This window comes from Apodemus sylvaticus, chromosome 22, assembly GCF_947179515.1.
Source record: "Apodemus sylvaticus chromosome 22, mApoSyl1.1, whole genome shotgun sequence".
NCBI lineage: Eukaryota > Metazoa > Chordata > Mammalia > Rodentia > Muridae > Apodemus > Apodemus sylvaticus.
In genome coordinates this window covers 4,823,315-4,895,403 of record NC_067493.1, presented here as the reverse complement: position 1 = coordinate 4,895,403, position 72,089 = coordinate 4,823,315, and the positions used below count along the sequence as shown (strand labels likewise).

The following is a 72,089-nucleotide window of genomic DNA, read 5'->3' as shown; positions in this document are numbered from 1 at the left end:
TGGATGAGTTTCTTGGAGGACAAGCACAAATGTTATGGGAGCACAAACCTGAACTGGTATATGTGAAATGTCTGGGACAGGACTGGAAGCACCTTCTAACCTTGAGGAGGAGTAAAACTCATTGGCCAATCAAGGACACTAGGCAGACCTGCCAGTCAGAATAAGACAAGGGTTCTTCTGGTGCCATTTTGAAGTTTGTTTTGGTTTAGCAGTCTTGAATGTTTCTGTGTCCTGCTTTGAGTGCTGCTCTTGGTTTCTGTGTGGTGAATGCTAGTAAGTTCAGTATTTGAGACATTTTGAGCACAGGGTCTCTGCACATATTTAGGAGAATGTGGATGAGCAGAGGAGTTGGGGTTCTGGGTCCTCCCTGTTGCTGGATGGGAAGCATCAGTCTCATGTAGTCAGATGTGGCCACCTGCGATGTCCCTTGTGGTGCTCCTCATTTGGTACATCACGTTTTGACCTCTGAATAACTTCACTATCAGGGTTGATTCTCCTCAAAACATTTGGACCAGGGGCTTGCTTGTAGAAATGTCATGGGCAGGATGCCAAACATGGATAGTCCTAGTTTGTCTTGATTCTTATACAAGTTCTGCCCTCAGCATTTACTATTTATGTGTAACATCCACCTGCAGTTAATTGTGTAGAGCAGTTAAAAGGCCTCTCATATATTGGGGAGCACTGCCATATTAACCTGTGATGTAGAAGAGTAGAATTTATAATGTAAAGGACTTACCAAGCTTAGGAAATAGTGACAGTAAGTAGCATTTATTTGATAGATGACTACCTCAAAAACACCCCATAGATGAGTAGTGTGCTAAGCCGTCTGGCTAGAGACTAGGATTCAGATATTTGTTCACCAGGTTTGTCTAGATATATGACTGCAAACCATAACAGGTGAGGCAACTGTAATGTACAACACAAATGTCCATTTGCTTGGCACATGCCCATAGCAAAAATCAGGACTGTAATAAGCATCTCCATGAGTGATTACAACATCATAACCAACATTACGGCCTGGTGTGCCTCAAGGCCCCATTTTCTAATTGGGAAAAGCATAGTTCTGCCTCAGTGGAAAGACTACACTAGCTGACAGCCATTTGAGAGGGAAAAACACCTATGCACTTGCAGGAAGGAGCTGAGAATGACTGTCTTCTGAAAAACAACCGGGGTTGTCCTGTGTTTTCCCTGTCTGTCAAGTGTACTCTTGGACCATGGCCCCAAGGAAAAAGGGTAACTACAGCTAGATGAAATGACCAGCTGAGACAGAACACCAGTTGAGCACTTGCCTGTGCCATCTGGAAAATCTTAGGCAAACAGAAAGGAAGGCAACTGCAAGGAGATTTGTGTTTGCACAGAGTTTATTACATTGCTTGAGAGGGGGACAGTGTGGGAAGTCTTGGCACACTTGTAGGGCCGAATGGGCCTTTTACCTATTGTGGACAGAAGAAAGTCTGCTTTTTGAAATGTCAGGAGGCTGAGCTATCATTAAAAAATCTCAGCACCTGCAATGAATCTCCATCCTCGAACCTGGGCACCATACGTTTTGGCCTGCCTTTAGGAGCACAAGTTCGAGAACCAGAGCTCCTGCAGAATTCCACATCTGCTTGCCTGTCACAATCCAATCCTGTCAGCACAGCGAATTCTCAGAGGAACAAAAATACATATGAGGTATAAAATCTCCTTCAAAAAACAACTCAGACCTGCTGACAGCCTAGCTGAACTTGTCTTGGGGGACAAGTCATAGCTACTAGAGAAGGGTATCCAAGGTGTGAGCACGGAGATCACCTCCACCTGGAGCGCTAGTGCTGCAGCGCCCTCTGTGGTGAAGAAGTTGCTGGGCTGCAGCTCTGTAGGAGAACTGAGGATCTGAAAATGGAGACTTTAGGCTTCTAGCCAGGCCTCATTCCGTGGTTCTGGCTCTTGCATTGCCCTCAACCACCACAACCATCCTGCATGACAGTGGTTCCTTGAAGGGGACCAAGCTAACTCAAATAAAATAAAATAATAAAATAACAACCCTACTATGATTTACATCAGATCGGCTCCTATCTGTTATTTTGTAGATCACTAACATTTCCCTCACTCTACACTTCTCTTCCCACCTTGTTGGAACTCACTTTATAGACCAGACTACTTACAGAGATGCCCCAGCATGATTCACTCCCATAGTGCTTGGATTAAAGGTTGAATTGCCACACCCAGCTGAAGACACTCACCTTTAACCCAGAGATTGAATCTGGAACACACACCTTTAGTTTGGGCCACACCTTCATCTTGAGGCCTACATAGAACACACAGGAAGTAAGTTTTCACATCTCATGCTTTCCCTCTCCTGGATAGCAAGACTTAAGACTTCCCTCATATTACTGCTTACTTGTCTGTGACTGCATCTTCTACTGAAGACCAGCTGAGACATCCAGCTTCGGGGACTGATAACTCCAGGATTCTTGGACTTTGCTTCCCATCCAGCTGTTGTGGAATAAGGCAGACTGTATCATGTAAGTCATTCTAATATGATCCCTTATCAGGAAAGACAGGGTGACTGAGAGATCATTCTATGTGATCTTTTACTTTTTAAAACAGGCACCCCGAAAAGATTTACTGACCTATGAGCACTTCCCCCATTGCCTGTTTCATCAGTCCACTATAATTTAAACTCTAGACAATTGCATCCAGAGTGATAGGATCTTAATTTGAGATGCTTCACTCCTTTCTTGTTTGCGTGTTTTGATTTTTGAGCCTAGGTTTTCCTGTGTAGCCCTAGCTGTCTTGAAACTAGGTCTGACTATCAGGTTGGCACTGAGATCATAGATCTACCTGCTTCTACTTCTATCCCCAATCTGCTTCTTTCCTATAGGTGCTGAGACTAAATTCTCGCACCACCAGACTGGGCAGAAACTTGCCTCCTTAGGCAATGCAAATAGATGCTAGTATTGTGGGTTTAACACCCAATTTTGCACAGTGTAATTCTTGGGAGGGTGTAATTAACTATCAGAAGGTCAAGTACTTTCCCTCAGCATTCCATGGATAACCTGAAGGTTCTAAAGGAGTACTGTTTCAGTTTTCTCAAAAACACAGCAGATTCCGAAGAGCATGGACTGCCGAGTGCACGAGACTTGCCAGCCCTGAGTACAAGATCTTCAAAATCTCAGCCACTTTCTTTCTGTGGAGAGCCAAACCACAGCTTTGATGATGGCTGGATTGTTGATTGGAATCTATACTCCTTTTACTATGTATTTGAGAGCTTGGACAACCTGAGATACAGCAGCAGATCGAATTGTGCCAAGAAGGGCACAGAGATCTTTCAGACTGAGAGTCAGAGGGAGCCACAAGTTTCCTCAAGAGATGTGGACAAAAACAAAAACAAAAACAAAGGTATAGCAGAGCCCGACCAACCCTCGCCATGTTTGCTCAAGGAGAAAGGCCTGGAACTTGAGACCTGTGATAGTGGAGACTGCCCCGACTAGGATCATGCTTCTGACAGTCCCAGGAACCTAGGATGCTGCATGTGGCTTCAAAGGACTTTCAGCCAGAAGAAGAAGAAGAAGAAGAAGAAGAAGAAGAAGAAGAAGAAGAAGAAGAAGAAGAAGAAGAAGAAGAAGAAGAAGAAGAGAAAAAAATTCACCCAGGATTCTGTTTGAGGCCCAAGAACCCTGATGCCTGCTAAGATTTGCAATTAGGAAATCTTCTGTCAGCTCCTGTATCACAAAAAAAGAACAAACAAAGGCTGCCAGGTTGCTGCAGCCATCTACTTCATGTTTGGCTTTTTACAGCTTTCTTAATAAAAGTGTTGAAATGCTGGAAATTTGTGTCCTTCTTGAAATGGACTTAGGGAAAAGGTGAAGTGTAGAGTAGATACAGAACAGAATACACTGTTCTCTAAACCAGGCACCCCAAATAGATTTGTTGGCCCATTATCCCATTCCCTTTGCCTGTCTATTGAGTCACCTATTATGCTTAGCTCTAGACAATTGCATCCAGAGTGGGGGGATTTTATTTTGATAAGTGTCACATCCCATTGTTTTCCTGCTTGTTTTTTATTTTGGGCCTAGGTCATAGGAATAATTGGTGGTTTTTGTTGTTGTTGTTGTTGTTGTGTTGTTGTTGTTTTTAAGAAGTCTTCAGGCAATCTTAGGAAACCTGGTTCTCATGTGTCCTGGGCCATAAGATAACCAGCACACCTGGAGTAAACTTGAGAACTTTGAGAAACCCCTGTGCTGAATCAATGTGGATGACAACTGTTTTGAGAGTGTAGAGATCCAACACAGCCCCGAGATTCTGAGAAACAATGGCAGCTGAGAGGACCTAAAAACAAAATGAAACTGGGTCAGTATCACATTTCTCATCTAATCGCACATAGGCGCCAGGGATTTTGTCCAGTATTTCCTCCACTCTTTCTGGACTCTAGGTTTTTGCAAAAGATCCTAGTAAGGCCTGGAAAAGTCTGGTTCCTTTGGAAAAAACTAAAGCACCTAGAAACAAAATCAACTATGCTGTTTGCAATCAAGGTGTGATTTAGGATCAGACTGCTGACAGCACAGCATCATATCTCCTGCACACTCACACTCTAATGCCAAGCATTTTGGTTGGTGTCTAGGCACATGGGGTCTAGATCTTGGGTTCACACACAATCCCACTGTAGCCTGCCTGGCAGTGTCTGATTCTGTCGGTGAAATAAAAGCACAAAATCATGTATGAGGTCTGAAATCACTATCAGATTTCAGCTAAGAGTTTGTTGGCAGCCTAGTGGAAATTGCATAAGCAGGAATTCTCAAGCACTCAGGGATAGGGCTGACAAGGGGGAACTGTCACAGTGCATTGTTAGCTCCTGAGTGCCCTCCACTGGAAGCAATCACAGGCTTGCAGCTGGGAGCCAAGAAATATTCATACTTCTGGCCAGACTTATTCATTACCCAGGCTCCTTATCTAGCTACTACAGGTGTGGCCTTGAGATGCCAACTCTTTTAAGGTCAGCTCCATTTTAGAGAACCTGACCTATGTTTGAAGACAGGTAATGTAACCAGCTGGTACCTAACATTAGTTTCCACATTGCCCCACAGCAAAACTCTGTCTCGAGGCTAATCCCCAACAAGACCGGCATTTCTGAGTTACACCTTCGAAAAGACCCCCATCTCCAGGTCATTCCCCCAACAAACACACACCCCCAGGTTACAAGCCAACCCCTTGCCTAACCTTCACCAATTCAGAGGAGAACAGAAATTAAGTTTATAACTCCCAGCACCATGCAACTTATTAAAGGCCACAGAAGCTTTCCAATTAGAAGTTTACACATGGACTCCCTGCTTACAGCTTTCAATAAAGCCTTGCCCTGATGGACATATGGGGTTAGCCGCCGAATACACACACAAACTGTCCTGAGTGAATGTGGTGTGAGGCAGGGATGAATGCAAGCTAGCTGGAGTAAATACCTTGCTGTGATTTGCATCAATTAGCTCCTGTCTGTGTTTTGGAGATCACTAACATCTCCCTGACACTACAGACAAAGGAGTAGGCAGATTAATTATGGACTTAAGTAGGATCACAAAGCTGGCCCCAAACTCTGCATGTGTGAGTGAGAAGCCATCAGTTAGCATCTTCTGGCATGTTACACACTGTACAAGTGTTCACCAGGACCATAGCCATGGAGTGACTGCAGAAACGAAGCCAAGCTCGAGAGAGTCAGCTCAGAGAGCAGAGCTTTGATGTCCTGGACAGTGCTGTCCTGGAAAAGCCTCTTCACAAGGAAAGAAATGCAGCTCCAGTTGAGATTCTGGCAGAGAGCAGATTTGTCGACCTCCAGAGGTGGGCAGCGAGGCCGTGATGTAGATGATTCTGTACAAGTGCAGAGCCTAAAGGGTGTCTTTGTCAAAGACAGCTTTACCATGTATTCAAGAATGAAAAGAAAGTGGATGAATTTTCAGCATTTAGAAACAACAGGGTGCAAAGATTGTTGTAACTCAACAGACCCCCCAGGGATTGAGCTCAGGTGCACAACCTCTTAGCACACAGCTTGATGAAAGATTGATGCAAGAGCATGAGGTTTATTGTTCCACGTACTTAGGTTAACTTATCCTCTCAGGGAGAGTTCCCCCTGAACACAGAAAGCAGACATCCACATACCCACTGTAGTTCAGGGAAGCCTGCAGCCCAGCTATCCCAGGAGATCCCTGCCTGCCTTCTGTGCAGACAGAGACTACAGGATGGAAAAGTTATGTTTATTCATTTCAAAGGCAGGACCTAAAATGTGAGACAGACAGAGAGGCTGGGTAGTGGGGTGTGGAGAGGAGAGTCTGTGTCCTGAAGCTTCATCTCTACACTTAGCTGTTTCCCCTGACCATCTCTCTGCTGGGAATACAGGATTAGCAACTGCTCATGATGCCAGCAAAAGAAAGTAGTCTTAATAGGATTCCCAAGCAGATCATGTTGACATGTTCCTTTAATATCAGAACCAGGGAGGCAGAGACTGGAAGATATTTGATTGGTGGTCACTTTGGTCTACAAAGTGATTTTCAGAACAGCCATGGTTACACAGAGAGGTACACTCTGTGATCTCTATTCTGTGTTGTCAACTTGATTACACCTTGAATTATGCAAAATCCAAAACATAAGGACACACATTCAAGGGATTTGTTGTTTAATTTGTAGAAGGTAATCAGGATCTTTGAAGTAGGAACACTATCATTAAATGCATGTCTCTGTGACCTTGAAAGACACAGGCCTTTAATCTGGATATGGAGCAAGAAAGCAACATAACTTTGTCATTGTGATTTGTATTGATTCTATGAGCCATGGTTTGTCTGCAATACCACTGGCTGTATAGGAATGCACGTTGTAGACCAGGCTATGCACAGAGATCCAGCTTCCTGATTCACTCCCTTAGTGCTTGGATTAAAGGCAGGTGTCACCACACCCGGCAGAAGACACTCACCTTTAATCCAAAGATTGTATCTGGAACACACACCTTTAATTTCGGCCACACCTTCATCTTGAGGCCTATATAAGGACACAGAGAAAGCAAGTTTTCTCATTGCCTGCTTGCTCTCTCCTAGCTAGCAAGTCATATTGCTTAGCTGGCATTAGAGCTTGCTTCTCTGTGATTCCATCTTCTACTGAGGGCCAGCTGAGACGTCCAGCTTCGGTGACTGAGATCTTCTGGATTCTTGGACTTTGCATCCTATCCAGTTCTTGTGGAATAAGACTGACTGCATCCTGGAGGTCAATCTGATATATCGCCCTATCAAGAAAGAGAGATTGAGGGACAGATCATTTTATGTGATCTTTTGCTCTCAAAAAAAGGCACTCCAAATAGATTCCCTGGTCCATGAGCACTTTCCCCATTGCCGGTCTAATCAGTTGCCTATAATGTTTAACTCTAGACAATTGTGTGATGTTGAAAGATTTTTTTTCTATCCATTCACATTGAGGTGGTGAGAGGCTAGTGATTAGAAGGGAGTGAGGAGGAGGAGCTAGGGAGAGAGAAACAGGGAGATGCATGCAGGAGCCATGAGTGGGAGAGGGTAGAGATACAGGGTGCCAAGGTGGAATCAGAGGTAAATATATCTAAAAGTTAGACTATTGGGATAGAACTTTTACTATCATAGATGGCTTTGTTATTACCTTATTGACACCTTGAACTTTTTAAAAAATATATTTAAATATAATTGGCAAATTAATTAAGTGTTGAGAGTCTGTTCTTCTGGGTAATTTGAGGCTCCTTGATTGGGGAACAGTAGAGCTGGTGTCCCACAGGTAGTGTGAAACGTGGGTCCCCTGCATATAGCAGAGGGATAACTCAGCTGAGATGCCAAGAAAGGTAGTTGGAAGAGATTGCCTCAGAGTCAAAAATGAGACCACCTCTGGAGACACTGTGGAGACATGGTAAGTGTCATATGAGGCAAGAGTAGTCAAAAAGTCTGGGCCCAAAGTGGCCCAGACTGCTCTAGAGAGTCCAAGGCAGTGACCAGATTCTTGATAGCCTGGCTTGACCCTACCAAAGAGTTAGATTGCTGCCTCTGCCAAGGACCTCACTGAGCCGACTGGCTGTTTCTCCTGCAGTTATTGTGGGTGAAGAATGTATTGGCTCATTTTTAAATCAAATACCATTACTGCATCCAGAGTGATAGCATTTTATGTTGAGAAGCTTCACTCCTTTTGCGTTTGCATGTTTTATTCTTTGAGCCTCGGTTATCCTGTATAGCCCTGGCTGTCCTGAAAGTAGACTACCAGGCTGGCCTTCAGATTAGAGATCCACCTGCCTCTGCTTCTATCCCCAATCTGCTTCATTCCTATAGGTGCTGAGATAAAAGTTTTGCACCACCAGACTGGGCAGAATCTTGCCTCCTTAGGCAATGCAAATAAATTTTAGTATTGTGGATTTAACACCCAATTTACCAGAGTGCAATTCTTGGGTGGGTATAATTAACTAACTGGAGACTTCTCTATATCAGAAGGTCAAGAACTTACCCTCAGCATTACATGGATAATCTGAAGGTTCTGAGGGAGTACCTTCTCAGTTTTGTCAAAAATACAGAAGATTCTGAAGAGCATGGACTGTTGAGTGCACGTGATTTGCCAGCTGAGAGTTCAGGATCTTCCACGTCTCAGCCACTTTCTTTCTGTAGAGAGCCAAACCACAGCTTTGATGATGGCTGGATTGTTGATTGGGGTCTACACCCCTTTTATTATATATTTGAGAGCTTGGACAACCTGAGATACAGCAGCAGATTGAATTGTGTCATGAAGGGCACAGAGGTCTTTCAGACTGAGAGTCAGAGGGAGCCACAAGTGTCCTCAAGAGATGTGGACAACGACAAAAACAAAGGCATAGAGGAGCCCGACCAACCCTCAACAAGTTTGCTCAGGGAGAAAGGCCTGGAACCTGAGACCTGTGATGGTGGAGACTGCCCTGACTAGGATCCTGCTTCTGACAGTCCCAGGAACCTAGGATGCTCCATGTGGCTTCAAAGGACTTTCAGCCAGAAGAAGAAGTGAAAAAAATTCACCCAAGATTCTGTTTGAGGCCCAGGAACCCTGATGCCTGCTAAGATTTGCAATTAGGAAATCTTCTGTCAGCTCCTGTATCACAAAAAAAGAACATACAAAGGCAGCCAGGTTTCTGCAGCCATCTACTTCATGTTTGGTTTTTTTTACAGCTTTCTTAAAAAAAGTGTTGAAATGCTGGAAATTTGTTTCCTTCTTGAAATGGACTTAGGGAAAGTGTAGAGTGGATACAGATCAGGATACACTGTTCTCTAAACCAGGCACCCAAATAGATTTGTTGGCCCATTATCCCATTCCCTTTGCCTGTCTATTGAGTCACCTATTATGCTTAGCTCTAGACAATTGCATCCAGAGTGAGGGGATTTTATTTTGAGAAGTGTCACATCCCATTTTTTCCTGCTTGTTTTTTATTTTGAGCCTAAGTCACAGGAATAAATGGTGTTTTGTTTTTGTTTTTGTTTTTTTTTTTTAAGAAGTTTTCAGGCAATCTATGGAAACCTGGTTCTCATGTGTCCTGGGCCATAAGATAACCAGCACACCGGGAGTAAACTTGAGAACTTTGAGAAACCCCTGTGCTGAATCAACGTGGATGGCAACTGTATTGAGAGTGTAGAGATCCAACACAGCCCAGAGATACTGAGAAACAATGGCAGCTGAGAGGACCGAAAAACAAAATGAAACTGGGTCGGTTTCACATTTCTCATATAATCGCACATAGGTGCCAGGGATTTTGTGCAGTATTTCCTCCACTCTTTCTGGACTCTAGGTTTTTGCAAAAGATCCTAGTACAGCCTGGAAAAGTCTGGGTTCTTTGGAAAACTAAAGCACCTAGAAACAAAATCAACTATGCTGTTTGCAATCAAGGTGTGATTTAGGATCAGACTGCTGACAGCACAGCATCATATCTCCTGCACACTCACACTCTAATGGCAAGCATTTTGGTTGGTGTCTAGGCACATGGGGTCTAGATCTTGGTTTCACACACAATCCCACTGTAGCCTGCCTGGCAGTGTCTGATCCCGTCGGTAAAATAAAAGCACAAAATCATGGATGAGGTCTGAAATCGCTATCAGATTTCAGCTCAGAGGTTGTTGAGAGCCTAGTGGAAATTGCATAAGCAGAAATTCTCAAGCACTCAGGGATAGGGCTGACCAGGGGGAACTGTCACAGCGCATTGTTAGCTCCTGAGCGCCCTCCACTGGAAGCAGTCACAGGCTTGGAGCTTGGAGCCAAGAAACCTTCATGCTTCTGGCCAGACTTATTCATTGGCCAGGCTATTATTCTACCGCCAGTGTGGCCATGAGATGCCAAATCATTTAAGTTCAGATCCAATTTAGAGAACCTGACCTGTGCTTAAACACAGGTAAAGTAACAGGCTTGTACCTAACATTAGCTTCCACATTGCCCCCCCCCAACAAAACCCTGTCCCCAGGCTAATCCCCAACAAGACCACCATTTCCAGGTTACACTTTCGACAAGACCTGCAACTTCAGGTCATTCCCCCAACAAACCCATACCCCCCAGGTTACAAGCCAACCTCTTGCCTAACCTCCAACAATGCAGAGGAAAACAGAAATTAAGTTTATGATATGACTCCCAGTACCAGGCAACTTGTTAAAGGCCACAGAAGATTTCCTATTAGATGCTTACACCTGGACTCCCTGCTTACAGCTTTCTATAAAACTTTGGGCTGAGAAACATACATGGTTTCACTTCCAACACACACACACACACACACACACACACACACACACACACACACACGTACACAAACTGTCCTGAGGGAATGTGGTGCGAGGCAGGGATGACTGCAAGCTAGCTGAAATAAATACCCTGCTGTGAGCTGCATCAATCGGCTCCTGTCTGTGTTTTGGAGATCACTAACATCTCCCTGACACTACAGACAAAGGAGTGGGCAGATTAATTATGGACTTAAGTAGGATCACAAAGCTGTCCCCAAACCCTGCATGTGTGAGTAAGAATCCATCAGTTAGCACCTTCTGGCATGTTACACACTGGACAAGTGTTCGCCAGGACCATAGTCACGAAGCAACTGCAGAAACAAAGTCAAGCTCGAGAAAGTCAGCTCAGAGAGCAGAGCTTTGGTGTCTTGGACAGATCTGTCTTGGAAAAGACTCTTCACAAGGAAAGAAATGCAGCTCCAGTTAGATTCTGGAAGAAAGCAGTTCTGTAGACCACCAGAGGTTGGTCGCGATGGGGTAAGGCAGCTGACGCCGTACAATTGCAGAGTCTAAAGGGTGCCTTTGTCAAAGACAGCTTTACCATGTATTCAACAATGAAAAGAAAGTGGACAAGTTTTCAGCATTTAGAAAGAACAGGGTGCAACATTTGTCTTAACTCAACAGACCTCTCAGTATCTGAGCTCAGGCTCTCAACCCCTTAACACACAGCTTGATGAAAGATTGATGCAAGAGCATGAGGTTTATTGTTCCACATATTTAGGGTTACTCATCCTCGCAGCGAGAGTTCTCCCCTATGACAGAAAGCAGACGTCCACGTACCCACTGTAGGTCAAGGAAGCCTAGAGTCCAGAAATCCCAGGAGATCCCTCCCTGCCTTCTGGACAGACACAGAAACTACAGGATGGAAATGTTTATTCATCTCATTGGCAGGACATAAAATGTGAGACAGACACAAGGGCTGGGGAGTGAGTGGGTGGAGAGGAGAGTCTGTGTTCTGAAGCTTCATCTCTGCACTTAGCTGTTCCCCCTAACGATCTCTCTGCTGAGAATACAGGATTACCAACTACTCAGGACACCAGCAAAAGAAAGAACACTTAACAGGATTTCCAAGCAGAAGGAGGTGACATGCACCTTTAATCTCAGAACCAAGGAGACAGAGACTAGAAGATCTTTGATTAGTGGTCACTTTGCTCTATAAAGCGATTTTTCAGAATAGCCATAGTTGCACAGAGAAATACACTCTGTGGACTCTGTTCTGAGTTGTCAACTTGATTAAACCTCGAATTATGCAAAAACCAAAACTTAACATAGTTTCAAGGGATTTGTTGTTTTCTTTGTAGAAAGTGATCAGGGTCTTTGAAGTGGAAGCAGTACAATTAAATGCAAATCTCTTGGAGTTTGAAAGACACAGGACTTTAATCTGTACATGGAGCAAGAAAGCCACATAACAGTGTCATAGTGATTGATATTGTTTCTATAACCCAGGGTTTGTCTGCAATGCCACTGACTTTATAGGAATGCACTTTGTAGACCAGGCTAATCACAGAAACCCACCTGCACCTTCGATAGTACTTGGATTAAAGGCATGAGTCACCACTCCCAGGAGAACCCACTCACCTTTAATCCAGACATTGAATCTGGAACACACACCTTTAATTTGGGCCACACCTTCATCTTGAGACTTATATAAGAACACAGAGGAAGCAAGTTTTCACATTTCCTGCTTGCTCTCTCCTAGCTAGCAAATCTTATTACTTTGCTGGCATTAGAAACCACTTGTCTGTGATTTTATCTTCTACTGCAAACCAGCTGAGACATCCAGCCTCAAGGAATGAGAACTTCTGGAATCTTGGACTTTGCTTCCTATCAAATTGTTGTGGGATAAGGCAGACTGCATCCTGTAAGTCATTCTAATATATCTCCCTATCAGGAAAGAGGGAGTGAGTGAGAGATCATTTTATGTGATCTTTTGCTCTTGAAAACAGGCACCTCAAATAGACTTGCTAGCCCATAAGCACTTTCCCCATTGCCTGCCTAATCAGTTGCCTATAATATTTAACTCTAGACAAAGACATGATGTTGAGAGATATTTCTTATGCATTCACATTGAGGTGATGAGAGCCTAGTGATTTGAATGGAGTAAAGAGGAGGTGCTAGGGAGAGAGACACAAGGGAGATGCATGCAAGAGCCATGAGTGGGAGAATATAGAGATACAGTATGCCAAGATTGAATTAGAGATAAAAATATCTAAAGGTTAAAATATTGGGATAGAACTTTTACTATCCTACATGACTTTGCTATGACCTTATTGACATCTTGAACTTCTTAAAAATATACTTAAAAGTCTGTTCTTCTGGGTAATTTGAGGCATCTTGGTTTGGGAACCAACGGATCTGGTGTCCCACAGGTAGTGTGAGATGTGTGAAACGTGGGTCCCCTGCATATGGCAGAGAGAGAGCTCAGTTGAGATGCTACGAAAGCTAGTTGGAAGAGATTACCTCAGAGGTGAAAGTGAGAGCACCTCTGAAGGAGGCACTGTAAGTGTCAGGTGAGGCAAGAGAAACGCCCGAAGTGGCCCAGACTGCTCTAGAGAGTTCGACGCAGTGACAAGACACTTTATAGCCTGGATTGATCCTACCAAAGTGTTAGGTTGCTGGCTCTGCCAAGGACCTCACTGAGGGGCAGGTTGTTTGTTCTGTAGTTATGGTGGGTGAGGAATGTGTTGGCTCTTTTTTTTTTTTTTTTTTTTTTTTTTTTTTTTTTTTTGCTTTGTTTTTTTGGATTCAGTTTTTTCAAGACAGGGTTTCTCTGTATATCCCTGGGTGTACTGAAACTCACTCAGTAGACCAAGTTGGCCTCATACTCAGAAATCAGCCTGCCTCTGCCTCCCTAGTGCTGGGAGTTGTGTACCAACACCTCCCATCTGTTGGCTCATTTTTTAATTAAATATCATTACAATACACAGAATGATAGCATCTTATGTTGAGAAGCTTCACTCCTTTATTGTTTTCTTGTTTTTTTTTTTCTTTGAGCCTATGTTTTCCTGTATATCCCTGTCTCTCCTGAATGTAGGTCTGAATACAAGGCTGGCCTTGAGACCAGAGATCCGCATGCTTCTGATTCTGTTTTTCCAGATCTGCTTCTTTCCTTTGGGTTCTGGGATGAAAGGATTTTGCCACAACATTGGGCAGAATCTTGCCTACTTAGGGAATACAAACAGATGTTGGATTGTGGACTTAACGCCCAGATTTCCACTATATAATGTTTAAGAAGGGCCATGAAGTATAGAGTACAATCCACTGACTAGAGTCTTCTCTGAATCAGGTCATGGACTTGTCCACAGAGTTCCATGTATAAAGCCAAGAAGATCATGCAGTCCTCTCCTAGTTTTCTTAAAGATACATCAGATTCTGATTCCCTGCCAAGTGCACGTGTATTGCCAGTCCTGAGTACAAGATCTTCCACTTCTGAACCATGTTGTTTCTGTGGAGAGTCACGCCACTGCTCTGAGGATGGCTGTTTTGCAGATTGGCATCTATACTCCTTTTGTGTATTTGAGAGCTTGGACTATCTGAGATATTACCAAAGATTGAATTGTGCCGTGAAGAAGAGCACAGAGTTCTCCCAGAGTGAGAATCAGAGGGAGCCACATATGGCTTCAGGAGATGTGGACAACAACAATCAAGAAAAAGATATAGAGGAGCTAGACCAACCCTCACCAAACTTGCTGAGGGAGAAAAGGCTGTAACATGAGAGCTGTGATGGTGGAGACTGCCCTGACCAGGATTCTGCTTCTGACAGTCCCAGGAACCTAGGATGATGGGCATGGCTACAAAGGATTTTTGATAAAAGAACAAGTGAACAAGCCACCCAGAACTCTGTTTGGAGGCCAGGGAGCCTGATCCCTGCTAAGACTTGCAATCAGGAAATCTTTTGTCAGCTATGCTATTAAAGCAAAGTCACATGGCAGTTTTGTCTCTGCAGCCGTCTGGTGTTTGTTTGCTTGTTTATATACAACATTTTTAATAAAAGTATTAAAAGGCTGGAAATTTCTGTTCTTTATGAAATTACCCAAGGGAAAAGATGAAGGGTAGAGTGGACACAGATGAGGATACTCTCCACTTTCCTACCTTTGGTTACAGGAGTAACTGGTGGTTTGTCTTAAAGGAAGTCCTTCGGAGACTTTTACATCCTGGTTTTCATGTTGGGACATTAAAAAAAAAAAAAAAAAAAAAAAAACCCGCACGCAGGGAGTAACCTTGAGCACTTTGAGAAACCGCTCTGCTTAATCAACATGGTTGAGGAGTGATCTACCCACATGCTTCCTTTACGAATTAATCTAGTGGCCTCCTGCAACTTCCATTTTACCCCTTCTTCCTTCTATATAGACTAGACTAGCCCTGAATTCACAATTACTTTGCCTTGCCTTGCTAGTATGGGAATTAGAGGCCTGTGCCACCACTTCTGCACAGGAGATTCTTTATATTTTCAGCAATTTCCTTTGGAAATTTCTGCTTCACAAGGGAACTCACCAGCAGAAACAGGACAAGCTAAGGTGGAAGCTCAGGGCAGTGCTGGCCCTGACACAGAATACCCAGCTCCCTGGCCTTGAGAAGGTTTCATTTATGTGTATCCAGTCTTGGAAGAGTTTCATGTATTACAAGCCTTACTTCTATTTTTGGTCTTCTTTACAGTTGAATCCCTCAGTAGGCTAAGCCATGTACTAGGCTACAGAATGATTGCAAACTCTCAATGTCAAGAGGACAATTAAGTATCATTTCTTACAGTTGTCTCTCTGAACTTCATTTCCCAGGAAGTGTATGTAGAAAATATAATATACACTGCACAGAAATACTGACCAGCTTGATTTCCTTTGAAAATTCAATATTTTCTTTAATTCATATCACCTAGAAATTTCAACAGAGGTGGGAAGACTCAGGTAATACATATTGGATTCATTGAGAGAATGACTCATCCTTTGGGCACTAAGCTGTTCTGTCAGCATTTAGGAGAACACCATGGGTTTGAATCAAGTCCAATTGCAGCTTCCTAGGCATAATCTGATTTGGTTGTCAACACGAAAGCACCAAGAAACAAAATCATGGACACAGTTGGAAATGACTTCAGATCGCGCAAGCCATCATCCAAGAAAAACTTGGCTGTGTGGGAAATTCGCTGTCAGTAGAGCCCTGAACTTCCAAAGATGTGCACAGACCATTGTCATTCCTGTCTGGAAGAGGAGCAGCCCCACAGTGTCCCCTGCAGTGAAGAAATGGTAGCGCCTAGACTTCAGAGGCGGAGCAGGTTATCTAGGGAACATTGGATCTTCTGGCTCCTTCCTTGGTCCATCCGTGGCCTCTATTAAGTGTGGACCAGCTGTCAGGGGGACTAACTATGGACCTGCCCTTCAAGACTGCAAGACTCTCCCAAACCGGGGGTGTGTGAGTGAGTCAATCAGGTTTGTACTGTGTTTTCACTGTCTGTCAAGTGTACTCTTGGGCCATGGCCCAAAGGCAATAGGGAAACTACAGTTAGGTAAAAAGATCAGTTGAGACAGAATACCAGTTGAACACTTGTCTGTGCCATATGGAAAATCTTAGAACAGAAAGCAGCTGCAAAGAGATTTTGTTTGACTGAATTTGATGCACTGTAATAGAGGGGAACAGTGTGGCAAGTCTCAGAAAACTTTGTAGTGCTGAATGGGTCATTTACCCAAGGTAGGCAGTATGAAGTCTGCTTTCTTAAAAGTCAGGAGGTTTAGTGGGGCAGAAAACAAACCAAACACATGACACCTGCAATGCATCCCCTTCCTTGAATTCGGGTGCCAGGCATTTTGGTCAGCCTTTAGCAGCACACCATCCAGACCCTGAGCTCCTGCAGAATTCTACTTCTGTTCAAATGGCAGAGTCCAATTCTGTCAGCACAGCGAATGTTCAGAGGAACAAAAACACATATGAGGTTTCAAATCACCTTCGGAAAACAACTCAGGCCTGCTGACAGCCTAAAAGAACTTGGTTTGGGGGACAAGTCATAGCTACTAGAGAAGGGAGCCCACCATGTGAGCACTGAGGTCACTACCACCTGAGCGCAAGTGCCGCAGCACCCCTTGTGGTGAAGAAGTATAAGGGCTGCAGCTCTGTAGGAGAACTGAGAATCTGAAAAAGGAGACTTTAGCCTTCTTGCCAGGCCTCATTCCTTGGCTCTGGCTCTTGCATTGCCGTCAATGATCACAACCATCCTGCATGAGAGTTGTTTCTTGGAGGGTCCACGCTAATTCAAATAATATAAAATAATAAAATAACAACCCTACTATGAGTTACATCAGATTGGCTCATATCTGTTATTTTGTAGATCACTAATCTTTCCCTAGCACTATACTTCTTTTCTCACCTTGTTGGAACTCACTTTGTAGACCAGGCTACTAACAGAGATCCACCAGCTTGATTCACTCCCATAGTGTTTGGATTAAAGGTCTGAGTCACCACACCTAGCAGAAGACACTCACCGTTAATCCAGAGATTAAATCTGGAACACACACCTTTAATTTGGGTCACACCTTCATTTGAGGCCTATATAAGAACACAGAGGGTTAAGTTTTCACATTGCCTGCTTACTCTCTCCTAGATAGCAAGACTTAGGACTTCCCTGGCATTATTGCTTGCTTGTCTGTGATTCCATCTTCTACTGAAGACCTGCTGAGATATCCAACCTCAGGGACTGAGACCTTCTGAATTCTTGGACTTTGCTTCCCATCTAGTTGTTGTGCAATAAGGCAGACTGCATCATGTAAGTCATTCTAATATAATCCCCTATCAGGAAAGAGAGAGTGAGTGAGAGATCATTCTATGTTATCTTTTACTCTTTAAAACAGGCACCCCAAGTAGAATTACTCACCTAAGAGCACATTCCCCATTTCCAGTTTCATCAGTCCACTATAATTTAAACTCTAGACAATTGCATCCAGAGTGATAGGATTTTAATTTGATAAGCTTCACTCTATTCTTGCTTGCTTGTTTTGATATTTTATCCTAGGTTTTAATCTGTAGCCCTAGCTGTCTTCAAACTAGGTCTGACTACCAGGTTGGCCTTGAGATCAGAGATCCAACTGCTTCTACTTCTTTCCACAATCTGCTTCTTTCCTATAGTTGCTGAGACTAAAGTATTTCATCACCACACTGTGCAGAATTTTGCCTCTATATTGCAATGCAAATAGATGCTATTATTGTGGGTTTAATACCCAATATTCCACAATGTAATGCTCAGGAGGGTATAATTGACTAACTGGAGATTTCTCTGTATTTGAAGGTCAAGGACTTGACCTCAGCATTCTATGGATAACCTGAAGGTTCTGAGGGAATACCGTCTAAGCTTTGTCAAAAACACAGCAGATTCCGAAGAGCATGGACTGCTGAGTGGATGTTATTTGCCAGCCCTGAGTACAAGATCTTCCGTGTCTGAGCCAGTTGTTTCTGTGGAGAGTCAAGCCCCTGCTCTGAGGATGGCTGGTGTGCAGATTGGGATCTGTACTCCTTTTGTGTATTTGAGAGCGTGGACTACCTGAGATACGACCAAAGATTGAATTGTGCCATGAAGAAGAGCACAGAGATCTCCCCTATTGAGAGTCAGAGGGAGACATGTGTGGCTTCAGGAGATGTGGACAAAAACAACCAAGACAAAGGTATAGAGGAGGTAGATCAACCCTCACCAAGCTTGCTGAGGGAGAAAGGGCTAGAACTTGAGACCTGTGATGGTGGAGACTGCCCTGACCAGCATCCTGCTTCTCACAGACCCAGGAACCTAGGATGCTGGGCGTGGCTTCAAAAGGCTTTTGGCCAAAAGAAGAAAAATAAGTGCACAAGCCACCCAGAACTCTGTTTGGAGTCCAGGAGCCCTGATGCCTGCTAAGACCTGAAATTAGGGGATCTTCTGTCAGCTCCTCTATTAAAGCAAATGCACACACAAGGCAGTTGTGTCTTTGCAGCCATCTGGTGTTTGCTCTTTTCTTTACATCTTTCTTAATACAAGTGTTCAAAAGCTGGAAATTTGTGTTCTTATTGAAATGGCCCTGGGGAAAAGATGAAGCATAGAGTGGACCCAGATGAGGATGTTCTACTCTTTCCTACCTTTGGTTACAGGAGTAACTGGTGGTTTGTTTTTAAAAAAAAAGTCCTTAGGAGACTTTGACATCCTGGTTTTCATGTCTGCTGAGACACAAAACAACCACCACACAGGGAGTAGCCTTGAGCACGTTGGGAAACCACTCTGCTTAATCAACATGGTTGAGGAGTGATCTACTCAGTACTTCCATTACAAATTAATCTATGGGTCCACCTACAACTTCCACTTTACCCCTTCTTCATTCTGTGTAGACTAGTCTAGCCCTGAACTCAGATTTACTTTGCTTTATCTCTCTAGTATGGGGATTAGAGGCCTGTGCCACGACTTCTGCACAGGAGATTCTTTCTATTTTCAGCAATTTCCTTTGGAAATTTCTGCTTCACAAGGGAACTCACCTGCAGAAACTGGACAGGCTAAGATGGAAGCTCAGGACAGTGCTGGCCCTGACACAGAAAACCCAGCTCCCTGGCCTCGACTGTGTGTCTTTTAAGTGCTTCCAGTCTTGGAAGAGCTTCAGCTTTTACAAGCCTTACTTCTATTGTTGGTCTTCCTAGCAGTTGAATCCCTCAGTAGGCTAAGCCCTGTACCAGGCTAAAGAATGAGTTCTTACATTTGACTCTCTGAACTTCATTTCACAGGAAGTGTATGTTGCAAACAATAGACACTGCACAGAAATACTGACCAGCAGGTTTTCCTTTGAATATTCATTATTTTCTGTCATTCACATCACCTAGAACTTTCAAGAGAGGTGGGAAGACTCAGGTAATACATCTTGGATTCACTGAGAGAATGACTCATCCCTGGGCACCAGGCTGTTCTGTCAGCATTTAGGAGCGCACCATGGGTTCGAATCAAGTCCTATTGTAGCTTGCTGGGCATAATCTGATTTGGCTGACAAAACGAAAGCACCAAGATACAAACTCATGAACGCTGTTGGAAATGATTTCATCTCGCACAAGCCAACAGCCAAGAAGAACTTGGTTGTGGGGGAAATCCACAGTTAATAGAACTCTGAACTTCTAAAGATGTGCACAGACCATTGCCATTCCTCTCTGGAGGCAGAGCAGCCCCACAGCGATCCCTACTGTGAAGAAGTGGCAGCACCTGGACCTCAGAGTCAGAGCTGTGGATCTATGGATCATTGTACATACTGGCTGCTTTTTTGGTCAGAACTCGAGCTGTGGACTCTACAAGTGTAGACAAGCTGACAGGGGGACTCACTCTGGACCTGCCCTGCCAGGATTCCAAGACTCTCGTAAAACTCGGCGTGTATGAATGAGTCAACCGGGGTCGTCCTGTGTTTTCCCTGTCTGTCAAATGTACTTTTTGACCATGGCCTCAAGGCAACAGGGAAACTACAGCTAGATGAAATGACAAGCTGAGACAGAATACAAGTGGAGCATTGTCTGTGCCATCTGGAAAATCTTAGGCAAACAGAAAGGAAAGCAGCTGCAAGGAGTTCTGTGTTTGCAATGAATATTTTACATTGCATGAGAGGGGGACAATGTAGGGAGTCTTGGCACACTTGTAGGGCCGAATGGGTCATTTACCTATGGTAGACAGAATTAAGTCTGCTTTTTGAAATGTCAGGAGGCTGAGCTGTCAGGAAAAAAATTCTCTGCACCTGCAATAAATCTCCATCCTCGAACCTGGGCACCATGTGCTTTGGTCTGCCTTTAGGAGCACAAGTTCCAGAACCAGAGCTCTCTGCAGAATTCCACCTCTGCCTGCCAGTCACTCAATCCTGTCAGCACAGCAAAGCTCAGAGGAACAAAAACACATATGAGATATAAAATCACCTTCGAAAAACATCTCAGGCCTGCTGACAGCCTAGCTGAACTTGGCTTAGGGGAGAAGTCATAGCTACTAGAGAAGGGGATCCAAGTTGTGAGCACGGAGATCACCACCACCTGCAACGCCCTCTGTGGTGAAGAATTCACTGGTCTGCAGCTCTGTATGAGAACTGAAGATCTGCAAAAGGAGATTTTAGGCTTCTAGCCAGGCCTCATTCCATGGTTCTGGCTCCTGCATTGCCCTCAACAATCACAAACATCCTGCATGACAATGGTTCCTTGGAGGATCCAAGCTAATTCAAATAATATAAAATAATAAAATAACAACCCTACTATGAGTTACATCTGTTAACTCCTATCTGTTATTTTGTAGATCACTAACATTTCCCTGGCACTATAGTTCTCTTCCCACCTCGTTGGAACTCACTTTGTAGACCAGACTACTAACAGAGATCCACCTGCCTGATTCACTCACATAGTGTTTGGATTAAAGGTCTGAGTCGCCACACCCAGCAGAAGACTCTCACCTTTAACCCAGAGATTGAATCTGGAACACACACTTTTAATTGGGGCCACAACTTCATCTTGAGGCCTACATAAGAACACAGAGGAGGTCAGTTTTCACATTGCCTGCTTGCTCTCTCCTGGATAGCAAGACTTAGGACTTCCCTGGCATTATTGATTACTTGTCTGTAATTCCATCTTCTACTGAACACCTGCTGAGACATCCAGCTTCAGGGACTGAGAACTTCTGGATTCTTGGACTTTGCTTCCCATCCAGCTGTTGTGGAATAAGGCAGACTGCATCATGTAAGTCATTCTAATATATTCCCTATCAGGAAATAGTGAGTGAGAGATCATTCTATGTGATGTTTTCTTTTTTAAAACAGGCACCCCAAGTAGATTTACTGAACCATGAGCCTTTCCCCCATTGCCTGTTTCATCAGTCCACTATAATTTTAACTCTAGACAATTGCATCAGAGTGATAGGACGTTAATTTGAGAAGCTACACTCCTTTCTTGTTTGATTTTTTGTTTTTTCAACCTAGGTTTTCCTGTGTAGCCCAAGCTGTCTTGAAACTAGTTCTCACGACCAGGTTGGCTTTGAGATCAGAGATGTACTGCTTCTGCTCCTATTCCCAATCTGTTTCATTCCTTGTAGGGGTGGAGATTAAAGTCTTTTATTTGAGACAGGTTTCTCTGTGTAGCACTGGCTGTGCTGGAACTCACTTTGTAGACTAGGCTAGCCTCAAACTCAGAAATCCCCCTACCTTTGCCTCCCGAGTGCTGAGATTAAAGGTGTGTACCACCACTGCCTGGCTGAGATTAAAGTCTTGCACCACCAGACTGGGCAGAATCTTGCCTCCTTATTCAATGCAAATAGATGCTAGTATTGTGGGTTTAACACCCAGTTTTCCACAGTGTACTCCTTGGGTGGGTATAATTAACTAATTGGATACTTCTATATATCAGAAGGTCAAGGACTTACTCTCAGCATTCCATGGATAACCTGAAGGTTCTGAGGGAGTACCTCCTCAGTTTTGTCAAAAACACAGCAGATTCCAAAGAGCATGGACTGTTGATTGCACGTGATTTGCCAGCTGTGAGTTCAAGATCTTCCACGTCTCATGCACTTTCTTTCTGTGGAGAGACAAACCACAGTGTTGATGATGGCTGGATTATTGATTGGGTCTATACTCCTTTTACTATGTATTTGAGAACTTAGACAACCTGAGACACAGCAGCAGATTGAATTGTATCATGAAGGGCCCAGAAGTCTTGCAGACTGAGAATCACAGGGAGCCACAAGTGTCCTCAAGAGATGTGGACAATGACAAAGTCAAAGGTATAGAGGAGCCAGACCAACCCTTGACAAGTTTATTCAGGGAGAAAGGCCTGGAAATTGAGACCTGTGATCGTGAAGGCTGCACTGACCAGGATCCTGCTTCTGACATTTCCAGGAATCTAGGCTACTGGGCATGGCTTCAAAGGGCTTTTGACTATATGAAGAATTGAAAAACAATCACCCAGAACTCTCTTTGGGGTCTTGGAATCCTGAAGCCTGCTGAGACTTGTAATTAGGGGATCTTCTGTCAGCCCATGCCAAGGCATCCCTTCCTCCTGAGATTACCAGACACAAGACAAGTTATTGTACAGAATAGAGTTTATTCAGGGCATGGAGAGGGGAGTTAAGAGGGAAGTAGAGGCAGAGAAAGGCAGAGAGATGGAGAGAGTAGAGAAGCAGAGGCGGCCATGACCATGTGGGGAGAGGGGGAGGGGAGAGGAAGGGAGGGGAGCCTAAGAATGGGCAAGAGAGAAGCTGAAAGTGAGAGAATAAGAGAGGGTGAGGGGCAAGCAGACGCTTTAATAGTGCACCAGACCTACCTGGCTGTTGCCAGGTAATGGTGGGGCGGGGCATAGCTGGCTGTTGCCAGGTAACAGTGGGGTGGAGCTTAGACAGAATCCTAACAAGGGGGAGGTGCCTCGAGGCGTGGCTGTAAGGGACGGCCTTGGTTGTCTTAACTGGTGTGGGAAGCCCCACCCACTGTGGGCAGCACCATTCCCTGGCTAGGATCCCGGGCAGTTTGTGGAAAGGGTCTGAGCAGCAGCAGGCGTTCATTGCTCTTGGCGTCCTGATTATTTACACACCTGATGTGAGTGAGCAGCTGCTTCACACTTCAGAGTGGCATTGCCCACCATGAGGGATTTTACTGTGAACCGGGAGCTGGAATAAACCTGTTCTCCTGACAGAGTATTTTATCAAGCAACAGCAGTGATTAAGATACTTGTGAATTGACCTTTATTCATTCAAGGTCACAATGAGAGGTAATTTTGTGTTTTGTTTAAAGAATTTTTTATTAGATATTTTCTTATTTACATTTATTTTTTTGCTTTTGGTTTTTTTTTTTTTTTTTTTTTTTTTTTTTTTTTTTTGTTATTTTGAGACAGGGTTTCTCTGTGTAGTCCTGGCTGTCCTGGAACTCACTCTGTAGATCAGGCTGGCCTCGAACTCAGAAATCCACCTGCCTCTGCTTCCCAAGTGCTTTTTAAATTTTTTTTTATTTTTAAATTTATTTATATTTTATATATTTTATATTATATATTCATATGTTTATATTTATATTTTATTTACATTTCAAATGCTATCCCCTTTCCCAATTTCCACTCTGAAAACCCTCTATTCCCTCCTCCCTCCCCATGCTCACTCACCCACCCACTCCTGCTTCCCTGACCTGCTATTCCCCTACCCTGTGGCAATGAGCCTTCACGGGTCCAAGGGCCTCTCCTCTCATGGATGACCGACCAGGCCATCCTCTGCTACCCATGTGGCTAGAGTCATGGGTCCTTCCATGTGTATATTTTAGTTGGTGGTTTAGTCCCTGGGAGCTCTGGAGTTACTAATTAGTTAATATTATTGATTCTCCTATGGGACTGCACACCCCTTCAGCTCCTTGTGTCCTTTCTCTAGCTCCTCCATTGTTGACCCCGTGCTCAGTTCAATGGCTGGCTGAGAGCGTCCCCCTCTGTTTTTGTCAGGCACTGGCAGAGACTCTCAGGACACAGCTATATCCGGCTCCTGTCAGCAAACACTTGTTGGCATCCACAATAGTGTCTGGGTTTGGTACATGAGCTGGTTACTGGCCCCAATATGCTTGCATTACACTAACTCACCCAAACTTTTATTGCAACAACACTGAAGGTAAGAGGAGGCCCTTTGTCCACAGTCCAGCTATGCTGGCAGGCCTCGAGGGGGCCACAAGATGACTCACAAATTTGGCCAGAGTGTATGAAAAAATAAAAGAGAGAAAATAAAACCCCTACAGCTTTTTTAGATTGTGTCATGGAGACATTTTTGACAATACACGCCCATGGACCCTGAATCACCAGAAGCAAAGGCAGCAGTGGCTTGAGCTTTTGTCAATCAGGGCACACCAGCTATGAAGACAAAGCCCCAGAGGGTGGAGTAGTTAGGAAAGAGTTGTCTAAGAGATTTGAGGACAGTGGCAAAGAGAGTATTTAATGGAGGACAGACTGCAGAGGAGACGCAGATGAGAGGACAGAGCAACAGACTGGAGACCTGGGAAAGATCCTGTTGTCAGCCAAGGCCAAATCAGAAGACCATAAGTGATACCTAAAAAGTATAGCCTTAATAAATGAGAGAAGGGAGCCCTAAGAATCAAAAGTGCCCCCACCACGAGACCAGGGTTACCCTAAAAGTAAAATGGAAACCCATCAGCTTTTGATGAAAAAGTGCAGCATACTGTCTTGCTAAAACCTACAGACAGAGTCTCTCCATCAGTTTATAAATGACTTCCCAGTGGTAACAGAAACAAAGAAATGCAGGACCTCTTAGATGCATTTAAAAACCCTGACTATTTAAGCCTCTGGGGGAAAAAAGCCTTACTCTGTCAACTTTGGTGGCCTTTGTAGACTTGAGAAACGCATACTCAGACCAGGGTTCCTGGCATTAGACAATGGCCAATGTATCACCAATTGGCAGGAACCTGCCCCCTCCCTGTTTACACCTCAGTTCAGCAATGGCCTCCTGGTTAAAGATGATGGCAGAATGACTCATTGTCAGCCTCTTTCCTTGATGCCCCCAGGACAACTTCTCAGCAGACCTGATACTAGACCTTGACCTCCCTGGATGGGCCTCTGTATGACTCTTCAGATAGATGCAGGGGTAACAGTATTCACAAATGGCCACAGCCTCATTCCGGATGGACAGAGTTAAGCTGGGGTAGTGGTGGTGTCAAATACCAAGATCACATGGGCAGAATCACACCTGTCAGGAATGTCAGCCCAGAAAGCTGAACTAGAAGCTATGAAAACATCACTAGAACTGAGAAAAAACAAGACACAGAGGGCTGGTGTGTCATTGCTACCTCTCATATCCATGGGGCCATTTATAAGGAGAGGAGCCTTCTGATGAGAAAGGACTAAACTCCATCCCAGAGAGAAAAAAACATAAGCCCAGTGGGTGGCCCCAATAAACTGGGATTTTCATGTCCTTGATTGCAACAGGCCCAGGAGACCCCACACTCTGATCAGACAAAACATGTGATCTTGGCCAAAAACCTGTTGATGTCTCAGTGTTGTAAGAGATGAGGGAGGACAGCTAACTGACTACTAATTGTATGAGATAAAATGTTTATACACAGAAATAGAGGAAGAAATGAGAGACTTTCTAGAGTTCAATGCAAATGAATGTGCAACATGCACAATCTCATGGAAAATAAAGAACATGAAAGTGGAGCTAAGAAGAAAGTTCACAGCACAAAATTCCTACATGAAAAAAAAAAACAACCTTTCATCCTGGTAAATTAACAGCATGATTTAAAGCCTACAACAGAAAGAAGTGAGGAAGCAATGAAAACAGGGAAGAGAAATCAAGAAATTATCGCTATAGAGCTGAAACCAGTAAAATAGAAATAGAAGAAGAATCATTGAAACATGGAGTTGGTCTTTTGAGCCTTTTATTACACCAGTTTCATGAACCTTTATTAAAATATAAAGATATCCAAATTAATGAAACCTAAAATGAAATGGGGAGGAAATAACATGCAATGAAGAAATATAGAGAGTGGTAATGACATAGTTTTAAAAAGGGTGAACTCCACCAAGGTGGAAATTATAAAAGAAATGGTTAATTTCCTCAATAGATTCCACTTACCAAAATTAAAATAAACTAAGAAAATCAACTTAAACAGACATAAATTCCTAGGAAAACTGAATTCATTAAAAACATGCCACCAATATGAGCCTATGTCCACGAGTTTTAGGGTAGAATCCTACCAGACATTCAGAGAGGATTTAACAAGAATTCAGTGTATTCAGCAATATAGAAACAAAATAAATATTAGCCAATTTATTTTCTGAACCCATGATTACTCATATATCCAGTCAGGTAAGACTAAGCAATAAAAGCGAATTACAGACCAATTATCCCTAAAACCACAGATGCAAAATTACTAAATAGACAAAATAAATACAATAAAATATAAAACACATCAAAAGATTATTATATTCTTAAATAAATACATTATGATAAAATTCGTAGTGTGATGAAAGATACAAGGGACATGCCTAAACACAAAAATGTCTCTTTACACCAAGCCTATAGCCAACATTAAATTAACTGGAGAGAAATTCAAATTAATTCCACTAATTCCAAAACTAGACAAGGTGGTCCATTCTCTCTATATCTATCTATCCAATATATTATGTAAAAGTTTAGCTAGAGCAATAAGGAAGGTAGAAGGTAATACAAATTACAAAAGCGGAACTAAAATTCTTTTTCTTTGAAGAAGATATGATAGTTTATATAAGTGAGGAAAACTTTACAAAGGCAGTTCCTAGAGCAGATGAGTACTCTCAGCGAAGTTGTTGGATTCACGATTAACTAAAAGTGAAAATAAACATTAGTGGCCTTTGTATGTAAAAATGAGTTTGCAAGAGCAAATAAAATAGAGAGATAACATAAAATTTGAATTGATTGTTGACACTTGTCACATTTTTTTCTACATAATAAATAACCCAGAGTAACTAAATAAAGGTGTGTTGGCTAAGAACTTACCAAAATCCTTTTAAGCACAGTTTACTTTGGGTATTCTTGAAGATTCTCAAAAAATACTATGATATTCAAAGGCTTTAATACATTAATTAGATGCTAAAGAGTTTACTCTTGTATAAAGATACTAGAAAGAACAAAACTTCACCACATTGACTATGTTTATGAGGTTTCCCTGCATTACGACATTTTCTCATGGTTTCTAAGACTACTGTGGCATGCAAAGACCATCATTACCAAATGGAATATTCATAGCATTCTGTCCGGGATGTATTTTTTTATTCATTCATAGATAACTTTTGTGAAAATATTGTATCACATGATTATAATTATAAGATTTCTCTTCAGTATATGTCCTGTTATATATTTAAAGATGACTATTATATACAAATTTTGGGAACAAGCAAAAGAATCTTGTTCTAAGGACTACCTTTTTGTTGATAATGTACATTTAATCATCAGTTGAAACTAAGGTCAACTCCCAGGTCATAGGGGACCTGCATGCTTAACAATATCTGGCAAGCTTCATGATTTGTTTTGTTCCCTGAAACATAATGACTGTTCCTAATCCTGATTTCTGTTATTCATGGTTTATTCCTCAAAATAAAATTCCTGTTCTTAACTACAAAAGAACCAGTGAGTGTGATAGACTAAAACTTACATTCCGTGTCGTTTCATGTAAAGTAACAACAGAAGAAAATCCTCATTGGTGGGAAATGTAGCTGTATCTTAGCATGGACATTTGTGGTTTTCAGATTTGAAATCTCTGACTCAGGGTGGAGACAGAATGGGGTGATTCAGATAAGCCACTTAATATATTTCTCAAGGATGCATTAATCACTAAAGATTTGACCACAAAATATTCTTATCATTTGCGTTATCCTGGTGTTTGAATTGTGTTGGAACTCTGTGAATCTCATAACATAAAGGCTTTACCACATTGCTAGCATTCATAGAATTTCTCTCCAGTATGAATAATTTCATAATGATGAAGACTATAGAGGTGTGCAAAGGCTTCATTATACTAAACACATTCATAAAGTTTCTCTCTAACACATATTCTTTCATGAAGACTACAGAAGTGTGCAAAGTCTTGACCACATTAAAAGAACTCACAGTGTTTCTGTTTTATCATGTCCATTGCTATGAAAAGTCATAATGAACAAGGCAACTCCTATAAAAGCAACAATTTATTTGGGGCAGGCTTACATTTTCAGAGGTTTATTCCATTTTCATCATAGCGGGATGCAGACAGTCTTGATGCTGTAGAAGAAGCTGAGAGTTCTGCATCTTTATCCAGTGGCAGCTAGGAAGAAACTGTCTTCCAGGGACCTAATATGGGGGTCTCTTCAGCACTTGTTGGAATTTCAAACTCCATACCACATTGATGCACTTCCTCCAACAAGGCCACACCATCTCATAATGCCACTCACTTAGCTTAGCATATTTAAACTACCACATTCCACTGCCTGGCCCCCATATGATTCGTCGAACTCATTAGTGTATAGGGATCATACTTAAGCATGCAAAATACTACCTTAAAAGTCCCAATCCTCTATAGCAGTCTCAAAAATGTTAAGAGTCCAAAGTTCAAAGAGTCTTCTGAGATTAATACAATAATGTAATAGTAATCACATATATTTTCAAAAACAAAAACCGCATCATATGTCTTCATATAAAGAGGATACACTTCACCCTTTTTCTAAAGGTCATTGTGAGGAAACGTTGTATCTAAAAAAAGACCAAATGCAGCTGAGCAATCTCTAAACCTTGGACGTCCAGGTATCATGTCAAAGCATTCCTCTGATCTATAACTCCTTTCTGCATTGTTTACTGAAGCACAATTGTTTCACTTCAAGTGGTTTTATTTCCTTAAAGCAGTTTTCCTGAGCAGGTAACACACAGTTCTAATATCTCAAAATTTTGGTTTCTCCAATATAATTACAATATCACAGCTTCCTGTTTCAATGTCTGGGATCCACACATGATCATCTCTGGTCCTCTAAAGAGACTGGGTCACTTTTACAGCTCTGCCCTCTCTATCACTCTAAGGTCTGGTTGACTCCACTCTCCTGCTCCTGTTGTTCTTGATGCTCATCCCATGGTACTTACATCTTCAGGATGCTGGGTTCTTCTGCTGCAAAAATGCTTAACCCATAGCCTCCCTATGATTGCTCAATGATCCCAAGACTCAGCTGCTCTGCATGACAACTTGATGCATTCAAAACCAGTACCTCTTGGGTGATTCTTATACACGAACAAGTCCAGCTGCACCACTAGGTCCAACCTTGAATATCACTGGAACATAACCTCTTTTTCACTCAGAAAACACTACCCAGAAGATTTTACCTCAGTGATGCCTATTTCTTCCCCATCACCTCTAATTCTTGAATTACATCTATCCAGCATTAATTGTCTCATTAGTCCCTTCTATTATTGCCTCTAAATCCAGATCCACATAGACAAAGCTGCTGAGTTCTGCCACTTGATGTGGCTGAAACATGGACACTTCCATTACATTATCATCCACTTTCTATTTTTCAAAAACTTCACTGCCTAAGCTTGGCGATCCTAGAATTTGTCAGTATCTTAACCTTGAACTCAGAGATCTCCAGTGCTCTGTCTCCTGAACTCTGGGATAAAAATCATGCAACACCATACCTGGAACTAAGATTTTCCTTTCAGATATTAAAGTGAAAACTCATAATAGCAATCAAGTTCCCTTCTCAGTTTGACACATACATGTATCGTCATATCCACACATGAAAAAAATAACCAGATAATAATAGTTCCTAACATGATATAGTTCACTTTTATACAACTTCAAATCCATATGTTTAGGTGGATGGAATCTTGCCTTAATGTAACCATTTCTTTAATACCACTGAATATCCTTTATCACAGGCTTTAGCTTCCTTCAATGTCCTGATGATGCCTTGCATTTTGAACCTTACATTTTTTATTTTTCATTTCTTAGTTTTCCATACTTGTTGAAAACTGTAAGGCCAAATTGTATGTGGTGATTTTCAAGACTTACTTTGTCAAAGCAATCTCTTTCACATAACCTTAAGGAAACTCTTTAGACAAGGGTAAAAGGCAGCAATCTTCTTTGCCAAGGCATAAAAAGGAACATCTCCAGAGTGGAAATAATCCCAAGCACCAATGTCTATCATATTCCTAATATTATAGCCCCCTAACTCCCACTTAGTTCATGACTATTTTCAGTAGGTTTCTTTCTAGCACAGAGAATTTGCAGATATCGCCCTTCTGAATATACTTTACCACACTGATTACATTAATGAAATGTCTGTCTGGTATGTGTTCTTTGATCATAGTGGAAATGAATGGGTGTTGCAATGGTTTTACTGCATTGATTATATTCGTAAGGTTTCTCTCGAGTGTGTGTTTTCTTATGTCTTTGGAGATTACTGTGACGTGAAAAGGCTTTACCACATTGATTACATTCATAAGGTTTCTCTCCAGTATGTGTTCTTTTATGATTTTGGAGATCACTGGGTCTTGCAAAGGCTTTACCACATTTGTTACATTCATAAGGTTTCTCTCCAGTATGTGTTCTTTTATGTCTTTGGAGATCACTGTGACGTGCAAAGGCTTTACCACATTGATTACATTCATAAGGTTTCTCTCCAGTATGTGTCCTTTTATGATTTTGGAGATCACTGGGTCTTGCAAAGGCTTTACCACATTGGTTACATTCATAAGGTTTCTCTCCAGTATGTGTTCTTTTATGATTTTGGAGATCACTGTGACTTGCAAAGGCTTTACCACATTGGTTACATTCATAAGGTTTCTCTCCAGTATGTGTCAGTTTATGTCTTTGGAGATTACTGTGATGTGAAAAGGCTTTAAAACATTGAATACATTCATAAGGTTTTTCTCCAGTATGTGTTCTTTTATGATTTTGGAGATGACTGGGTCTTGCAAAGGCTTTACCACATTTGTTACATTCATAACGTTTCTCTTCAGTATGTGTCAGTTTATGTCTTTGGAGATGACTGTGCTGTGCAAAGGCTTTACCACATTTGTTACATTCATAACGTTTCTCTTCAGTATGTGTCAGTTTATGTCTTTGGAGATGACTGTGCTGTGCAAAGGCTTTACCACATTGATTACATTCATAAGGTTTCTCTCCAGTATGTGTTCTTTTATGATTTTGGAGATGACTGGGTCTTGCAAAGGCTTTACCACATTGGTTACATTGATAAGGTTTCTCTCCCGTATGTGTTCTTTTATGACTTCGGAGATTACTGTGATATGAAAAGGCTTTACCACATTGATTACATTTATAAGGTTTCTCTCCAGTATGTGTTCTTTTATGATATTGCAAAGTACTGCGCTGTGCAAAGGCTTTACCACATTGATTACACTCGTAGGGTTTCTCTCCACTATGACTTCTTATGACACTGCAACGATAATTAACAAATGTGAAATCTTTAGTACATTCATTACTATGACCAATCATTAATCAATATGAATTATGATTACAATTTGGTCTAATGGTAAGGAAGCATTAGATCTTATGATTTTAGCACTTTGTATGTTCATGGTGTTCTCCCTCATCATGAATTAGTCAAGACACATGTGATGGTTATTACATGGCTCATATTTATAAGATCCTATTTTAATATGGTATTTTTATATGATGTATTTCAGCTTTTTGAATAAACTTTGAACAAATCTGGTCTTTATAACACTGACTGTATTCATAGTTTTAACTGTACTGTGAAATACAACACATTTGACTGTGAAGCAGGACACACAGAATTTCCAAATTCCTAGTACACATCGACTTTTTTTACACTATGAGTTTTGGGATGTTCCCCATAAAACTAGAAAAACAATTAATTTCGAATATCTGTCATATTCTTAATGTCTATCAAAAGCAGAATACTCCGTATCTTCTCATTGTTTTAGAAAAAATAATTTTATGTTGCTTCTCACAATATCCCTATGCTCACATGCTTTCTATCCATCGGGACACATGATATACCTCATTGAAAAAAATTGACAAATGAAAAGTTTACACATTACATTTACACTGTTTGATTTTGTATTCCTCATAACATGTGCAATATAGATTAATGTTTCTCCACAACAGCATTCTTGGTTCTCATAAAATGCCCTCTCACAAAACTTAACCACATTACTACAAGAATATGAGTATCACTAATTTTACTATGGACTATTTGCTTACTAGAATGTTTAGGATATAAATTTATCAATATTCAACGTGCAATATCTAAGTACTATGGGACTATATAAATTGGCAGGTCCACAGCACAGCTGTACCATAGCTACTTATCAAGGGGATACACAAATCAGATATTGGATCTTATAATCATAGTTACACTTAAAGGACTGTTATTTCACACTTTTGCTTTTCGCTGGAGATTCCAAAAGATATGAAAAATTCCTCGGAAGCAAATTTGTATCATCTTCCACATGAAAATTACCTTTCATGTCTTAAACTACTTTGAAAATGTTCTTCAAGGTGATGGTCTTCCCAATTATAGCCTAAAACACAATATAAGAAATTAAATGATATTCTATTGGAAATTAGGAAAAATTCAAGGTATTGTGAATTTTCACTGCACAATGAGAGTTACATTGAAAATTTACTGAAACTGAATTATTCAGTTCTATTTCATTATTCACAATTAAAATAATTGAAGACCATCAATAAACAATAAACATTTGTTTTCTTTAGAAAAAAATAAATCTAACCTATAGCTTTGAGGTTCAGGTAGGTTTCCAACATCACATCTTTGTAGAGATTCTTCTGGGAAGGATCCAGCAAATTCCACTCATCCTCAGTGAAGTTCACATGCACATCATCAAAAGTCACTGCATCCTAAATATCCCATATATGTGTACAACACAAAGCATGATACTAACATCAATGTAAAGGAAATGCATGTCTTTTCAAAAACGTACTCATATAATTTTGGCATTGCTCCACTTATATATTGACTCATAATTTACAATCACTGTGTCATTTTAGAAGGAGCTTCATTTATAAGATTCACCTGTGTTTCATTTGGACACTTTGAATAGGATACAGCCTTGCAAGAGAAATGCAAATTGAGAGAGAAATGCACGGGAAATTCCATAATACTGAGCATGCATCTGAAAAATTGTAAGAACAATTACTAACTACAAAAGTGGTGGACAAGCCGGGTGTATTTGCCCATGTCTGTAATCATAGAGGTACAGGAAGGCGTATGTCACAGAACTGGATGCCGGCATGGCCTATGTAATGTGCTCTAGGAGAGCAAATGTTATATATTAAGTCCCTCAATCTCTACAAAAATCAACCAAAGAAACAAAAATGATAAAGAACTCACAGTTCTTTGCTAAAAGTTCCCACAAATGATAATACATTAACTTCAGATCCATATTCATCTTTTAGATAAATGAAGTGCCACAGTTTAAACTATAACATTAATAAAATTTTACTAAAAGGGAATGCATGCTTAAACAGATACAAAGGAACAGATGAAAATATAGTAATATAAATTTTGATCATAAATAAACAATATAGGGCAGGAGAGGGCTCAGCAGTGGAAAGCTCTAGCTGGTCTTCTACATTGTGTTGGTCAATTTCTCACATACACATGGGGGCCAACAACTACTAATTACTTCAAGATCAAGAGTTCTTAGGCCACCTTATGACAAGAGTAAAGAAGAGACATGCTATACATATTCATACACATAGGCAACATATTATTTAGTCAGACATTTCATAAGAATCACAAGTGTGAGGAAGGTCATCATACACCTGGAATCCAAGGACCCTGAAGGCCCAGGTAGTATTGACGTAATTAACATTTATCAACTTGAGAAATAGAATATAACCTATATATTTGGCCAAATTTCAAAGTGATACATGAGGATTAAAAGATTCACAAAAGCATATCCTTATTTTGCAAAACCATGTCAGGTGGCTTATGTGGTTCCTATATCGACTATCAGGAGAGTAAGTATTTCACAGAGAGATTTTGTCTTGAAAAACAAAAACAAAGAAATAATATTTAAAAAATATTAAACAGCTGGGCTTGCAAAATAGCTTAGCATTAAATGCCAATGTGTTTAAAGCATTTTATGTGATTTATGGACAGAGTACAAATGTTGACTGTATGGGAGCATGTGAAGAAACCTGATGGATCAGTTTCAACTAGAGCACAGTAGACACATAGAACAAAATTTGTCCCATCTAAAAGAAAACCAAGGGCACACCTGAAGCACAGAATAAGGGAATGCCCAATGAAAACTCACCCAACTGGAGACCCACCTCATGGGCAATCTCCAATCCTTAACATTATGGATACAATGCTATGCTCACAGACAGGAGACATTCATAAGTGTCCAATGAGAGTCTTCAGCCAGCAGCTGACTGAAACAGATGCAGAGAACCACAGTGAAACCGGGGTAGATCTTGGAAATTCTTAAGGGAAATTTGCGGAAATATTGAATGCCCTGAAGATGGAAGGAACACCCACATGTAGTCTAGCAGACACAATGAACCTTTAACCTTGGGGACATTGAGAGACTGAGCCATCAACCAAATAGCAGACACAGGCTGGACTAAGGCACCTGGCACATAAGTAGCAGAAGTTCAGGTTAGTCTTCATGAGGGTCCTCCAACAACTGGAACAGGCAGTGTCCCTAAAGCTGCTGCCTATCTTTGGTATCTGTTCATTTAACTGGACTCCAATGTCTGGCCTCAGTGGGAGAGGATGCACCAAACCCAGCAGAAACTTGAAGCCCAACGGTGTGGAGATACCCAGGGGATCCAATCAACTCCATTCTGATTCTTGATGCTATAGGCTCATGTTTATATTGTGATGAAAATGCATTCAGTCTACAGTGAAACTAATAGTCTTCAGAAGCTCCTACACAATTCAAATGTCTAAAGTGTCTTCTGACACTCAAGACAATATCTTAAAAGTCAAATCTTTTAAACTCAGAAAAAAATCGTATCTTTCCAACATACAATGGTACAGGATACCCATTTTTTTGAAGTAGACAGGAATGTAGACTGCTTTTTTAACCACATGACATGCCTATCAGGAGACAAAGCAGACTTTCCATAAGATTTACCACAGTATTTGTTATCCCACATGCTATTTATACAGCACAGCTCTCCCTAACACTGTACAAACACCAGGAGCAGCTTAGCCTTTCTCCTGACTATGTCTCCTGGTGGATTGCTAAGATCATATCTTCCTGCCTGCCACTTCTCCTAGCCTTCAACATTAGCAAGCATTCCCTCTTGAACATACCCACAAAAGAGGTCAGGAAAAGGGGCGACACTCAGCCAACGTTCTCTGAAAATACAGACAGCAAACAATATCTCAGGAATAAAATTACCACCCGAACAAGACAAATCTAGAGACAAGTATCTAGAGCTATTATCATCACAAACCCAGATGCCTAGACATCATAATAGGAATATAATGAAGATAAGCCAGGGAAATATGTCACCAAGCAATCTAAGGTATCCCATCATAGCAGGCCCTCAAAAATTAAAACATGCAAGAGTTCTGATACATAAGAGGTTGTTTTATGGAAATGAAGGAGTGAGAACCTAAGGAAGGGATAGAGGCACACAAGAGGACCTGCAGACTGGCACACTTGTAGGGAGCAGAGTGTGGGATGAGAGTAGAGAAAGACTATAGCAGGGGTTTGTGTAGAGAACAGAAACAGGGAACAAATAACGAGAGCAGCTGAATCTAGTGCTCCATTTATATAAAGCACACCTGACAACAGCAGCAGCTGATGGAGGCAGGTAATGACTTAAGCAGGTGCTAAGTCCCTGAGAGCAGGCCATTGAAATTGCCTGCACGTTGACAACTACAGAGGCAAGGTTCACACACCGAACAGGAAAGGAGATAAATAGAATAAATGGACTTATTGTTGAAAAAATATTTGGAGTCTAAAAGTTTCCTGCGACTAAATAACCAGAAACACTGCAGCATATCAAAAGCAAATACTATGATTGACTGTAATAGTAGACGAATACCAGCTCAAAGGACAAGGATGTAGTTTTAATGAAATCCTAAATGAATAATTTCTAAATTAAAACATTGATTCCTATTAAGGTACAAGATGCATCCAAAATACCAAATAGATTGTAACAAAAATAAATAAAGTCCCCCTGCCACACTCTATTCAAAACACTATACATGTAAAGAAATAGGAATAGTGCCAAAAACATAAAAGAAAACAAAACAAAATAAACACCAGTCACATGTTAAAATCGACCTATTAGATTCATATCAGCCCTCTCAGTGTGCAGTGCAAAACAGAAAATGTTTTGGAAACATGCTGCAGAATAAAAATGCAGCCAGGATATTTCTAAAAGCAAACCAATGGTCCAAATGATTTGGGAAGATTCATCCATGATAGGGAAGATATTCAGAGGTCACCGCCTAATTTACCAAGTAGGGAGCACCACTAGAAACCTCACATGTAATCACATATAGCTGATGTTTCCCACGCAACCCCTGATAGGACACCAACACACACTGCTCAGCCACCTGTTTCTTCCCACTGTGGGCAGATATCCTGTGCTTACCATGTCTCGATTTCAGAGCTTCCCTGATGTCCCTTCACAGCACAGCATGGAACAGCAGATTTTAGATCAGGAAACAGTGTGCTATTCTGGCCTGCACAGCCACAGTGAACTTGCAGCAAAGTTCCCGGAATATCCTGTCTCTTTCTTTGAATGGCTCCAGGTGTGCCTGGAGGTCTGGATTGGCCAGTGAGCCTTACCACTCCTCAAGGTTAATGGGAACTTCTAGTCCAGGGCGAAACCTTTTCCAGATCTTAGGAGTAGTTTTCATTCTCGTAGCATTTGTGCCTGCCTTGCAAGAGGGCTTTCACACCACCCAGGCCTAGGGGAAATCCCACTCTTCTAGCTCAGGCTATTCAGCTACCGGCTCCTCCCCTTGTTAGCAATGACCCTGCACTTAACAAGACCTAAATTCAGACCTTGCTTGAGCTTTCCTCACAGCACTGCCTTCCTCTTCCTGTAATCAAGGTGAATAGCTTGCATAGCCCGTTCCTCAGGTGCAGTGGAGGAATCAATCTGACCCACAAGGGGAAGGGTGCCCAGGCTATTAACTTTAAAGAGTGACTTTAGGAAACATGAGTTTTGTTTTCTGGCTTCATGCTGGGCTCAGGAAAATTGCAGCTCCTTTTCAACAGAAGATAAGTCCTTGATTTTGAAGTTTCTCTTGGCAGACAGCCATTATTTGAAGAAGAGGACAACTGTCTCTCGGACATTATAATAAATCTCCTTTCTACATACACATGAAAATTCACTCTCTCTATGACATATGTTGATATAGAGAACCTGTGCTAACACAACTGTGGGCTTTTCTCCACCTTACCACTGCAGAAGATGTGTTGACTAACAAGTGTACTCCACAATAGTGCTCCACAGTGTGAGTCATCTGTTTCCTTGTTTTCTCCCGGGGTCGTTTCTTATCTATCATATGGTGGAAGGGAATTTTATGAGGCTACAAAGCAAAACATTTGTTTCCTAAATTCCCTCTTTAATGTTAAAAGCCTGGGAGTCCTTCCACTGATGGGCCAGCTTTATATCACCCATGCAAGTCAAAAACAGGTTACCCTCCTTGATTTTAGGAAGAAGAAGAAGGGAAAATGCTGTGCAGAATTCTCAAACAAGCTATGTAGTCAGGTCATGATGAGTGCAGGATCACTGCCAACAAAGGGGAGGAGAAAGCAGCTGAACAACCCCTCACAGCCTCAGTTGCAATGGTGTGTCCTCCTCCAGGGATGGGTGGGAGTGCAGATGGATGAGGTTCTTAGAGGACAGGCACAAATGCTATGTGAGTGCAAACCTGACCTGATATATAAGAAAGGTCTGGCCCAGGACTGGAAGCACACTCTAACCTTGAGGAGGGGTAAGAATCACTGGCCAATCAAGGACACCAGGTGGCCCTGCCAGTCAGACTGAGAGGAGGGTTCTTCCTGGTGCCTTGTTGAAGTTTGTTTTGGCTGTGCAGGCTTGAATGGTTCTCTGTGTCCTGCATAGAGTGCTGCTCTTGGGTGCTGTGTGGTGACCTCATTAAGTTCTGTTTTTGAGAAATGTTGAACACAGGGTCTCTGCCTATAATAAGGAGAATGTGGATGAGCAGTGGAGCTGGGGTGGTGGGTCCTCCCTGGGGCTGGATGAGAAGCATCAGTCAGATGTTGCCAGATGTAGCCAGATGTGGACACCTCTGAGTTCCTTTGTGGTGCTCCTCACTACCTATATCAGGCTGTGAACTCTGAAAAACTAACTTCACCAGCAAGGCTGAATCTGCTCAAACCATGTGAGCCAAGGACTTGCTTCAAGTAATAATACAGGTAGGATGCTTAACGTGGAGAGCTCTATTTCCTCTTAAATCTACAAGCTCTGCTCTTAGCATTTACTACTTATGTATAAGGTTCATTTGCAGTTTATTTTTTGGAGCCTTTGAAAAGCATCTCATGTGTTGGGTGGAACTCCAATAGTAAATTGAGATACAGAAGAGTAGAATGGAAGACATAAAGGATTCACCAAGCTTAGGAAATAGTGACAGTAAGTAGCACTTAGCTGATTGAGGATGACCTTAAAATCACCCCACTGAGAGTATATTAAGTAGGCTGGTGAGAGACTAGGATGCTGGGGGGTTACGAGTTTGTTCACCAGGTTTGTCAAGAAATCAATCTCCAAACCATAACAAAGGAGACAACTGTAGTGTACAACCAGCGAAAGTGAACATGCTGACAGCAAGTTAATAATAATAATAATAATAATAATAATAATGATAATAAAATTGTAGTAGTAGTAGTAGTAGTAGTAATAATAAATAAATAAAATAAACGTCTATGACAAGCTGCTCTCACAGTCCTTACAGAATCACAACCAACATTAAGACCTGATGCCCCCATTTTCTACTTGAGGAAAGCATAGTTCTGCCACATGGGACAGACTACACTGGGTGACAGCCATGTGAGATGGAAAAACACCTTTGAACTTGCAGACAGGAATTGAGCACAGCTGTCCTCTGAGAGGCAACACCAGCGACTGACTGAGACAGATGCAGTTACTCACAGCCAACCACGGGTCCCAGGTCATGGATCCCTATGGAGAGTTAGGGGAGGATGGAAGGATAGGTAGAGGAGGCCAATCCCTTAAGAAGACCAACAGTATCAAGTACCCCAGACCCCTGGGAGCGCGCATATTCTAAGCCATCAACCAATGAGCAAGAGCTGTTCCATGGCCTCAGGAACATAAGTAACAGAAGACTGCATTGTCAGTACTCAGTGGGAGATTATACAGCTAATTCTGTAGAAATGTGATGCCCCAGGGAAGGATAATGGGGGAGTGAGTTGGTGGTGTGTGGGTGGCTGAGAGGATTAGAGCTGAGTGTGGTGAATCACCCTCTCAAAGAAAATGGGAGGAGGAATGGGGTAAAGAGCCCTGGGAGTGGAGACCAGAGAGTGGGGCAACAATTGGAATGTTAATAAGAAAACTAATTAAAAAGTAATTGAGAGAGAGAGAGAGAGAGAGAGAGAGAGAGAGAGAGAGAGAGAGACTGTTGTATGGAGGGCTAACCTTATCCAGCATGTCTTTCCATGAGGCCCTCATGCATGGAGAATGACATAGCTCCTTCTCAATCCCAGGAACATACTTGGCAGAGATCGTAACCGCCTGGGCCTACTCCATGGGACCTTTTCCTGAGGCTACAGTGGATTGAGAATAAAATAGAGCTCCTTTTCTAAAGCCAGGAATATGCTAGGAGAGCTGGTAATGGTCTGGGGCCAGGGCCTTCAGGACATTTTATATTCTCTGTTCACCATTTGGGTCTGCGGTTATCAGTCCTAAGGCCACTGTAGGCTTGGGTTGTAATGTTCCTGAGATAAGGTCTTTTCTCCATGTGCAGAATTTTATGATAGCTTCTGCTGGCTCCCTGTTTATTTCCATTTTCCCTCTGTAAGTAATTCACAAGATGGTTTACTTAAGAGCTTTAATTAGCATAAGACAGGGCTTCTGCAAGATCTCCTCATCACAATATTTATACATAATTTTATCATTTTAAAGATTTATTTTAAAAGACTTATATATTTTTATATTCATATTTTTGTCAAAAATATATTTTATATTTATATAAATACATTTTATGTTTTATAATCATATTTTTATAATTTTATTTTTGTTTAAAATATAAAATAAATATGTAAATATAAATATATATAATACAGAAATACATACACAAATATATGAATAAATATGTAAATATATGCTTTTCTTAAGAGCTTCATTTAGCATAAGGCATGGCTGCTGTAAAACCTCCAGCCCACAACTTTGATTCTTACGTTTTTTTCTTTTTAAGTATATATATATATATATATATATATATATATATATATATATATATGCAGTACTTATTTACATACACTTCCTGAAAAATGAGGTTTGGAGAGCAGTATATACATATATATACAAACATATATATAAACACATATATACAAACATATATACATGTATATATCTATATTATGTATATATATATATATATATATGTACCAAAAATAGGGACAGTCTCCTTTCCCTATTTAAATTGTGTCTATTTCATTTATATATTTTATTAGCATACAGAATAAAATCTGACTGGAGATGTTGCGAGTCTCTGGAGATATCCACTAAATGTCATTAAGGCTGCATCACATGGTGACACTTAAGGTAAAACCGCACCACACATATTCAGTGTGAGCATCTGATGCATGGAGACCCATCACCCATGTACACACAATGCCATCACCACACACAACCATTTATGGGTGTGCACAGCTCAAGGAGTTCTCACAAAATTACAGAACCACCATAATTGTGGCCGCCACTGACACAGGAGGTGGGCGGAGCTCATTGAGACTGACTGTTACTGTGGGAGTCACTTACAAGGGAGGTGGGTGGTTGGTAAAACAAAAGCACCAAGAAACAAAATCACCAACACAGTTGGAAATGACTTCAGCTCACACAAGTTAACAGCCAAGAAAAACTTGGTTGTGTAGGAAATTCGCACTTAGTAGAGCCCTGAACTTCCAAAGATGTGCACTGACCATTAGCATTCCTCTATGGAGGAAGAGCAGCCCCACAGCGACGCCTGCTGTGAAGAAGTAGCAGCACCTGGAGCTCAGAGGCTGAGCTGTGGATCCAGGGAGCTTAGGATCTGCTGGCTCCTTCCTTGGTCCCTGCTCCAGCTGTGGCCTCCATAAGTGTGGACAAGCAGGGCGACTAACTATGGTCCTGCCCTGACAGGATTGCAAGACTCACACAAAACTCAGGGTTTGTGAGTGAGTCAACCATGGTTGTCCTGTGTTTTCCCTGTCAAGTGGACTCTTGGACCATGGCCCCAAGGCAACAGGGAAACTACAGCTTGATGGATGGTCCAGCTGAGAAAGAATACCAGTTGAGTACTTGTCTGAGCCATCGGGAAAATCTTAGAAGAACAGGAAGAAAACCAGCTGTAAGGAGATTTATGTTTGCACTGAGTTTGTTGCATTGCATGAGGGGGTGTGTGTCGCAAGTCTTGGCACACTTGTAGGGCCAAATGGGTCATTTACCTAAGGTAGGCAGTATGAAGTCTGCTTTTCGAAATATCAGGAGGTTGAGCAGGGCAGAAAATAATCTGAACCCGCAGCATCTGCAATGCATACACATATGTGGTTTCAAATCACCTTCGGAAAACAACTCGGGCCTGCTGACAGCCTAAGGAAGATGGCTTGAGGGACAAGTCATAGCTATTAGAGAAGCGGATTCACAGTAGGAGCACTGAGGTCCCCATCACATGGAACTCCAGTGCCGAAACACTTCCTATGGTGAAGAACTTTCTGGACTTTAGCTCTGTAGGAGGACTGAGGGTCTGCACATGGAGACTTTAGCCTTCTTGCCAGGCCTCATTCCTTGACTCTGGTTCCTGCATTGCCCTCAACCACCACAACCTTCCTGCATGAGAGTGGTTCCTTGGAAGGGACCAAGATAACTCGAATAAAATAAAATAAAATAAAATAAAATAAAATAAAATAAAATAAAATAAAATAAATAACAACCATAATATAAGTTACACCAGTTCGGCTCCTGTCTGTTATTTTGTAGATCACTAACATTTCCCTAGCACCACAAATCACTTCTCACCTCAATGGAACTCACTTTGTAGAACAGACTACTCACAAGTAGCTGTTTCTTCCTGTGTGCCCTGACCCCACACCTTTCTAAACAGTCTCACGGGGTCAGGAGAACCCTCCTCGACAAATCTTCTCACGGCATCTGCTTTCTGTACACACCCCGATGGAAACACAAGGTGAGCTCTTGAATATTTGTCAGCAGAGAGGCCTCAAGAATCACACATCTCATGAGTGTGAAGTCCCACAGAAAGACTCTGTGCTCAGAATGCTTTGAGTGAAAGCCATTCTGGATACACAATGAACACACAATGGGACTTACTCGTTACATTGTGACCAGGTTCCCCTCCTGCAGAAGAAAGGTCCCTGCGGCCACACAGGCTTGACCATTGGCCGACCTTAAAGCACAGTGCAGTCAGCAACACTGCCTGGTCTGTTCTAAGGTGGGAATAGAATGCATCCCAGAACTCATGGCCCTGGAATGATAAGTTGGCTGGCTTTCAGTTCAAAGCTACTTTTCTGAGGCTGTGTTCCAAGGCCGTCACCAACACCTCCAACATCTCACACACACACACACACACACACACACACACACACACACGCACACACACAAACACACACACACACACACACACATACACACACACACACACACACACACACACACACACACACACACATACACACGTGTTGAGAATTCCTAGCAGAGCAGAGAGGGGCAGAGACCAGTCGAAGGTGCTGCCATGGGGACAGCCATGTCTGAAATACCACCAGTTCTGATTGAACGATTGGATGGGATGTCAATCCCTTAAGAAGGCCAACAATATCAAGTATCCCAGACCCCTGGGAGCTCAGAGACTCAGCCATCAACCTAAAAGCATGGGCTGGCCATGACAGACATAGCAGAGGAAGACATTATCTGTACTAAATAACACACTATTTTTCTAATCTTGAATAGATAGGCCGTCCCAGGGAAGGAAAATGGGGGAGGTGAGCTGGTGGTGGATGGGTGGATGAGAGGAGTGGAGGTGGGGGTGATGAAGCACACTCTCAAAGGCAAAAGGGAGGGGCAATAGAGTAAACAACCCTGGGAGGGGGGACTGGATACTGAGGCTACATATGGAATATAAGTAAATAAAACAATTAAAGAGACAGACAGACAGACATAGAGGCAGAGAGAGAATGTGTGTGAGAGAGAGAGAGAGACAGAGAGAGAGAGAGACAGAGAGAGAGAGAGAGAGAGAGAGAGAGAGAGAGAGAGAGAGAGAGGAAGGGAGGGAGGGAGGGAGAGAGAGATGTATGGAGGGCTAGCCTTATCCAACAAGTCTTTCCATGAGACCCTCATAGATGGAGAATGACATAGCTCCTCTTCAAACCCAGGAACTTATTTGGCAGAGACAATAACAGCCTGGGGCCTCGCCCTTGGGAGATTTGCTCTGGCTAGGATTTTGAGCACTATATTGAACAGATATAGAGAGAGCGGGCAGCCTTGTCTGGTCCCTGATTTCACTGGGATTGTTTCAAGTTTCTCACCATTTATATTCGACAAGACTGAAAGATCTCCCATGTTCAAGGATATAGAGATTTAACATTTTTTTCTGACATTTCAAGGACAAAGAATACAAATAACATCAAGGAAAAGTGTTCTAATAGCACTGTAGTTGCAGATGTCAGATAAACAGCTGTGCTGTGCTGTGCTATTCTATCCTTAGAAAATGGCTGGTTTTGACTCTAAGGAGGCTGGTTCCAAGGATGTCCACAGCTGCGCCTAAATCCACACCAGAAGGAATTGATTTTAACTTGCCCTGACTGTGCTCTGTCTCAGGGATAAGTCAGCACTATAGTCAATTCCTTTATAGTTTCATTCTTATGTGCATGGTTGTGTTGCTTGCGTACATCTCTGTGCAATACCTGCAAGGCCAAGGAGGATCAGATCCCTTGGGACTGTATTTATAGGACTTGATTACCTACCAAGTTGTTTATGGCACTGAACCTTATCTTCCTTCAGTTCACAATCTTCTTCCCTAGCACGCTGCCTGTCTACCTGTGATTTTATTGAAAAATGATTTGACATTTTAATTAAAGTATATCTCGTTATACATTGTTCTCTCTCAATGCCGTCCCCACTTCTTCCCTTTGAAGTTATTCATTTTCAGTATGTTTTAGAAAGTATGTACAAATATGAGGATACAATATGCTGAGTGCATTTCGGTTGGTTGTGTGTATATGGTCCAGGGATGAACAATTAGGTGAAGATGTGCATAGGATAAGCAATTTGAAAAGTCTCTCTGCCTCAGGCTAATTCTCCCACTTGTGAGACACTTGCTGTGTTTCCACTTTCATGGTGAACACATATCCCTCTGGAACAATAAAACAAATTATACTCTCTCAGAAGTAACCTTCGAAATTATAATTTATGATAACAACACAAATGGCACTAGTACACAGCCATAAATTTTTACAACTGCAAAAGTTCTTTCATGTAACTTAAGAGAATTGTGAAATACAAAAAGGATTCCTTACTGTTGCCTTCATGTGTCTTTTCTCAATACATGTTTACACGTGCAAGTAAAACCAAGGGGCATCATAAACTCTAAATTGATTCTTGACACTTGTCACAGTTTTTTTAAGAAAAATAAATAATCTTGAGTGAAACAATGTATGTGTGTTGCTTCAGATCTTGCCAATTTCTTTGTAGTCACAGATTAGGTTTGGTATTCTTGATTGTTTTCAAAGACTATTGTAATATGTAAGGGCTTTAGTAGATTGATTGCATACCAAAGAGTTTCCTCTTGCACAAGGATACCAGAAAGTGCAAAATATTAACCCATCGTCTATGTTTATGGGGTTAATCTGAATTATGACTTTTTCTCATGACTTTTTCATAGTCTTTTTATAAGACTACTGTTATAACTACAGGCTTTAACATATTGCTTATGCATAGCGTTTCTCTCTAGGATGTGTTCATTTATATATTTATAGATAAATTTGTTGTGAAAATGAACACTTATTGCATTTGTAAGATGTTTTCTGCTATACATTTGATATGATGTATATAATATATATGTTATGACTTATATATATATATGTGTGTGTGTGTGTGTGTGTGTGTGTGTGTATGACTATAATATATAAATATTGGGAACAAGCAAAAAGAAATTTGTCCTAAGGACTGCCTTTTTGTTAACAACGTTCATTTAAACCTAAGTTCAAACTAAATATAAGTGCCAGGTGATAGCTGACCTTAGTACTTAACAATATCTATGTAGCATTCATTATTCATGTTCTGTTTGCCAAAACATAACAAATATTCATAACTGTAATTTTCATTACTCCCATTTTATTCCTCAAATATAATGCCTGTTTCTATCCACAAAAGAACATAGGTGAGAAGATAACATCTACATTCTGTATCAGTTGAAATAGATTAAGAATAGAAAAAGTGTAGTGATTGAGGGTAAAATGTAGATATAACTTGTCACCGGTATTTGTGGATTTCAAGAATGGAAGCTATATAACTTTCAGACTCTGTGTGGATAGGGGTAGAATATTTCAGATAAGCATGGGAGTGTATTTTCCTGACCCGGATTTATCAGTACTGACTTGATCACAATAATTTCTTATCATTTCCATTCTTCTCATGTTTGAGTTGTGATGGACTTTAATGAACCCACAAAATAAATGCTTTACCACATTGCTGTACTTCATATAATTTCTCTCCAGCATGCATTATTTCATAATGATAAAGATTCCAGATTTTTGCAAAGCCTTCACCATACCAAATATATTCACAAGGATTATCAGCAGTACTAATTCTTAGATGATGAAAAAGAATGCAGAATTGTGCAGAAGCTTCACCAACCTAAATTCGCTCACTTTATTTCTATATTTGATATTCAATTACTAAGAATAGATGAGATGATCAATGCAACATTTATAAAAGCAAACATTTAATTGGGGTCGTGTTTCAGTTTCAGAAGTTTAGAACATTTTCCTCATAGGATGAAACACGGTACGCATACAGGCAAATATAATGCTGGAAAAGCATATGAGAGTTTTGCATCTTGATCCAAAGAAAGTTAGGAAGAGCCATCTTCCAGGGAGCTAAAAGGAGGGTTTCTTCAGCACTGGGAGGATACCCAAAGCCCACCCCAACACTGTTAAACTTTCTTCCAAAAAACCACATCTCCTATTATTTCCACTCCCTCCCCCACATAAATTATAACTACCACATTCCAGTGCCTGGTCCCATATGATTGTTCACACACAACAGTGTATGGCGACCATAATTAAAGAGAACAAATTGCAAAATCCATGATCTCCAATGTCAAAAGGCACCATCATCCATCAAAGTCTCAAAAATGTTAAAAGTCCAAACATCAAAGACTCTTCTGTAATTAATCCTATCATGCAAGTGGAATCCACTATATTTTTGGAAACAATAAAGCACACCATATACCTTGAAATTCACAGGATATTCTTTATTATTCGTAAAGGTAATCATGAGGAAATACTGAACCTATGGAAGTCCAAAGCCAGCAGAACAATCTCCAAACTCTGCATCTCCATGTCTGATGTCAAAGTATTCTTCAGGTCTCCATATCCTTTCTGCTTTGTTCACTGAAGCACAATTTGTTCTCTTTGCTTTTATCCAATTCCTGAGCAGATATCATACAGTTCTAACATCTCAAAAACTTGGGGTCTCTAAGATAACTTCAATTTCACAGGTTCTTGTTTCAATGTCCTGGATCCACACATGATCTTCGCTGTTCCTCCAATGAGATTGGGTCACTTTTCCAGCTCTGGCCTCTGTATCACTTTAATCTCCAGTTGACTGCATTCTCCTGCTCCTGCTGTTCTTGCTGTTCATCCCATGGTACTTCCATCTTCAAGATGCTGGGTTCTTCTGCTAGAACAAGTCTTGACCCATAGCCTCCCTTATGCTCGCTCAATGGTGCCAAGCCTCAGCTGTTCTGCATGACAACTTCATGAACTCGAAGTCAGTACCACCTGGGTTATTCTTACACATGACAATGCCCAGTTGCACCATTATGTCCAACCTTGGTGATCTCTAGAACACACCTTTTCTATCACTCCGAAAATAGCAGTCAATTTTCACCACAGTGATGCTGATTTCTTCTTCATCACCTCTAATTACTAGCTAGCCAGCATCAATTGTCTCTGTATTATTACCATTTAAGACCAAGCTGCTGAGTTCTGTCGCTTACTGGGGCTGGAACAGAGCTCCTTCTGTTACTTTATCAGCAGCTTTCAATATTTCAAATATATCACTGCCTAATCTTGGCTTTCCTGGAACTGGCTTAGAGATCTACCTTGATCTCAAAGATCTGCATGACTCTGTCTCGTGAATGGTGGGTTAAAAAGCATGTAACACCATGACATGAACTAAGCAATTCTGCTTATATTTTAAATTCAGAACCCAGAATCCAAATCTATCTCTTGGCAATTTGACACATAATTGTATCTTCATATGTCTACATCAACACAATAAACAGGTAATAATAATTCCTAACATGATACAGTTCTCTTTCATACAACTGCAAATCCATATGTTTAGCTGAATGCAATCTTTTCCTAATGTAACCATTCCTTTAATGCCATTGAATATCCTTGATCACAAGATTAAACTTCATTCAACTTCCTGATAAAGCCTTGTATTGTGACCCTCTCTTTTTTATTTTTCCTTTCTTAGTTTCTATGTTTGTTAAAAATTTTCATGCCAAATTCTATGCGGTGATTTTCGTGACTTACATTTTCAATACAATTAATGTAAATATCTTTACCTTAACCTCAAGGAAACTCTTCAGACAGGGATAGCAACCTTCTTTGCAAAAGCATAAAAAAAATCTCCAGAGTGGAAATAATCCCAAGCACCCATGTCTATCATATCCTACTCTGATACCCTCCTAATTCCCACTTAATTCATGATCATATTCATTATGTTTCTCTTCAGCACACAGAATTTGGAGACTTATCCCAGGTGAAAACACTTTACCACATTGATTACATTAATAAGTTTTCTGTCCAGTGTGTGTTCTTTTATGATACTGGAGATAACTGGGTCTTGTAAAGGATTTACCACATTGTTTACATTCATAAGGTTTCTCTCCAGTATGTGTTCTTTTATGATATTGGAGAGTACTGCACCGTGCAAAGGCTTTACCACATTGATGACATTCATAAGGTTTCTCTCCAGTATGTGTTCTTTTATGTATTTGGAGAGCACTGTGCTGTGCAAAGGTTTTACCACATTGATTACATTCATATGGTTTCTCTCCAGTATGTGTTCTTTTATGATATTGGAGGTGACTGCGCTGTGCAAAGGCTTTACCACATTGATTACAATCATAAGGTTTCTTTCCAGTATGTGTTCTTTTATGAATTTGGAGATTACTGTGACATGCAAAGGCTTTACCACATTGATTACATTCATAAGGTTTCTCTCCAGTATGTGCTCTTTTATGTGTTTGCAGATTACTGTGACATGCAAAGGCTTTACCACATTGATTACATTCATAAGGTTTCTCTCCAGTATGTATTCTTTTATGATATTGGAGATTACTGCGCTCTGCAAAGGCTTTACCACATTGATTACAATCATAAGGTTTCTCTCCAGTATGTGTTCTTTTATGAATTTGGAGATAACTGTGCTGTGCAAAGGCTTTACCACATTGATTACATTCATAAGGTTTCTCTCCAGTATGTGTTCTTTTATGTATTTGGAGAGCACTGTGATATGCAAAGGCTTTACCACATTGATTGCACTCATAAGGTTTCTCTCCAGTATGTGTTACTTTATGATATTGCAATGTACTGTGACATGCAAAGGCTTTCCCACATTGATTGCATACATAAGGATTCTCTCCAGTATGTGTTCTTTTATGATATTGAAATTTACTACGCTGTGCAAAGGCTTTACCACATTGATCACATTCATAAGGCTTCTCTCCTGTATGTGTCATTTTATGTCTTTGGAGATAACTGGATCTCGCAAAGGCTTTACCACATTGATTACATTCATGAGGTTTCTCTCCAGTATGTGTTGTTTTATGATATTGGAGATTACTGCATCTTGTAAAGGCTTTACCACATATATTACACTCACAGAGTTTCACTCCAGTATATCTTCTTACATGCCTGCAATGATAATTAGCACATGTGAAAACATTATCACATTCATTACTCTGATCAATCAAGTAATCAATATGAATTATGCTTACAATTTGTCTAATGGTAAAGAAGCATCAGATCTTTAGATTTTAGCTCTTTATATGTTCATATTGTTCTCTCTCATTATGAGTTGTTGGTTATTACATGGCTCATATTTATAACACCCTCTTTTTATATGATGTATTTAGACTATCTGAATAAAGTTAGAAAATCTCTGATCTGTATAACACTGATTGTATTCATATTTTTCCTCTAGTGTGAATTACAACACATGTGACTGGGAATCAGGACACACAGAAGAATTTCCAAATTACTAATACCCATAAAGATTTTTTACACAGTGAGTTTTGGGATAGTCCCTGTAAAGCTAAAAAACCAACTAATTGCAAATGTATTTCATATTCCTAATTTCTTTTAAAGGTAGAATACTACATATCTTCTTGTTTTAGAACAAAAATTTTATGTTTCTTCTTTCCATATCCCTATGCTCACATGATTATTATCCATTGTGACACATGATATACCTAATAAAAAGAATGATAAATGAAAGGTTTACTCATTGCATTCACACTGTTTGAATTTTTGTTTCTCATAACATGTGCAATATGGACTAATGTTTCTCCATAACAATATTCTTGATTCTCATAAAATTCCCTCTCACCAAACTGAACCATATTTCTACAAGAATATGAGTATCACAAAATTTTCTATAGACTATTTGCTTATTAGAATGTTTTGGATATAAATTTATCACTATTCAATGTGCAATTTCTAAATACTATGAGACTATACAGATTGGCAGATCCACAGTACAGGTCTAATGGAGCTACTTATCAAATGGATACACAAATCAGATATTGGATATTGAGGGAAAAGGTTTTGTAAGAATATTATAATCATATCTACACTTAAAGGACTGTTATTTTACACTTTTGCTTTTTGCTGGAGATTCCATAAGATATTAAAATTTCCTCAGAGACAAATTTGTAAGAGCTTGCACATGAAAATTACCTTTCATGACTTCTATTATTTTGAAAATGTTCTTCAAGATGATGCTCTTCGCAATTATAGCCTAAAACACAGTAATAGAAAATGAATGATATAGTATTGGAAAATAGGCAAAATTAAAGGTACTGTGAATTTTAACTGCACCGTGATAGTTACAGTGAAAATTCAGTGAAACTGAATTATTCAGCTCAATTTTTATACAATTAAAATAATAGAAGATCGTCAATAACCAAGAAACATTTGGTTCCTTCAGAAAAAAAATAACAGTCTTACCTATAGCTTTGAGGTTCACGTAGGTTTCCAACATCACATTTTTGTAGAGACTCTTCTGGGAAGGATTCAGCAAATTCCACTCCTCCTCAGTGAATTTCACATGCACATCTTCAAAAGTCACGGCATCCTAAATATCCCATACATGTACAACACAAAGCATGATACTAACATCACCAGAAAATAAATTTATACTTTCTCAAATATATATTCACATAATTCTCGTGCTTGCTCTGCTTATTTTCTGACTCAGAATTTATAATCACTGTGTCATTTTAGAAGGATCTTTAATTATAAGTTACACCTCTGTCACTTTTGAACACTTTGAATAGGATTCATCCTTGCTAGAGAAATGCCAACTGAGATGGACATGCAGGGGAAACAGATCCACAGTACTGAGAACACACCTGAAAAATTGTATGAACATTTACTAACTACAAACATGATGGGCAAGCTGGGTGTATTTGCTCATGTCTTTAATCACAGAGTCACAGGCAGATGTATGTCTAATAACTTGACACTGGCACGACCTTTGTAATGTGTTTTAGAAGACTAAAAGTTATATTTTAAAACCCTTAATCCATATAAAAATCATCCAAGGAAATAAAAATTATATAGCAATCACAGTTCTTTACTAAAGTTCCTAGAAAGAATTATACATTCACTGCACATTTGAATTCATCTGGCAGAAACAGGAAGTGTAACAGTTTAAACTATAACATTAATAAAATTTTACTAAAAGAGAATACATGATTAAGTTGTTACAAATGGACAGATGAAAATAATAGTAATATAAATGTTGATCTTAGGGTAGGAAACTTAGGGTAGGAAAGAGAGCTCAGCATTGGAAAGCACCTGCTGGTCTTCCACATAATGGTGGAAAATTCCTGGTAAACACATTGGGGACCAACAGCTACTCATTACTTCAAGATCAGGAGTTCTGAGGCTATCCTGTGACAACACTAAAGATGAGACAATGATGGTATTCATATACATGCACACAGGCAAAATATTTCCATTTATTCAAACATTTGAGAACAAACACAAGACTGAGAAAGAATAGCATTCATGTGAAACCTAACGAACCTGAATCCTCAGATAATATTGATGTCATGAATATATGCCTTTCTGAGAAATAGAATATAGTCTATATATTTGGCCAAATTTCAACACTATAGATGTGGAGGAAAAACCGCACAAAAATATGCTTATATTACAAGCACAAGACATGTGTCTTTTGCGGTTTCTCTTCTTACATTAAGGACAGACAAGGTTCACAGAGAAATATGTTTTTTGGAAAAGAAAAGCAAAAAATAAAATAAATATAAAAATATAAAACAACTAGACTTGTAAAATAGATTATCACTGATTAGCAAATGTATATATTGTATTTTATATGATTTAAGGAAAGAGATTATAGTGAATCTATGGGAGCATGAAAAGAAAGTTGAAGGGTCAGTTTCAACCACAACACAGAACACACCAAGGACATAATGTTTCCCTTCTACAAGAAATGCTGGGTAAAATCTGGAGCAGAGACTGAGGGCATGGCCAATGAAAATTTGCCCCACTTGAGAGTGCCATCCTATGGACAAGCACCAATCCATGACACTATTAATGACACTGTTATGCTCCCACACCGAAGCCTTGATTAATTTTCTATTGAGAGGATCCACCCACCAGCTGACTGAAAAAGCTGCACAGATCCAGAGTCAAACCTTGCATGGACCTTGGGGAATCTTATGGAAGAGTTGGCAGGAAGACTGAAACCCGTGAGGAGGATAGGAACTCCACAGGAAGACCAAGAGACTCAAGTGACAAGCACCCTTGGGGACATTCAGAGACTAAGCCACAAACCAAATAGCATACACAGGATGGACTAAGGCCCCTGGCACATATATAGCAGATGTGCAGCGCAGAGGCTCAGAAGGTCGTCTAACAAATGTAGCAAGGGCTTTCCCTATAGCTGTGGGGGGGGGGGATCTTTCCAATCTGTTTCTTTAACTGGGCTGCCATGTCTGGCCTCAGTGAGAGAGGATGTACTTAACTCACAAGAGAATTGATGCACCAATTTTGGGGATACCTCGGGGCCCCACAACCTCTCAAAGAAAAACAGAGGAGACTGGGGGAGGGACTCTGCCAGGGGCCCAGCCCTGGCTGCAGGGGCCCAGCCCTGGCTGCAGGGGCCCATCCCTGCCTGTAGGGTCTCAGCCCTGGATGCAGGGGCCCAGCCCTGGCTGCAGGGGCCCAGCCCTGAGTGCAGGGGCCCAGCTCTGGCTGCAGGGGTCCAGCCCTGGCTTCAGGGACCCAGCCCTGGATGCAGGAGCCTTGCCCTGGCTGTAGCGTCTCAGCCCTGGCTGCAGGAGCCCAGCCCTGGCTGCAGGGGCCCAGCTCTGGCTGCAGGGACCCAGCCCTGGCTGTAGGGTCTCAGCCCTGGCTGCAGGGGCCCAGTCCTGGCTGCAGGGGCCCAGCCCTGGCTGCAGGGGCCCAGTACTGGCTGTAGGGTCTCAGCCCTGGCTGCAGGGGTCCAGCCCTGGCTGCAGGGGCCCAGCCCTGGCTCTAGGGTCTCAGTCCTAGCTGCAGGGGCCCAGCCCAGGCTGTAGGGTCTCAGCCCTGGGGCCCAGCCCTGGCTGCAGGGGCCCATCCCTGGCTTCAGGGGTCCAGATCTGGCTGCAGGGGCCCAGCCCTGGCTGTAGGGTCTCAGCCCTGGGGCCCAGCCCTGGCTGTAGGGCCCAGCCCTGGCTGTAGGGTCTCAGCGCTGGATGTAGGGTATCAGCCCTGGCTGCAGGGGGCCAGCTCTGGCTGTAGGGTCCCAGCCCTGGCTGCAGGGGTCCAGCCCTGGCTACAGTCCAGCCCTAACTGCTTCTGTATTCTCCCTTGCCTGCACCTTTCACAGCACCGTGGCACACTACATGGTAGGCAGGCTGCTCTCCTGGTGGCGGGGTTCTTCTCTCTGCTGGGCGCCAGCCTTGCTTTCATGGAACCCAAAGGGGCCGACCCAGCTGCCTCCCTCTGTGCAGGCTGCTCCAGCCTTCTTGCCCCTCCCTTTCCTGAGAGGGCATGAGGCTGTTCCCAGTCTGGTCCTGGCTCTAGGAAAGGGGCTGTGGGATGAAAGGTGATATATAAATGTAAGGTTATCATTATTTATTTGACAGGGACAGCTGCCTGTGGTGAAAAATGTAATCGAGTAATCCTTGTGTGAAAATCAGATCTGTGCCTCAGTGAGCTGCCTGAAGCAGAAAAGAAGGACCATTTTCTCTCTCTCTCCCCACTTCCTGACCCCGCCCCATCCCTGCCAGCTCTGCTCACTTCCAAAGTTCCCAAGCTCTTGTAGCCTGGTAGCATGTCTGCAGATGCATGTAGCATACCTATGCATACATACATTATGCATCCTGCTACATGTGTATTGCATACATGTGGCACATACTTCATGCATCTTGCTTCTTTTGATTGTGGGTAGCGGGCTATCATGGATTTTTAAGCTTTCCCACTTATAACCTCTTTCCATCAGGGAAATTTTTACATGGTCCTGGGAATATAGTATATAAATCAACTGTTTCCTAACAATGAATGATAAATTTGTTTAAAGATGATTTTTTAATATACATATTTTATCATTTATTAAAGACAGTAGCAAATTTGCATACTAATGGGGTGGACGAGCTTGTAAGTTTTCAAAGAAAGAATTAGGTCTTGGTGGAATATTTGATGCGGCAAGACACAGAGCGTCTTCAGTGTTTCTTATAGTCGATCGATATTTTGATTTAATGATCGCCAATGCTGAGGCTGCTGCTTCACACAAACACATAGCACAAAACCAGCAGAAGTCTGTTGAGGCCTATTCGAGAAACTGTTGGAAATTCTAACCCAAAATCCGCTTCACAATTTTTTATGACACCCAAGGCAGCAACTCCAAGAATAATTTTTAAAAACCAAACACTCGTAATGTAACACAATCCAAAAGATGCGCTGATTTGATTCTTAGGCGCTGAGGAGTGACTGAAGGAAAACACGCAAAGATTTTGTTTTCTGTAATCAAACCATTCTGTTTCTGTAAGCACACACAGTGTGCTATGCGCTCGAGAACACTGCTGTTCATAGCATGCAGGGGTCTCTGCTCGCAGCAGAGATGCTGCAGGCTGCGTTCATTGTCGGTGTGTGGTGTGGCGGGTCACATCCCACGTCCCTCCATCAGAACCCAGGCTGCGGGGAAGTCACATGATGCAGCACAAGTGAGCTCCACCAGGATCAACTTGAGCTCACTACAGATTTCACTTTGAGCCAGTTTTTCAGTCCTTGTGAATTTTGATAGAAACTTTTCCAGCCCCCTCACCCCCGTAATGTTCATTTACAGGTGGGATTCGGCCGCCGCCCGCTGCTTAAGATGCCTGACTTTCTATGACTTTGAAAGCCAAGACGTTAATGGTGCAATATTGCTAACCGACCTCAGCCTGATTTGAACAGACATCCATTCTTGCTCAAGCTTGCGCATTGCACTTAGTTGTTGGGTCTTCTTTGGTCCCAGCCTGCATCAGATTTTCCTTGTCTCCATCACTATGGTGGGCTGCAAGGCCTGGTCAGCCCACTAGACCCTGTCACTCTGAGTGCTTCCTTATGATGATATTAAAATAATACATTTTGGGCACATCCCCACAACCCTGACGCTGTCCTCCTTGGAACATGAAGCCCGTGTGTGTAATTACTGGTGATGTCACCCTTGATCGCAAGGAGGAGGCAATGCCATGCAGTGCCATGCTGTAGAGCTATAATTTCTTCTCTGAAATTAATAAGTGTGTGGAGGAATGGATACTTCTGACATTAGACAAATGCCCAGTTGTTCCTTGGACCTTCACCCACTGATTTTAGCTAATCCGTCGGCCATGCTGCCTGCTACAGCAATGTTTGCATAAGTGTGATTTTTCTCTTTACCTCATTGTTCTGCCTTTATTAATTGTAATTCTGGAAGGAACTGCCTTCTCCCACTTATTTCTTTATTCAGTTAGTTATTCTTATCATTACAGGCTGATAACTACATAACACAATAAAAAGCACGGACAAACGATACGTAATAAAAATGACATTTATTCTGTGGATTCTCGCTGAATAGATGTTTACTTTGTTCCAGTCGTTCTTGCTAGAGTTACTGAGGCATCATTCAGTTGGTGCCTGTGACCTTTTGAACCAGCATGGCGCTTACCTTTTTATTTTTACAGTATTGTTTATATTCAGGCATCACAGAAAACCCTACATTCATGCCCTGTCCCTGGAACTGGTCACTGCTGTAAGGATCCCCGTTTCTGCGAGAGACCAGGTTTTGGAACCCTGACTTAGTTGCTGCTCTAAAGAGCCCCGGCTCCTGTTAGAGAATGTTTAGAAAGTGGGATGCAGGCCCAAGCTTGCTTATTGATGCCAGGGTCGCACGGCTTCCAGGGCTTCCCAGATAACACAGCTGGGAGACACATGGCTGCCAACAAGGCCACGCGTCTATCTATATTGATTTCTATTTATATTGTTAAAATTTTGAGTTTGTGCTGATTTTTAATTGCTATTTATTTGGCAGCATTGCAGCTGGCAAGGACTTGGGAAATCAAATCCAAGCTGTCCCCTCTCAGAGGAGAGTGACTGAGGGGACCCAGGTAGGCGGTCAGAGGTAGGTCTGGGGCTGGGGCTTTGGTTTCTGGATACCTGATGCATTAGGTACATTTCTGTTTTTGTGATAAAACACCACAACCATGGCAACTCATAGAAGGAAGGGTTTATTTGGCTTATTGTTTCAGGAGAAACCGTGTCCATCACCATCGTGCCTCAGCAGGAAGGGCCGAGAGCTCACATCTCATTCTAAGCAAAGAGAGAGAAAATGTGTCATGGTGCAAGGTTTTAAACTCTTAAAACCGACTCCCAGTGACATATTTCCTCTAGCAACCCCACATCTATACCTGACCAAGTAGGGCCACTAAGTAGGGAGCCAAGTATTCAAATGGCTGAGAATATGGGGGACATGGTATTCATACTAACGGTACCGGACATCTTTTGACAGCAGAGGAATATGGTGTACTGAGCAGTGTCTGTCTGCATTGATATCTGCTTGGAGAGCCTGTGCTCTTCTAGTTTGGAATAAGGATCGTTACTGATATAATCAAGCTAAGATGAGATCCTCTGGGGTTGGTCATATTGTGCTAGCTGATGACTGGTGTTCATCTAAGAGAGAAATTTGTACAATGAGACAAAGGGAGAATGCCATTTGATGATGGAGGCAGAGAGGACTGATTTGTCTGCTGAGGACTGACAGCTACACCCACATCCGAGAGAACAAGGAAGGAGGCTCTCCCAGCAGCCTCACAGAAGCCTGGCTCTGTGGACGGACATCTTGGCTGTCTAGAACTCTGAGGCGTGAATCCTGTTGTTTCAGGTGTTAGGTGATGTTTCTATTGTTGTGATAAAAGACCACAACCATGACAACTCATACACAGTGAAGCATCTGATGGGTATCACTGTCCATCTTCTGCAGATGGGAATATTCACTTTCTGTCAAACGATGGTGGGTGTGGTGCCCCATATTCTCGGGCAAATGAATTCTTAGATGGCTGCATCCCCAAGTCCTCTCAGTGACTGTCCTATGTGACGTTTGTCACCCTGGATTGTGCTCTGAGAACAAGACGTTGAGTGTGTGGTTCTATCCCAGGGCACCCCTTCAGTGACATTTGCATTTGGGCAAGATGAGGACACAGAGGGCTTCGACTGTGAACGGTGCCTTCTGATGGTCCTCACCCCCTTCCCTCTTCCCCAGACCTTAGCGCTCTGAGGCTGGTCTCCTGCAGCTTGGGTCCTGCCTTGCACACCTCGAGGGCACCTTGTAGCGCTGTGCCTCACCTCACACATCCACTTCCTTCCTGAGGTTCTCTCTGTGCCCTTTCATGAGCACGGGCAGACCGGGGCAGCGCAGAGCATCCTGTGCTGTGTGGCGCGTAGTCACTCTGGGCTCAGGGCCTCTGGTCACAGTCTCCTCCAGGCAGGGCGTGGCTCCAGGCGCTCCTGTCATGACTGCACTAACTCGTCCTTCCACGATACCACGATTCTGTCCAGCGTGGGTCACCTGACAGTTCACTTACTTGGAAGAAGTGGCCTTTTAATGTCAGCTTGTATTCACTCGTAGATTTGATTGAGCACTTCTGCAGGATAGAGGCCATGGTCTACCTCAAAGATGCTCTACTTGGTTGGTATGTGTTGCCTTTATACCGGGGGGGGGGGCAGGGAGGCGGGGCAGAGGAACACCCATGTCAGCATATTTTGTTGCCTTTGGGGTAAAAGATTCAAAACTATGTAAGGGGAAGGTGAGACCTTTTTTTTGTTTTCTTTTTAAAATTTTTTATTTTCTATATTATTTCTTTAAATTCCAAATGATTTTCTGTTTCCCAGTTCTCCCCTCCCCAAAAGTCCTATAAGCCCTTTTCCCTCTGCCCATTCTCTGATCAAACCCCCTCCTACTTCCCTGTCCTGGTATTCCCCTACAATGCTGCATCAAGCCTTTCCAGGACCAGGGACCTCTCCTTCCTTCTTCTTGGAAATCATTTGATATGTGAATTGTGTCTTGGGTATTCAGAGCTTCTGAGCTAATATCCACTTATCAGTGACTGCATTCCATGTCTGTTCTTTTGTGAATGTCAGCCCAGGGTGCTGAACTGGTAGCTCTGAAAATGTCATTAGATATAAGAAAGGACATTAAAGTCATTAGCGCCACTTCCTGTGGTGTAACAACACTTCCTTTTATGTTACAGTCACTTCGTATCAAGCCACAGCCACTTCCTTTAACAGTGATGTTCACTTCCGGTCATAGCATGGGCACTTTCTCTAAAACTTGAGACAATTCCTGTGATATACACTCACTTTTGCTTAGGGCCAGTCCCTTCCTGTGACATCACAACCACTTCTGGGTGTGGCATGGACACTTCCTGTTCTTCAAATGGTCACTTCCAGTGCTGATGTGTCCATTTCCTGTGGTTTCATAGACCTAGGTGTGCCTTCCTCACTGTGGTAAGGTTATCTTTTCCCCAGGGTCAAGACACAGATGGCTGGTGTGCCATTGCTACCTCTCATTTCCATGGGGGCCATTTATAAGGAGAGGAGCCTTCTGATGAGCAAGGACTAAACTCCATCCCAGAGAGCAACAAGACAGCCCAGGGTGTGGGCCCTAGAAATCGGGTTCCACATGTCCTTGATTGCACCAGACCCAGGAGACCACACACTCTCTGATGAGATAAAATATATGATCTGGGCCAAAAACCTGTTGATGTCTCAGTGTTGTAAGAGATGAGGGAGGTCAGCTAACTGACTACAAACTAATGTTTGAGATAAAATGGGTCTACACAAAAAAAGGAAGAAATCAGGGACTTCTAGAGTTCATTGGAAATGAATATGCAAAATGCACAATCTCATGGAACACAAAGAAAATGAAAGTGGAGCTAAAGGAAAGTTCACAGCAAAAAATGCCTACTTGAAAAAAATGTAGAGCTCTCATGCTGGCAATTTAACAGCATGTTTTAAAGGTTACAACAAAAAGAAGTGAGGGAGCAAAGAAAACGAGGAGGAGACATCAAGAAATTTTCAAGTTGCGCGATGAAATTGATAAAATAGAAAGAGAACAATACAAAGAATTAATGAAACATGGAGTTGGTCTTTTGATCCTTTTATTAGACAAGATAAACAAATCCCTATTAAAAGATAAAGAATATACAAATTAATGAAATTTAAAAAGGAAATAGGGGATTAAATAACAGGTAATGAAGAAACCCAGAGAGTAGTAAAGACATAGTTTAAAAAGGGTGCATTCCACCAACTTGGAAATTCTAAAAGAAATAGCTAACTTGCTCAATATACTCCACATCCCAAAATTAAACTAGATAAAAACAACTTAAACTGACATAAACATGAAGGAAAACAGAATTCATTAAAAATATGTCCACAATGTGAGTCCACGTCTATGAGTTTTAGGGTAGAGTCCTACCAGACTTTCAAAGAGGATTTAATAAGAATTCAGTGTATTCAACAATATAGAAACAAAACAAATATTAGTCAATTTATTTTCTGAATCCCTGATTACTCATATATCCAGTCAGGAAAGACTGAGTGATAAAAAGAGAATTACAGACCAATTATCCCTAAAATCACAGATTCAAAAAATACTTAAAAGATAAAACAAATAAAATAAAATATAAAACACATCAAAAGATTGTCCACCATTAACAATGAGGAAGGCTTCATTCTAGAAACAGTAATGGTTCAACAAAATGGGATTAAAGTGTAAGAAAAATCAAGAATTGATCATCTCATGAGGTAATGTAAAATTCTCTGACAATATTCAACACCACTTCATGATAAAATTCTCGGAGTTCTGCTGCTTACTGGGGCTGGGACATGGCTCCTTCTATTCCATTATCAGCAGCTTTCAATATTTCAAATACATCACTGCCTAATCTTGGCTTTCCTGGAACTTGCTTAGAGATCTACCTTGATCTCAAAGATCTGCATGACTCTGTCTCGTGAATGGTGGGTTAAAAAGCATGTAACACCATGCCTGGAACTAAGATTTTCTGTTTATATTTTAAATTCAGAACCCAGAATCCAAATCTATCTCTTGGCAATTTGACACATAATTGTATCTTAATGTGTCTACATCAAAACAGTATCCAGGTAATAATAATTCCTAACATGATACAGTTCACTTTCATACAACTGCAAATCCATATGTTTAGCTGAATGCAATCTTTTCCTAATGTAAACATTCCTTTTAATGCCATTGAATATCCTTGATCACAAGATTAAACTTCATTCAAATTCCTGATAAAGCCTTGTATTGTGAACCTCTCTTTTTTTATTTTTCCTTTCTTAGTTTCTATGTTTGTTAAAAATTTTCATGCCAAATTCTATGCGGTGATTTTCATGACTTACTTTGTCAATACAATTAATGTAAATATCTTTACCTTAACCTCAAGGAAACTCTTCAGACGGGGATAACAACCTTCTTTGCAAAAGCATAAAAAAAAAAAAAATTTCCAGAGTGGAAATAATCTCAAGCACCCATGTCTATCATATCCTACTCTGTTACCCTCCTAATTCCCACTTAATTCATGATCATATTCATTATGTTTCTCTCCAGCACACAGGATTTGGAGACTTATCCCTAGTGAAAACACTTTACCACATTGATTACATTAATAAGTTTTCTGTCCGATGTGTGTTCTTTTATGATACTGGAGATAACTGGGTCTTGTAAAGGATTTACCACATTGATTACATTCATAAGGTTTCTCTCCAGTATGTGTTCTTTTATGATATTGGAGATTATTGTGATTTGTAAAGGCTTTACCACATTGATTACATTCATAAGGTTTCTCTCCAGTATGTGTTCTTTTATGATATTGGAGAGTACTGCACCGTGCAAAGGCTTTACCACATTGATTACATTCATAAGGTTTCTCTCCAGTATGTGTTCTTTTATGTATTTGGAGAGCACTGTGCTGTGCAAAGGCTTTACCACATTGATTACATTCATATGGTTTCTCTCCAGTATGTGTTCTTTTATGAATTTGGAGATGACTGTGCTGTGCAAAGGCTTTACCACATTGATTACATTCATAAGGTTTCTCTCCAGTATGTGTTCTTTTATGTGTTTGCAGATTACTGTGACATGCAAAGGCTTTACCACATTGAAGACATTCATAAGGTTTCTCTCCAGTATGTATTCTTTTATGATACTGGAGATTACTGCGCTCTGCAAAGGCTTTACCACATTGATTACAATGATAAGGTTTCTTTCCAGTATGTGTTCTTTTATGAATTTGGAGATAACTGTGCTGTGCAAAGACTTTACCACATTGATTACATTCATAAGGTTTCTCTCCAGTATGTGTTCTTTTATGTATTTGGAGAGCACTGTGATATGCAAAGGCTTTACCACATTGATTGCACTCATAAGGTTTCTCTCCAGTATGTGTTACTTTATGATATTGGAATGTACTGTGACATGCAAAGGCTTTCCCACATTGATTGCATACATAAGGATTCTCTCCAGTATGTGTTCTTTTATGATATTGAAATTTACTACGCTGTGCAAAGGCTTTACCACATTGATCACATTCATAAGTCTTCTCTCCTGTATGTGTCATTTTATGTCTTTGGAGATAACTGGATCTTGCAAAGGCTTTACCACATTGATTACATTCATGAGGTTTCTCTCCAGTATGTGTTGTTTTATGATATTGGAGATTACTGCATCTTGTAAAGGCTTTACCACATATATTACAATCATAGAGTTTCACTCCAGTATATCTTCTTACATGCCTGCAATGATAATTAGCACATGTGAAAACATTATCACATTCATTACTCTGATCAATCAAGTAATCAATATGAATTATGCTTACAATTTGTTTAATGGTAAAGAAGCATCAGATCTTTAGATTTTAGCTCTTTATATGTTCATATTGTTCTCTCTCATTATGAGTTGTTCAAGATAAGTGTGATGGTTATTACATGGCTCATATTTATAATACCCTCTTCTTATATGATGTATTTAGGCTATCTGAATAAAGTTAGAAAATCTCTGATCTGTATATCACTGATTGTATTCATATTTTTCCTCTAGTGTGAATTACAACACATGTGACCGGGAATCAGGACACACAGAAGAATTTCCAAATTCCTAGTACCCATAAAGATTTTTTACACAGTGAGTTTTGGGATAGTCCCTGTAAAGCTAAAAAACCAACTAATTGCAAATTTCATATTCCTAATTTCTTTCAAAGGTAGAATACTACATATCTTCTTGTTTTAGAACAAAAATTTTATGTTTCTTCTTTCCATATCCCTATGCTCACATGATTATTATCCATTGTGACACATGATATACCTAATAAAAAGAATGATAAATGAAAGGTTTACTCATTGCATTCACATTGTTTGAATTTTTGTTTCTCATAACATGTGCAATATGGACTAATGTTTCTCCACAACAATATTCTTGATTCTCATAAAATTCCCTCTCACGAAACTGAACCATATTTCTACAAGAATATGAGTATCACCAAATTTTCTATAGACTATTTGCTTATTAGAATGTTTTGGATATAAATTTATCACTATTCAATGTGCAATTTCTAAATACTATGAGACTATACAGATTGGCAGATCCACAGCACAGGTCTAATGGAGCTACTTATCAAATGGATACACAAATCAGATATTGGATATTGAGGTGCATGGTTTTGTAAGAATATTATAATCATATCTACACTTAAAGGACTGTTATTTTACACTTTTGATTTTTGCTGGAGATTCCATAAGATATTAAAATTTCCTCAGAGACAAATTTGTAAGAGCTTGCACATGAAAATTACCTTTCATGACTTCTATTATTTTGAAAATGTTCTTCAAGGTGATGCTCTTCGCAATTATAGCCTAAAACACAGTAATGGAAAATGAATGATATAGTATTGGAAAATAGGCAAAATTAAAGGTACTGTGAATTTTAACTGCACCGTGATAGTTACAGTGAAAATTCAGTGAAACTGAATTATTCAGCTCAATTTTTATACAATTAAAATAATAGAAGATCGTCAATAATTAGTCATTAGGGAAATGCAAATCAAAACAACCCTAAGATTTCATCTTACACCAGTCAGAATGGCTAAGATTAAAAATTCAGGAGACAGCAGGTGTTGGAGAGGGTGTGGAGAAAGAGGAACACTCCTCCACTGCTGGTGGGGTTGCAAATTGGTCCAACCACTCTGGAAATCAGTCTGGCGGTTCCTCCGAAAACTGGGCACCTCACTTCCAGAAGATCCTGCTATATTACTCCTGGGCATATACCCAGAAGACTCCCCACCATGTAATAAGGATACATGTTCTACTATGTTCATAGCAGCCCTATTTATAATTGCCAGATGCTGGAAAGAACCCAGGTATCCCTCAACAGAAGAGTGGATGCAAAAAATGTGGTATATCTACACAATGGAGTACTATTCAGCCATTAGAAACAACGAATTCATGAAATTCTTAGGCAAATGGATGGAGCTAGAGAATATCATACTCAGTGAGGTAACCCAGACTCAAAAGGTGAATCATGGTATGCACTCACTAATAAGTGGATATTAACCTAGAAAACTGGAATACCCAAAACATAATCCACACATCAAATGAGGTACAAGAAGAAAGGAGGAGTGGCCCCTGGTTCTGGAAAGACTCAGTGAAACAGTATTCAGCAAAACCAGAACGGGGAAGTGGGAAGGGGTGGGTGGGAGGACAGGGGAAGAGAAGAGGGCTTACGGGACTTTCGGGGAGTGGGGGGGCTAGAAAAGGGGAAATCATTTGAAATGTAAATAAATTATATCGAATAAAAAAAATTAAAAAAAAAAAGAAGATCGTCAATAACCAAGAAACATTTGGTTCCTTCAGAAAAAAAAATAACAGTCTTACCTATAGCTTTGAGGTTCAGGTAGGTTTCCAACATCACATTTTTGTAGAGACTCTTCTGGGAAGGATTCAGCAAATTCCACTCCTCCTCAGTGAATTTCACATGCACATCATCAAAAGTCACGGCATCCTAAATATCCCATACATGTACAACACAAAGCATGATACTAACATCACCAAAAAATAAATTTATACTTTCTCAAATATATATTCACATAATTCTCGTGCTTGCTCTGCTTATTTTCTGACTCAGAATTTATAATTACTGTGTCATTTTAGAAGGATCTTTAATTATAAGTTACACCTTTGTCACTTTTGAACACTTTGAATAGGATACAGCATGGCTAGAGAAATGCCAACTGAAAGGGACATGCAGGGGGAACAGATCCACAGTACTGAGAACACACCAGAAAAATTGCATGAACATTTACTAACTACAAACATGATGGGCAAGCTGGGTGTATTTGCTCATGTCTTTAATCACAGAGGCACAGGCAGGTGTATGTCTAATAACTTGACACTGGCACGACCTTTGTAATGTGTTCTAGGAGACTAAAAGTTATATTTTAAAACCCTCAGTCCATACAAAAATCAACCAAGGAAATAAAAGTGATATATAAATCACAGTTCTTTACTAAAGTTCCTGCAAAGAATTATACATTCACTGCACATCTGAATTCATCTGGCAGAAACAGGAAGTGTAACAGTTTAAACTATAACATTAATAAAATTTTACTAAAAGAGAATAAATGATTAAGTTGTTACAAATGCACATATGAAAATAATAGTAATATAAATGTTGATCATAAATAAGCAACTTAGGGTAGGAGAGAGAGCTCAGCATTGGAAAGCATCTGCTGGTCTTCCACATAATGGTGGAAAATTCCTCGTAAACACATGGGGGGCCAACAGCTACTCATTACTTCAAGATCAGGAGTTCTGCGGCTATCCTCTGACAACACTAAAGATGAGACAAAGATGGTATTCATATTCATGCACACAGGCAAAATAGTTCCATTTATTCAAACATTTGAGAACAAACACAAGACTGAGAAAGAATAGCATTCATATGAAACCTAATGAACCTGAATGCTCAGATAATATTGATGTCATGAATATATGCCATTCTGAGAAATAGAATATAGTCTATATATTTGGCCAAATTTCAATACTAATGATGTGGATGAAAAACCGCACAAAAATATGCTTATATTACAGGCACAAGACATGTGTCTTTTGCGGTTTCTCTTCCTACATTACGGACAGACAACGTTCACAGAGAAATATGTTTTGGAAAAGAAAAGCAAAAAATAAAATAAATTTTAAAATATAAAACAACCAGACTAATAAATAGATTATTATTCAATAGCAAATGTTTCTATTGTATTTTATATAATTTAAGGAAAGAGATTATAGTGAAGGTTTGGGAGCATGAGAAGAAAGCTGAAGGGGTAGTTTCAACCACAACACAGTAGACACCAAGAACACAATGTTTCCCCTCTAATAGAAATGGTGGGTTAAATCTGGAACAGAGACTGAAGAAATGGCTAATGAAAATTTGCTCCATTTGAGTGCCATTCTATGGACAAGCACCGATCCATGACATTATTAATGACACTCTGTTATGCTCCCATATTGAATCCTTGATTAATTGTCTATTGAGAGGATCCACCCACCAGCTGACTGAAAAAGCTGCAGAGATCTGGAATCAAACATTGCATGGACCTTGGGGACTATTATGGAAGATTTGTTGGAAAGATTGTAATCCCTGAGGAGGATAGGAACTCTACAAAATGGAATTCTATTCAGCTAGTTAAAACAAGAACTTTATGAATTTTGCAGGCAACTGGATACATCTAGATACTATCACCCTAAGCGAAGTATTCCAGACCCAAAAGACAGGCATGTATGTACTCACAAATGTATAATAACCATAAAGTACAGGATATCTACATGACATTTCTTGGTCCGGAAGAAGCTAAACAAGAAGGAATGCTAAGGGACTAGATAGATGGCTCAGTTGGCAAAAGCACTGATTGCTCTTGTGAAGGTCCTGAGTTCATATCCCAGCACCGACATGGTGGCTCACAACCACCAGTAATGAGATCTGATGCCCTCCTCTGGTGTGTCTGAACGCAGATACAGGGTACTTACATATAAAAAATAAATATATTTTTAAAAAGAAAGACGGCTAAAATGAGCATGGTTGAATCACACCCTGAAGTGGAAATAAAACAGTCAGAGGCGGCAGATGAAAGAGAGAGAGAACTGGAAGGGCCAGTAGTTAAGAAAGGGGAAGGGGACTTAAGGAACAGCTGTGGTGAGAGAAAAGGAAGGGCCATAGGACAAGGAAAATGAATTGAAATATCCAGCTGACAGGGATCTAAGAGCTTAGGCATCTTTAGGATCTGCTACAGGCCATGAAAGGGAGGGAAACAGGCAGTCTATGGGGGGTGATCACAGCTGAAATACATAGCAGTGAGATTTGGACACTGAAGAGGGCCACACCCTAAAGACAGGCAGAACTCCCGGTGGAAAGTTAACTACAACAACCAAACCAAAAACCTTTCCAACCAAAATTTATCTTGTCTACAAGAAAAGCAGTTAAAAATATGGAGTAGAGAATGAGGGACCCACCAAACTATACCCTGCCCAAGTTGATACCCATCCCATGGGCAATCACCAATCTCTGACTATACTGAGGATATACTTTGTTATGCTTCCAGAGAGTAACTTAGCATAATTGTTCTCTGAGAGTCTCCATCCAGCACCTGACTGAAACAGATGCAGAGCCCACAGCCTAATATTGCACAGAACACAGGGGATCTTTGGAAGAGTTGGGGAAAGAAATGAGGGCCTCCAAAGAAAAAGAAACCCATAAGAAGTCCCTCAGTGTCACCTAACCTGGGAACTAGGAAACTCTCAGAGACTGAGCCACCAGCCATCCTTCAGATGACTGTAGCTCTGAAAGGTTGAAATGTTATCAACTTCACCTCTCTCCTGATTATGTTTCCTTATGGATTGCTAGGATTTTCATACCCTGCCCACCTCCTCTCCTAGCTTCCAACATCAACCAGCAATCTCTCTTGAACATAGCCAACAGGTCAGTAAAAGAGCCAGCACTCAGCCAACATTCTAAAAATATACAAAGAAAACTGTAATACAGAAATAACACTCCCACAAAAACAAGACAAACTGAGAAACTAGTACCTAGACCAATAATCACCAAAAATGCTAAAGCTAGGACGAGCATAGAAAGATATGTAATACTAGCCAGGAAAATAAGTCCCCATCCTCAGGCTTTCACTCCTCTCCTTTCCCACAAACAACCTCTTTTGTATCAGAGCTCTTGTGTGTTTTACTTTCTTAATACATGTTAGAGAAAGAAGAGGAAGAGGAGGAAGAGGAGGGGGAAGAGGAGGAGGAGGAGGAGGAGGAGGAGGAGGAGGAGGAGAAGAAGAAGAAGAAGAAGAAGAAGAAGAAGAAGAAGGTGGTCACATCTGGCTGAAGCTTCTGATCCAACCCCATAGTGGACCCACGACCCCAGTGCACACAGCTCAGCCACATGCTCCTCCCCATTGTGGGCAGATATCTTGTGCTCACCATGTCTTGATTTCATCATTTTCCTGAGGTCCCCCTCACAGCAAACAGCAGCAGAGCTCAGAGCAGGACACAGAGAATCATTCAAACTGCATAGCCACAGGGAACACACCAAAAGGCACCCTGAAGATCCCACCTCTTTGTCTGACTGGCAGGCCTGCCTAGGCCCTTTGATTGGCCACTGAGTCTTAGACCTCCTCAGGTTAAAGTATGCTTCCTATCCAGGACCACACCTACTCAAGATCTCAGGAGTGGTTTGTTTTCCATTAACATTTGAAATAAGATATCAAGAGGCATCACACCCCACACAGCCCTGTGGAAGGAACAACATTCCAGCTTAGGCTGGTCAGCTTCCTGCTTCTCCCCCTCTGAAGCCAGGACCTAGCATTTACCAGTACCTGTGCTGAGCTTTCCTCAAAGCACTTGTCTTCTTCCCATAATAATTATTAAAAGTTTGCCTAGACCAGTACTGAAAGTGCATTGGACGAATCAATCTGACCCAGGAATTGATGACCCAATGTGACACCAGCCTCGTCTACAGAGTGAGGTCCAGGTCAGCCTCTGCTATACAGAGAAACACTTGTCTCCAAATAAAAAAGAAAGAAAAAAATTAACAAAAACAAACCAAGTGGGTTTTTTTTCTTTGTTTTGTTTTGTTTTGTTTTGTCTAAATCCTGGGCTCAGGGAAACTGAAGCTCCCTTCTCAAACATCCCCATAAGAAAAGTCAGAAACATAAGCAAAACATAAGGGAAACACTGTTGAGCACTATTACTAGTCAGCAAATTTTCAACACTGGCAAATTAAAAAACAAAATACAGTTGGATTAGTACAGATTTTCTAGATAAGCCTATCTCAAATCATAGAGAAAAATGAATCTATGTATATAGAAAGGCTAGTTAACAGAATGTCCTTATAAAGGCTGTCAGCCAAGAGGAGTTAGAAAAATCAAGGACTGGTGGATTTCATGTTGCAGGATATTACAGCTGATCTTCAGTGTATACCAATATATTTAAGATATAAGTACTTCCTAATGCCAGTTTAAAAAACAAACAAACAAATCACCTTTGCTTTATAAAATAAAAAAGTACAAGTACCAAAACAAAAGAACTGCATTTTCATGACACTTCTATAGGTAGGTTGCAAAAAACACATATAGCCTAGATCAAAAGTGGATCAGAACATCTCAAAAGTTCAAGATTAAGAAAGGGTTTCTCACTTCAAAAGGTATAATTAAGAAACATCCCCCAGAGTAAGCAGGGTGAGAGTTAGGGTTAGGGGATTAGGAGGTTATGGTTACGATCAGGACAAGGGTTGTTAGGGTTAGGATGCTTAGGAAATTAAGAGGTTAAGATAGGATTATAGATTTAGCAAAAGTCCCTGGGTTAGCCTCAGGGTTAGGGTTAAGGTGGCCACCATTATTCTTGATGGTCCCACTGAGTCAATTGTATCCCTGTTACACAACGAAGAAATGTTAAAGTTGTGGTCAGTCTCAGGATCAGGTCAAAGGATTTGTTTGTTGTTGTATGTGAACTCAGTTTCTATCTTTCTGCTCATCTGCCTTGCTAGTCCTCATTTTTTATAATATCAAAATCTTTCGTGTCCCAGTGAAAGTGGAAAGTGAGTTATCCATGAGCCTAGAATTCCGAGATGGGAAATATCTTTACATTATTATGAGGTCCTGTTCACAGACAACAGAAAACCACTACTCCTTTAGTTTTTCTAAGTTTCATCTGGGGATCCTCATAAGATGTGCAAAATCATGGGACTTGGTGCCCCTCTTTCATAATATCATAAGTATTGCATGGGCCATTTGACTTCACCAGATCTTTAGTAAATATAACCAAATGGTACAAGACAAAATGGTCTCCATCATTACTCTTGCTGGTCTCACTGAGTCAATAGGAACCCAATTACACAAAATACCACAACTATAAGCTATTCATTTTATATCTTAATGTTTTTTTCTGTTCTTATTCTGATAGCTTCTACCTTATTCACTCAATCGTTTCTCTAAAGAACCTAAAAGTTTATCCATACCACTTCCAAACTAGCATACTGAAAAAGGATGTGATGACTCTGATATTCACAAAATCAAACAGGTAATCAAGTTGCCAAGGGCAAGACCGACTGCTGCCAGCAAAGAATATCTGTGCTACTCTGTGTTGGGTCTCAGTGTCAGTTATTTATGCAGCTAATTCCCCTCAGTGATAAAATGGCCTTCAGTACTCTTCTGCTCTAGATACGTATGGTTTACTTTGTGTCCAAATTAAAATATGCTTACTAAAGATTTTTTGTGAAGTTTTCACAAAATAATCAATGAAAATTATGCAAAAAAATCTTACACAAGCAATAAACATAAATTTGTGGCTTAATGAAATTTGTCTTTTATTACTTATTGATAGAATATCCACATGAGATCATGGTTTATTCTTCACATCTTTTTCTTAATACCAAATAGATTACAAGTAAAGTAAACTGGTTAACTTTGACTAAGTTATTTTTATTTAGAATAAAATAAAACTTAAAAATTAATATGAATAGACAAATGTATATTTAATCAATAAATCCACACAGGTAAAATAAATATGAAATGATATTATGTCTCTGAATCTTTATTTGTAATGGGTAACATGAGGATATATATTTAAATTGTAATGTCTACTTTTAAGTACCTGATATATGTAAACATACAGATCTGGTCACAGTGATATCTCTATGAACCGTATCCCAATTCTAGTACATAACAGGGTCACTATCCCTTAGAGTTCTAAATTAGTTTTAAAGATTTTTGTTTTCCTAGACCAGGATTTATTCTTCATATTGGGCATTGTCTTCACGCAATGTAAGAATGACACATGAGTGCTTTTGAAAATGAAATATACATGTGTAAATATTTATATAGACAAAAACACTTTAATAATTTAAACAATATTTATTTCCCAAAATGCCTCATTAAAAATCAATAAATATACTAAGATAGATAGATCAGCACAGGGCTTCTGACTTATTGTCTAAATTAAACAACAACCATTTTCATATCTTCAACTCCCTTGAATTAATATAATCACAGAAGGCCTTTTTAAATGTTATTAAAACTCTGTGAAATGAGAGGACATGGGCGGCCAGTATTTCTATAATTTGTAGGGGGAATAACTAATTAGGTCATGTGAATTTGTCTAAATATATCCTGAGTAACTTGTTTTTGGTGTATTGAATGTACTTCAGGGCTGAAGAGAAGGCTCAGCATTTAAGAGCACTGACTGCTCTTAGAGCGGTTCTGAGTTCAATTCCCAACAACCACAAGGTGGATCACTACCATCTGTCACAGGATCATATGCCCTCTTCTTCTGTGTCTGAAGACAGGGATATTATGTTCCCATACATGAAATAAATAAATAAATCTTTTTTTAAAGAAATGCTTTGTCAATTTTCTTTAGGGAAAAACAATAATTTTACCTTTTATCCTTTGATAAACTATGATAATTTTAAAATGTGGTATCACTGAAACTTAGAAATGGGGAATAATGCAGGGCGGTGGTGGTACACACCTGTAATCCCAGCACTCTGTGAGGCAGAGGCAGGTGGATTTCTCAGTTCAAGGCCAGCCTGGGCTACAATGTGAGTTCCAGGACAGCCAGGGCTATACAGAGAAACCCTGTCTCGAAAAAACCTAATTAAAAAAAAAAAAAGAAATGGGGAATAAAAATATTTTATTCCCCACTCCAGAATTAATATTGTGACAATAAATTGTGGATTTATTTGTTAAAACTATTTTAACTTATGGTGTTAACATTTAACAGTCTTAAAAAAGAAGTATTTATATATAGGGACTTCTATGTCTTCTACTCTGATCCTATATAGTTGGAGCTCAAGGTCATCATTTTATCTTCTTAAAAAGCTTTTTGAAAGCATATTTTCTAGAAAGAAAAAGAGCCAGGACTACTGAGTATCATTGGCCATCTTATTTTTCATTCCAATCATTGGACAGAAAGAATAATTAAAGCCACCTTGTTGGGGTAAATATTATTATTTATTTATTTTTTACCACAATTTAATGATAAGTATTCCAAGTAAAAGACACAAAAGATTTGGTTTATAATAAGATTTAAAGCACTAGAGTTGGATGGACTATTTTGTATAGTTCCTGTTAATAACTGCGAGATAT

At 40.7% G+C, this 72,089-nt stretch overlaps 1 protein-coding gene and 1 pseudogene across 1 annotated transcript; both read right to left on the bottom strand.

Moving 5' to 3' along the window:
- Positions 1 to 30,484: 30,484 nt before the first annotated feature.
- LOC127673219 (zinc finger protein 431-like) lies at positions 30,485 to 58,043 on the bottom strand (annotated as a pseudogene).
- Positions 58,044 to 61,064: 3,021 nt separating this feature from the next.
- Positions 61,065 to 64,360, bottom strand: LOC127672665 (zinc finger protein 431-like). The gene is made up of 3 exons (XM_052167965.1): positions 64,327 to 64,360; positions 63,249 to 63,309; positions 61,065 to 62,127 (listed from the first exon to the last, which is right to left on the bottom strand). Exons 1-3 carry the CDS (start codon positions 64,358 to 64,360, stop codon positions 61,065 to 61,067), a joined length of 1,158 nt encoding a protein of 385 aa, XP_052023925.1.
- Between the last annotated feature and the right edge of the window lie 7,729 nt (positions 64,361 to 72,089).

Bases quoted from the DNA above. Each gene is read 5' to 3' on its own strand.
- LOC127672665 (XM_052167965.1), bottom strand. From the start codon at position 64,360: ATGTTGGAAACCTACCTGAACCTCAAAGCTATAG. The intron at 63,310-64,326 runs GTAAGACTGTTA...ACTGTGTTTTAG, and splicing joins CCTGAACCTCAAAGCTATAG to GCTATAATTGCGAAGAGCAT. The intron at 62,128-63,248 runs GTAATTTTCATG...AGCCTTTACAAG, and splicing joins AATAATAGAAGTCATGAAAG to ATGCAGTAATCTCCAATATC.